The sequence below is a fragment of the Adiantum capillus-veneris genome, chromosome 7 (genome assembly GCF_014529385.1).
Source record: "Adiantum capillus-veneris isolate H3 chromosome 7, ASM1452938v2, whole genome shotgun sequence".
Classification (NCBI taxonomy): domain Eukaryota; kingdom Viridiplantae; phylum Streptophyta; class Polypodiopsida; order Polypodiales; family Pteridaceae; genus Adiantum; species Adiantum capillus-veneris.
In genome coordinates this window covers 16237161-16309249 of record NC_140937.1, presented here as the reverse complement: position 1 = coordinate 16309249, position 72089 = coordinate 16237161, and the positions used below count along the sequence as shown (strand labels likewise).

Sequence of the window (72089 nt, the reverse complement as noted above, 5' to 3'; positions counted from 1 at the left end):
GGCTTAGGCTCAGCCACAACCTGTGGTTCCACTCTATCCTGTCCTTTCTCCTCTTGAGCCCTGACATTTTGTCTTGCACGTGCAGGTCCATCTTCTTGGAAGACAACTCTTCTAATCTCCTCAACCCTGTCTGGTTTAGAATGATATTTGGATTCATTAAAGTGAACATCATTGCTGCGGACAACCTTTCTGGATTCGGGATCCCAAAGTCTGTACCCCATCTCACCAGAATTACCATAGCCTAGAAAGATGCACTTTATACTCTTTGGCTCAAGTTTGTTCCTAAATTCCTTTGGAACGTGAGTATATGCCTCACAGCCAAAGACTCTGAGATGCTTGCATGAGGGCATTTTGCCTGACCATACCATCTCTGACACTGAATCCTTCTGCAAAACCTTGCTAGGAGATCTATTTACAAGATGAACAGCTGTTGATACATCTTCAGCCCAAAACCCATTTGGCAGCTGTGCATTAGACAACATACTTCTGACCTTCTCTTGTATGGTCCTATTCATCCTCTCAGCAACACCATTTTGAGGAGGATTGTAAGGAGCAGTAAGTTCATGTTTTATACCTTTTGACTCACAAAAGTCCTGAAAGGCCTTTGAAACATACTCTCCACCATTGTCAGTGCGTAAGCATTTCAGTTTCTTGCCACTCTGATTCTCCACAAGTGTCACAAACGTTTTGAAAACATTAAACGCTTCATCCTTGTGCTTGAGAAAGTAAACCCATACTTTCCTCGAGTAATCATCTATAAATGTCATAAAGTAAGAAGCTCCCCCTAGAGATAGGTTAGGCATAGGTCCACACAAATCACTATGAATAAGTGCCAGGTAAATAACCAGAATGAGACAAGATTTCCATTCCCTTCTTGGACATATGTCCTAACCGGCTATGCCACACAGAAACGTTCGGCTGCTCGGTTACATTGATTACATTTTTAGAGACATTTGATACATAAATCATGTAAAGTCCTCCAGACTTTACTCCATGTGCTACTGTCATAGAACCCTTGGATATCTTCCACATGTTCTGTCCAAAAGTGGTGACATAGCCAGCATCATCAAGCAAACCTGTGCTGATCAAGCTCTTTGTAATTACGGGAACATGTCTCACATTCTTCAGCGTGAAAGAAGAGCCATTTTGAAACTTCAATTGAACATCTCCAACACCTAAGATCTCACATGTCTGCCCATTGCCTAGCCGAACATGATCTTTAGTGGTCACATAAGAGGTAAACCACTCCTTGTTTGGAGACACATGAAGTGATGCCCCTGAGTCTATAATCCAGTCACTCAGTGCATTTCCATCAGATGCTGTAAGAAGAGCTGAGTCCATTGTATTCTTCAAGAAGTAGATGTCTCCTGACACTACACTGTCATCCTCTGCAACAGTGTTTGTCACATTTATTTCTTGAATCTTCACTGAGAACTTGTTCTTCTCACCATGGTCTTTAGCTTTCTCTTTTCCTTTTTCTGCTTTCCATTCTCTGCAGTCTCTTTTCATGTGACCCTTCTTGCCACAATGGTAGCATTCTATGTCACTCTTGCCTTTAGCACTGCGGGACTTGCTACGAGACTGATTCCTCTTTCCACCTTTGTACTTTTCTTTGGTCCTTCCCCTGACAACTAAGGCTGTTCCTTTGCCTTTGTCCATTGTCTTTCTATTGGTTTCTTCAGTAAGCAGACTTCCTTCTACACCTGCTATGTTCAAACCATCTAGAGGTGCAGAATTACTCAAAGCTGTGCAAAAAGTGTCCCAACTTTTTGGCAATGTGATCAACAGGAACATAGCTCTAACAGGTTCATCAAACTTGACACCTTGAGCTGACAACTGACTATAGATTGTGTTAAATTCATTCAGATGATTGGACATAGGTGTCCCTTCTTTCATCTTCAAGTCAACAAGCTTCTTAAGCCAGTATACCTGTGAAGCTGCACTCTGCTTCTCATAAAGATCACTCAGATTTAACCATGCTTGATAAGACGACATCTCGTTTGCTACATTGAAGTAAACACTTTCTGCCAAAGTCAGCATAATGGTAGAAAGTGCCAATTCATCCATTTCGTTCCATTCATCTTCGTCCATATCTTCTGGTTTTATCCCCTTGAGCTTTATAGGTTTTATTTGCTTCTTTTGTACCAACACGTGCCAAATCTTCTTCTTCCACAATGGGAAATTGGTTCCATCCAGCTTCTTGATATTGTAAAGAGCAGTGTCCTGTGATCCAACCATAGCTACGCTTCACAATGGTTTACTTTCCTAGGAAAAATTTGGCAGAGTTTCCCCTATAAACTGACCTCTGAACCAATATCAACCTGTCAAATGAACCAAGAAAGCTTCACATTCTGCATAAATTTTGGCAGAGTCTCCTTTGTAAAATGGCTCTGGTGTACTCAAAAACAAACCAAAAACAGCTCAAAAAACACTGTCTCTCTGACACTGCAAGCTGCGGGTAAACCTGTCCTGCACTTGTACTGTCTCTCACTGTCCTGTCACTGTCCTGTAAGCATAGACTGCGACAATGCCTCAACGGCAGTAAAGCAAAGATGCAATCCCATCTGTCTAACTCACAGTCAATACATCCTAGTTGCCTATCTAAGGGTGCCCGAGGGATCGCTCCAAGACCTGTATCACCGAAAGGATCTCAACATTCAAGAATCCCCCAGCTCAATAAAACCTCACTCCACCCTCAACAAAGGCTGAAGTAAATCTGACAGTACATAGACTTCCCACAAAGTCATACATCCACAAATTTTTCACTGTATGCTGTAACCCCTGCGGCGGTTGTTTGCTGCGTGACTCACAGCCAGCAAACCCTCAACAGACATACATCATCTCTGACAATACATCCCATGTGGAAGTACCTGCAATGTCATGATGAAATCTGGAATATCAAGCAACAAACACAAGCTACCTGATGAACTAGTGGATGTCGCCTACAGTCTGTGTGTAGATGCACCCGTGTCGTATGTGACATGCCTCCAAGAACTGTGATCCGTCCTTCGATGTGTAGACAACCACAAATCAAAACTCTAGGAGTGTCGATATCCTCAGCACCTGCAGTCGTAGGCCGAAAACCCCAAATTTACACAGTCGGATCTGCACCCGCTGAGACCACGTAGTCGAAAATAGCCTGCGTAGACCTTTGTCAAAGCTGAACGGTGGCTGAGATGACCTCAGAATGAAATTTGGGGCCGTGTCTTCGCCTGTCGAATTTCACTCCAATCTGAGTTGGTGACTCTAGCCTCCTGCAGTGCTGCCCCGAGCCTCGATCTAAGCTCTGATACCAGTTGAAGGAGTACGAGCGGAAGTGCGACGCGAGAGAGAGTGCGAGAAGAAGAGCACGACGATATGGTGAACTCGCTCTACTGTAATGTGTAGATCATAGTGAGTTCTTATTAGGTTTTTACAAAAGAATATGTGTACATACCTGGCGGGCTGCCCACTTACGTGGGCGACCACATTGGGCTTTATACCCCAACATACAGGAAAGTGCATACCTGCAATTTCAATGGAAGAGTTCCTTAAAATCCCTCTAAGCCGGACCCTTCTTTGATCAGCCATTTTAACTTGGAAAGGTGTTGGTTCCAACTTTCCTAAGCCCATTGTGAGATAAACTCACTCAGGTAAAATATTGACTCCAGTTCCTCCATCCAGCAATAACTCTTCAAATATCCTTTCTTGCAAACTCACCTTAATAACTAGGACCATGAAATCCACATCAGAAGGATGAATGGTATTCACACCTGGTTCCCCTTTCTGCTGAGTCGGAATTCCATAGTGCTTTCCCAACAACTTGTGCAATAACCTTTCCTTAAATGTTCGTACTATGGAAAGCATTTGATCCAAAGATAAGTTCAAGGGAGAGTTAATAAGTACCTCAAACCAATCAGGTTCAGATACCTCCACCTTCTTTTGCTGTTGTAGTGGTTCATGGGAATCGGAATTCTCCTCCAAAACCTGTTGCTGCTTCTTCTTTTGAACATGTTTATGCACCTGATCTCTTACTCCTCTTTGCTGCTCCCAGTCAATAGGACCTTTGGCCGTAGACCTTGTGACAGCCAATACATCAATCCCTGGCTCCAGATGCTCTAGATGGTTGCAATCAATCTCCACATTATCATATTCCTCAAGCTGGTCTGTTGTTGTTTTGCTGATCCAGTATTTGGCCCTTGATACATTGGAATATCTATAATGATGACATTAGCATGTGCCTATGGTTGATTCTGAGGAGGTTGTGGAGGACCTTCTTGCTGGTTCTCCTGATTAAAAGTCACGACGGAATACCCCTTTCCTCTCTATGCTTTACCCACAATGCACATCTAAGACCTACCCAATGATTAGGGTCACCACAATAGACACAAGGCATTACCCCTTGGGGTCTTCTCTGAATATTATCCTAATTTCTACCAAGTCCTCTCTGTTTCCCCTGTCTTGGTGGTATTCCTTGGAATGGAGCCACTTGATTTGCCTCTTCTGAAGCATTACCCCGACCAGTACCTAAAGATGGTTTATTCCTCTTTTTAGGATTGTACCAGCATTGAGCAGTGGTATGCCCATCCTTCTCATAGATTTCACAAAACCTCTTGTCCTTAGGAGCTATAACTAAATATCCAATACTCTTCAATTGCTGGATCAGATCAATCTCATGACCTGTCTTGTCCTTCTTTTTCTTAGCAGGACTCTTTTTATTCTTTTTGTCCTCTTCATCAGAGGAACTTTCTAAATCCGATTCAGCAGAAGAAGATGTATTTGACTCAGAACCGGATTTAGAATTCTTGGCTCCTCTTTAGCTAGACTTGGTCATCCCAAGCCTCTTCTCAACTCTCCTTACAGCTTGTACAAGGTTATTAAATCCTCCTACAATGTCAATGCTAGCTACTACATTTTTAATTCCACTTCTTAAACCTTTCAAGAAATAACCCGCCAACATTTCATCAGTCATTCTATCATTTCCCTGCAGTCTTTCACCAAAGATTCTGAATTTTTGAGCAAAATCTTCTACTAGAATTGTACCCTGTTCGATACGACGCAGCTTTCTTAAAATATCAGTAGGAGTTTTCTCCTTTCTGAATCTTTGTAAAAACGATAGACTAAGTGCATTGTAAGCAGGAAAGTGAGCCATACCATATTGGCTGAACCAACTCGTGGCCTTTCCTTCCAATGTGGCTGCAAATTGCTGAAGTTTGATAGGATCAGGGTACATAACCTGATATCCACTTGCTTGCCACCTTGTTTCAAATTGGGCTACATGACAATCCACATCCTCTTTTGACTTCCCTCTGAACTTGGCTGATTTAATGTGTGGGTTAGGAGGTGATTGGGCCATCAGGATAGGAGTCGGGAGTCTTGCAGTTCTTTGCATTTTAGAAACCCTCAGTGGGTCAAAGTGGAGTCGCCTTCTACTTCTTGCAGGGCCTCCTCTCAAGAGTAACACTCCAACCAATTGCCTCACTGCCCTTCCCTCTACTTCTCTAGAACCCTCCCCACCAGAATTTACCAATGGTTGTTCAGGTGATTGATTAGTCCCATCATCTTCACGTATATCATCATAATGGAAAGGACCTATATTTCCTGCCCCGGCCTGAGCCCTTGTGTAATATACTTGATAGTGTCTCCTACCCCTCTCGGACATGCATTATTCTAGAAAATACCTTCATAAACAGAAATGGAATACTTGATAACTACATACGTCCTCAACAAAGAGAACATAACCCGCAGGATCACCAAACGTGTTGTAGTTCATCAACATAGAGAAAAACTAGTTCATCATAATGCTCTCAACCTCTCATAACTCAAATTTAACATTCAAAAACAATAACATGACAGAGAATATATGGAATGAGTGAAGAAGTAACTCTGAATAGAGAGTGAGAATGCTTCATTCATCAAGAAAGAGCTACAGAGATATCTCAGTACAATCAAATCCTTCACACCATACAAAACCGACTTATATCAACTTTTCCAAGAAGTAATGACAACCTCAGTCTTTATACAATATAACTATAAAATATCCGAATGATCAACATCCGACTGACTACAATCCGACTTACTACATATCTAATGAAGCATATCCAAGTGACTAACAAAACAGATCTGACTAACTCCTAAACTGACATAGTAATATGCCTGTCAACAATGGCTATTTTTATTTCTAAGAAAAGCTTTCTATTTCTTGAACATAAACTACATTTTCATCATATTCGTACTATTTTCTTGCAAAATCCGGCAAGATGAAATTTGCATCAATGCATGCACAAGCAAACTGCATGCTCACTATCCTAATTTGTTCTTCTAGTGATTGTATAGAATTCTTTATGTTCCTTGCACAATAAGTGATTGTACAAAATTTTTTATGTTCCTTACATAATTGAGACCATTGGAAGGGAGTTAGAGGTGGCACAAACCATTGAATGGATGAGATACAACATGACACTCAGGATCATCCACTGAGGGATTGTGGCACACATAAACACCATATATACGTTTTGCTAGGGTAGAGAGAGAGAGAGAGAGAGAGAGAGAGAGAGAGAGAGAGAGAGAGAGAGAGAGAGAGAGAGAGAGAGAGAGAGAGAGAGAGAGAGAGAGAGAGAGAGAGAGAGAGAGAGAAGAGACCCACCAAGCGAATCAGACAAGATTACATGCACATGCATGATAAATGATAAGCTTTGATCCAAGTAAAAAGGTAGGTTAACAACCCTTTTCCCTTGCAGTGCAGATGAGATTGTCTCACATGTACGAGAATTATTTTTTTCTTGTTTGACAAAATTAATTTCTCACACGTTGATATTCTCTTGGTACCTACATGTTTAAGTTGTTGGTTCAAGGACAATGCTACAAAAGGGGAGATTAGTGGCTATAGGGGGCAAACAATTGCTAGTGAAATTGTTATTGACAATTCTCTGCTCTTCAAAAAATCCATGTCCCAGATGTTAAGAAGAACACACAAGATACTCTAAATGGTTGCAACTTCATCAGCCTGTAAGTGCAACATCAAAAAATCAAGATTGATTTCACTCATTGAAACCGATTGGTTTGACCTTGCCAAATGGTGGAGGGGAATTATTTCAAAAGTTTAAGTGTTGAGATACCTCAATGTAGCACTAGTGGAATATATATTGCTCCCCTTCCGTAGAAAAGTGTATATGATTAACTTCTTAATGACTCCATACATTGAAAATTGCAACATGCAATTGGAAAGAATTTCTAAAGCCCATCAAAGGATTCCTACAAAAAAATAACACATATAGCTAAATGGTAGTGGTAGAAATGAGAATGGGTGGTGAGACAAAAGGACCTAGGTGGCATTGGGATCTTGACACAAACATTGTTTTCCAAGTAAGGAAGAGCAACAAAGTGGTATCATTACTATAATGGGGAGAGACATTTAGATACTTCAGGTGCTCTGACTTATAAATAAATCTCCAAGTTCGCACATTTCTTTGATGATGACAATTGTTTTTGGAAGGATGTGGACTCGTTGGTGGTGCAACATAGTTTGATTCTAAATAAAAGGTGCGCTATTAACCAGTACATTTTTTGAAGTCTTGTAGAATTTATAAGGCAAATAGCCTCACTATGCTCATCAAATTATGAAATGTAAGTGGCTAAAAACTATAAAAGACACTTGGGAAGTGAAATAGCAATCCCAATGAAGAAAATCACTTGGAAGGTGTGGTGGTGGCCTATCTTTACTTGCAATAATATTCATGCCAAAGGGTTGGCACAAACACCTACTTTGGGTGCAAGGCAACTTTGGAGGATCCCTTGCATATGTAAGACTACCCCTTCTTATGGGTTCTGATTGTCAAAATTTAAAAATGGGTAGTGAGGATGTGGAAGCTATTCTTCCTAAGGAATGATATGGTTCAAGGAGGGAGAAGATTTCAGCACCAAGTAGTTGTTTTATGCACTCAAATAGCCAGATATGTCTATCTAAAGCAGATTTGGAAAGCTCGAAATGTTTGTATCTCTAAGAGATCAAACTCATGTTGGCATCCATCCCATAGTGATTTCATTAGGTGGTAAATCTTGAAAATAGCATGCAAATCTTTCACCATATCTATCTGCTCAAATGGATTTTTGTGGAATTCTTAGGAAATTTCTTATCCCTTGTTTGCAACCTCACACACCGTATATCCATTTAAGATGATTTGCTTACTTATACAAAGAATTTATTCCTTTAGCAACCAAAATTTGGTGCCTTCGGATGTGACAAAACTACTCTATAACCACCTTCTGTTATATATTATTGCCAAAAGACTAAATAAATTAATCATGATGACTCTAACCTTAGTGATTATGTTTCCCCTTTAAACAAGGAGTGCCTAAGAATATGGTTGTGTTAGTAGATGAAAGTCAACATCCATGTACTCAATATATTCCTCACATTTTTATTCTTTGTAATCAAAGTTGTTATCAAATCATGGATTCTTTGGACATTTGTATTCAAAGTCCCACTGCCAACTTTAGTGTGTATTCAAAATATGTAAGTGTAGCATGTGAGTTCACCTTGAAGGAGGTTTTAATATATCAAGTAGTTACAAAGTTATATTTACAAGAGGAGTTTAAAAATAGAAAACTTAAAGAAAGTTACAGATTTATGAAGAAGAGAAGTCTTTTAATTCATGTTGAAGTGTGTGTGCACAGGGGTTTTATAAATACCTCTTGAATGCACACGCTGTAGGTATTTTTGAAAGGTGGACCCCTTGACTGAAATCTTTTATGTAGATTTTAAGCATGTTGCACTTATCATTGGGTTTCCCTCGACTTGAAAATCAATCATATGAAATAAGGGGAGTAGATTTTTTGTTTCCAAGAGTTCAATAAGTCTCCACAATTTCTAAAAAGAAAAAAGTATTTGTTACTTTAGGCTAAAACATTGAGAGGTGGGATGGGAAATTGAAAATTGGAAGCTTATATAATTGGAAGGCTGAACATGAGTAACTTAATGTTGACCGTAACAAAATGAAAAGTCTCATGACATTGGGAAGTCAAAGGACTTTGTACAACTACAAGATTTTGCAATATTCTACCCACAACTTGAAAAGGCCAAAATATTTTTACAAAAGCTCTAAATTAGAAGCTCCCAAAAATAAAGCACTCTATATTCACTACCTTTGTGGTTATCGAAACTTCTACTGTGCTAGACATACAAGTCCAAGAGAAACTAAAATCTAGGGCTACAAAAGAGTTTGAAGATCGCATAAATATATTAAAAGTCTTACAAAAAAGTTAGTATAAAAGAGTAGTGAACAATGGAAAGAGGTGCCATATTAAAGGCATCCAAATAAATTTGAAAATGGAGAGAAAATCACTACAACACGTCGCACAAAAATCAGCGTAGGTATCGATGAAATAAAGTTAGTTTTAAAACTAAAAAGCGTTGAAGTAGTCCTCGGAAGAGACGTTGGTATCGTAGCGTCGGAATGAGCATCGGTATACTTAACGTTGGAATAATCCTTTAAATACGCATCGGAATAGACTACAAAATAAGCACCGGTATCTCTATAGTAAATTTTGAGGCTTCTTTAGAAGTTTGTACCGATGCTCATATTGTACTTTGTACCAAGGACCAAACCTATAATTTTTTTTTGGACAGAGAATGCTGCATGTACTGCAGTAAAAGAAAACAGCCCTCTCTGCCCAAAGGAAGAGTGCACAAGCAACCACACTCCACCTACAAGCTGATGCTAAAGAGCGAGTGTATGACAATTAGCAAAATTGTAAGAATAACATAACCTATTTTCCATACCATAACCTGTTACCATAATTAAAACATGAGTCGAAAACTGCAAATCATAAACATAACCTGTTTGCCATACCATAACCATTACCATAACTTGCTTGTCATACCATAGCCATAACAGCCATACCATCCTTGCACAACCATAACCATAACCATAACCATCACATGATTGCTATACCATCATAGCAAAACAATAACCATCACATGACTGCCATACCATCATTGCACAACCATAACCATAATCATAACCATCACATGATTGCCATACCATCATAGCAAAACCATAATCTTAAGTTGACTGTCAAACCTTAACCATAACATTTGTGCCATACCATAAACATAAGCATTACAAAATTATACACATGCTAACAATCACTGAGTGAGAAGACCCTCATGGTAATGCCTCCCAGTTGACGTCCTCTCCCTCCTCTTGTAGTTGGGTCAAAAGGGCCACAAGTGCATGCTTGTACCCATACTTCTCCTCTTAGCGTGTCTGAAGGTGCTTCACGACAACTTCCTGTAAAATTATGTTTTATTCATTAGATAAATCTTCAAATAACATATATATTATCATTAATTTAAAGCATACGTATAATATTTACAAACTCATGTCTAAGCGTATCATAGCCTCCACTCCCAAGATGTGACGCTCCACTACACTCCAAACGTGCTCTAGCTGCATCTCTCTGCTTCTAAAATTTCTCAGGATTGTCTTGTGTCTCTCATGCAATTCCCGCCCACTCCTATGCGTCCAACCATGCTGGCTTGGGACTGTCGTCATTGTACCTGTCTCTCGCCTCTGACCAACAATGTGACATTGTGGACCTTGCCACACTCAAAATTCAGTTGTTCAAGATTTGATCGTACCCCTTTGCCGGCTTGTACTCTCTGTAAATGGCCTCGATGATGTAATTATCTCTCTCAAGATCAAGGTTATCCCAAATCTCCATCACAGAGTGACCAAAATTGAATCATACAGAGCTATCGAATCCTCTTTCGCATGGCATTTTCGACCCTATCTGCCACAATAGCCCCATCCATGCTCTTGTACACCTTGCTAGGATCATGCTCGTGTGATCTCCAAGGTGTACGTGGTGTGTCAATCGGTAAGCTATCTACTGAAGAGAGTGGTGGAGGCTCTCTCGATGGTGTAGACACATTGGTAGAACCGCTGCCATAGCAACCGCCACCTCCAGAACGATGTCTACCTCCTCTCGAGGATGAACCACCCGTTGGTGTAGAGGGCACACAAGTCCTAGGCGTAGGGGGCACACTAGACTGAGGTGTGGGGCTGCTTGATGTAGGGACCACACTAGTCTCGGGCGTAGGGTCGGCCGTAGTAGGTCTAGAGGGACCTGCTGCCCAAAGGTGTTGTGCCATCACGATCTGCTCTGGTGTGAACTGAGACAAAAACGAGCCCATCTGCTTGGGTGACATGCCGGCTGGAGTGACAGGAAAACTAAAACTAGGAGAGTATGGCTCATCGTCATTGGACATGTCTAATCATACACAAACAACACCCACAAAATATGTTAGTTTATGTAAGAAATGCTTAATCATCTTACGGCATTAGCCGCACATGCGGTCCTGCGGAGGTCTGGACACTACGGATCAGGAGTTATGTGGTATGTAGCCACCATGGCGGCAATTCTTCACAGAATATCATGGGACAGGAGTGTGTGCACCGTTCTCGATCTGCGCTGGAGCAACGGTTGTATATGGAGGGGCATACTTGTCTTTTGATGTAACACAACCAATCTCTATGATATTCATGGCATCTACTGTTGTAACTCTATGTCTGGATCACACATGAATGAAGCAAGCGGTGTTATGTGCCTGTGTACTGTGTACTGTCTTCTATCGTCACTCTATGGGTTGATGTTCATATAATGTAGTCGCGGGTAATCATTCCTGTAATGCCTATTTCTCCTGTGCGGGCAATAGCCATTACATCTGGTGACCACGATGCGTGATGGACGACCTGCGACGATGAATATTCATGCGCACTAGGTCGGAGGAATCTCCATCCCCGAGCAAGTACTTCTGAGCAAACAAAAAATCGAGCAAGATAGGTTAGGTAAGCGAACTTGCTGTATCTTTATTTGTTTATAACAAAAGATCCATAATGTTAATTTGTTCGCAAACGTAGATGGAAAATTTAAGAGAGGCACTTCAACCTAGCCACCAAAAAACTGACAAAAGAAATTGAATGAAGAACATAACCCCAATCTTCAATAAGATTCTGTAGCAAACCCGTTGCATCTTACATTGTTTAAAACAAAATAGTGTTCATTTTTTTTCAAACACATATGAAATTTACAAGAAACTATTAATAGAATGCACTCTCAAAACTTGTGCTGATCTCTCACAAACTAGGGCTTATCATAAGTAGACAAAATACCGCTAGGGCTTATCTCTCACAAACTAGGGCTTATCATAAGTAGACAAAACACCGCTGCATTTCAAACTACATACCACACAAAGCCTTTACATCTAGAGGCACTTTAACTATTGCTGCACATTTGGCCACAATCCTCCCAAAGCTTGAAACAGCTCCACCTTCGTTAGGGCTGCTTGGTGCATGAACTCATGGGCATGAGAGTCCAAACCCAAAATTTGGAGAAACACATAGTAAATATGCTTGCATGGCACATATGTCAACCTCTTGGACTCTCTCTTTTGGAAGTCCTCACATGTACATCTTGGAAAATCAGACAATGTCATAGAGTATGAAACTCCCTTTGCCCTTGACCCCTCTGTGCTAATGTAGAAAACATGTGTTTCATTGCACACAACAATAACCTCTTTAACTAATGTTGCTGCCATGCATTTTCCAATATCAATTCTGGTATGAAATTCTTTTGTCAGCTTTGAGCGCCATTTAATAACCTTTCCATCCCTGTTTTTGGGCCGAAAGGCACTTGTAACTCTATTTGCTACTCGAATGCCCCCATTCATAGTTGCACATTCTACCCCATGTTGTTGTTGAAGTAAAAATCCATTTGCTTGGAGCTGTTCTGCCTCATGTGGTAGTAGATTTGTACCCTCTGCGACCCTCCAAACCCCTGGTGTAGGTCCGGGTGGCCCCACCACCATGTCATGAATCTTCCATGTGTGCATGTTACTAGCATTGTAGAACCATACATAACCCTCAACAATCCCCCAAGGCTTTGATCCTGATGAGGGATATTTTCTTCGACCCCAAAAAGCACGGTGCAGCTACCCCATAATTAATATTAGGCGAGCCTTGATTACTGAATCATCTACATCTATCTGTTTGATATTGCAAAACTCCAAAACATGTCATTTTACATCCAGGTTCAGTTCTCCTAATTGCCCATACCGTTTTTGCAACAGTCACCTCAGGCCAATACTTTGTTTCCCCATGTGCACGTGCATACTTTGTTCTACCAATAGGTTTAGTGACTGTGACATACTCAGGCATGTGGCTATCATCCTCTGGCACAACACCAGCATCCACAAAGATTGGTCTCTTTTTCTTTACACTCTTCTCCCTTATATTTGACCTATTCATCTCTGGACTTTGCAAACCCATTTCGTCCATTGAGCAGTGGATGAATGATTTAAAAATCTTTGCGCAAGGTCTTGTATTCCGGGACCACTACATGTCTTTGCACCTTTAAGGTATGCATTGTACTTAACACTTTGTAGTACAACCATAGCCATATCTGCCCCTGCGGCTTCATATAAACTAATTTTCTCTTTGAAACCAAAGCATGCCCGCATGCTAGCATGTTTACTCTCAGGCAAGTTAGTGTTTGGCACAAAAATTCCAGACTCATCTTGCATAACAAATCTTCCTCCCCAATGTGAAACTCTGATATCCCACCAAGCCAACCATGTCTCCTAACATGAAACTTCACCATCAACAGCATGTCCTACTCTCCAAAAGCGACGAAGCTCTCCTTTGCAAATATCTGCTTGATTCTCTGATGGTGCATTCCTCCATTTTTGGCATTTAATTTTGTGTTCCTCTTGTGAGGAAGGTTTGATACACTTAGTAGGATGCCGGATCATGGATTGCTCCCAATGAAACACGCAAGACCTTTCCTTAGATGGTACAAACTTGTTGGGACCCCCAAAGTAAACTGTTTAGATTGCTATCCAATTTGCATTAGCCTCATCAGACATGAAACCTCTGAACTCAGGCTTATCAAATCCTTCATCTTGAACCACCTTATTGAGCATCTTCCAAAACTCTAGCTATGCAAACTTATTCTCCACAGTAAACTCACATGTTGCGATTGTCATAAGTTCACGCACAAACGGATCATAAACATGTGCAGACATTGTGGGCCAGCCTTGCACACGATGCACATGATCAAAGTGTATCCACATCTACTCAAGATTTCCACCTGGACGCATTCGATTAACCAGATCAACTCCACTTCCGGGCCCAATTATTGACATCTTGAACACATGTGGTTGCTGGGCATTTCCAAGTTGACCAGGGAAGAGAACATCATGTATATATGGATACCTACTCTTACTCTTCAAGTCAAGCACTGATTCTAAGCCTTTTGCACTTATATTTTTTGATCTTTTGGCGCATTCCAAGATTTGTTCAATCCTTCGTCTACTTGACAAAGGTGTGATTGTGTCGAGAAATTCAACAAACTCACAATCTTCAATATATTCGGTGTTGCTTGCATTTTCCATTACAAGCTTTCCCATGATCATATCTTGAACAGTCATGCGCTCGAGCTGTTTGGCTGTAGTGAATGGTTCGTGAGCAGCACGAGCTTGAAGCACTGATTCTACTTTTGTCTCATTTACTCTTGACCTCCCTTCTGCACAAGGATGTTGATGCTCACCTAGATGCAGCACACAACGGGTCCACTTTTGTTTCTCCCTTGGCATACAATAATAAATAACTGTAGGAAAGGTTGCCACACACTCTCGCATTTCAGAGAAATGATTGCATATCAAGGTGCCATATTCAGGTGTCAGCATGCCTTTTGGAGATGACTTTGAAAGACGGCCTCGCCAATGAACCTCATTGTAGAGTCCTGTCCTCGAGTAATATGGACAATCAATGTTGACACAACATAAGTGACCCGAGCATCAACTGAACCTAACCACCCATGGAAAGGTATCACTGCTACATGTGACATATTCAGTCCACATGTGACTATCATCTCTCTGTTCCATCCCAATCATTCCATTAGTGTGACCTAGAGAGGGCAACTCAAATGCAACATATCCATCATAAAACACAGGAAGCTCTTGAACTTGAATGATATCTTTAGCTTGTTTCAGGTCCAAGTACAAGTTGCTCTGCAAAGGCATTGAGCGTATAATATCAAGTACGCTAGATCAGCCACGTGACTCGGCATCTGATTCTAAATCGACAATTACAGGAGGAGCCTTAATTCCATTGTCAAGTTCAAGAACTGACAAGCGAACCTTGAAGAATTGATAGACATCATGATTCAGAAGGAAGACCTCTTCACCACTAATAGACTCAGTAACTTCCATTTTTACCTATCCTCCACTTAGTGTAAGTGGATGTGAAGTAAACGCATTAGCTAGCTCAAAATGTTGTTTCACAGAAGAGACAGAAAGTGCATATGAGCTGCCTTCAAAAATAAGGAAAAGATTTTGACCAACTTGTGGCCCGAATAGTGTAATGTGTCTAGACATTGGATGCAATCGTCTTAGAGAAGTTAAGGTTACTAATTAAGTTTCAAATGGAAAGTGAGTGCAGAGTCTAGACTGAAAAATAACATCAGGTACAGATGGTAGTCGTTATTTCGGGCATCATTCTCCAAAAAGCGGTGCAGACGGCTTGCATTCATAAAAGATGATCACTAAAACGTTAAGCAAATCCGATTCAAAATCTAGAAAATTCTTTAAAATCTTGTCAATCAGTAAAAATCTGTAAAATCTAGTAAAATGGTCCTCTAAGTAGCTTGACTTATGTCCAAAATCTTTTAAAATTTTTACAATTGGGTCTCTATCACGCAGTCTCGAAAAAAACCTAGGTTTAGTGTTGAAGGGGATCGAGTGAGCAGCCCCCTATACACTTATGCTATGTATAAGGTATACAAGTCAGTGGGCGCCCAGACTCTGGGCGGCTGGGCAAGGCACATACGCCTATACCCCAACAACCTCCCCCTTAAAGGCGACTGTGCCTTTAAGCAAGGGAACCTAGTCTAAAGACTACAAAAGGTGAGAGAAAACCGCTCTCAACTGATTCCCACTAGCTGGCTGTGATCGTGTGCATCCGGCTGTCCTGCTCCCGTGTAAGTCCATACACCACTAGACGTACCGCACACGTATTGCAAGTATGTACACAATACCTGCATATCTCCCTCGTGCACTATGCCATCATCAGTCAACAAACAACTGACAACCCCAACTGCAAATGCTGCCACTGCAGCTGCGATATCCGGTCTCAAGATCAACATCTCATACATGAGACCACCGAATGCCGATGCAATGCTAGTGGGCCCTGCTAGCTCTATGGAGCATGCATCAACATATACATCCCTGGCAATAGGCATCTCTGACTGACAAGGCGTGTCAGCCACATGCATCTCCTGACTGTCCACAAAAGACGCATCAACCTGTCGTGCAACCTCATAGCACAGTAGCTGCTCTAGGTGTCTGCTGGAAGACATATCCTGCACAACTATATCCCCATGCTCACTGTCGAGCATAGAAAGGAATGACTGCATAATCGCTGACATCTCAGTCTCCTCTGCAATCATCCACTGCAAACATGACCACTCAATCTGCTGTGACTCACTAGAGCTCTCATGCTCTAACTCCGTATGCATAGACTCTTGCACAACGTCCTCCTGTCGTGACTCACTAGAGCAAGAACGCTCTACCTGTCTATCCTGCATAGAAGTATCTCGCACAACTGAATCTCTGCTTTGCTCAGTCACTAGCAAAGCATGCATGTCTGACTCTGTCACCTCTCTGTGTGACTGCTCAATTCGTGCCCCAACTGTGTGCACAACGAGCTCACTACTCTGCACTCCATGCAAAGCATCCTGCAACCCACAAGCAAAAGAGACTCACCTGATCTCTCGCTGTCTACCTGGCTGCATGATCACAGAGACAACACCGTCTCTCGCATGATCCACATGCAATGGGTAACCTGTACCACTCCTAGCACCTCTCGCAATCACTAGCGAACCCAAATGCATCACAAAATCTCGCTCTCGTAGAGAAATCTGACATCCACAATCTCTAAGCTGACCAATCGAGATCAAACTCACTGTCAAATCTAGTACATAGCGCACATGTCGTAACAAGTAAGATGCACCACTCGGTAATGACAGTCTCACATCTCTTGCACCTGCTATCGCATGCACCGATCCATCGGTCAAACGTACTCTGCCAAGCATCTCGCTAGAATAGCTACAAAACCATTCATGATGCGACGTGACATGAAACATAGCATCTGCGTCTAGCAACCACTGCGAAGGGACTGCACTATCCACATGTATAGCATCTCGTGCATAGCTCGAGGTAAAAGTGATATCCCCATCACTAGTATACTCCAACACTACATGTGCCTTAACTGTCAAAGCAACTGAGTCCATGTCATCACTACATACATCTTTGAGACTGCCATGTCTCCTACGATGTCGCATACGACGAAAACAGCGCCGTCTAACGTGTCCAGAATGACCACAATACCAACATATCACCTGTCGGAGTACTCGTGAATGTACATGTCTCACACGAGTCCTTGATGACTCAGGTCTATCATACATATCATGTAATCTGCGCCAAAGTGCTCTCGAAGTAGTCTCATACATAACAAGAGCATATACAGATTCCGCAAGGTGCAAAGAGAGCGTAGATAGTGCCATCTCCTCTGGCTCCTGCCACTGATCGTCAGACATGTTTGAAGTTCTACCTACATCACCACTCAATGGTCGATGCAACCCTTGCTGTGTCAATGCATCAAGCATACACTCTCTCCATGCCACAAAGTTTGACCCATCAAACACGCGCATCTGTGAGAGGTCACAATCTGATCGATCACGTGTCTCTGCCATGAGCACAATGTAGCAAACTAGAAAGAAAAACCACCTCACCAACAACACCTGAAAACTATCTACCAATATGGCTAGAAACTCAATGTAAAACCTGTGAGACACACTCCAAAATAGAGCTCCCGCAATGTCAATACAAGCCTTGCCTGCTGTAGTATCACACTGTGCAGTATCGATGCATACATACGCACAAATCTCCCACCTGCAGAGAACACCGCACGCAAATGCTGAGTGCAACCCGCAATCTCTACCTAGATCGCATAAATGATACGCATAAAACTCTTGGGAAAATTTAGCCAGAGTTTCGACACACAATGGCTATCAACACAAAATAACCATTGTCCTGCAAGCTCAATACAATGAGCAATCAATGCGCATCAAACTACACGCAACCTACATGCATAAGCTCTGCAAAACTATGGCAAACAATGCTCGAGATCACAAGACTCTCCCACCTAAGAGCAAACCACTGTCTCAAGCAAAGAAAGATACACAACTCCTCACTCTTGCGAGAGTGGATACAAAACACACAAAACTGTGTCCAAATTGACAATACCTGTCAAAGTGAGAGTAAACACTCGATCACAAACTATGGCGAGAATCTGGGAAAAATCCGGCAGAATTTCCCCTGAAAACTGAGCAAAAAACTCAAGTACAATCTCTACCATAAACCATAACACTACTCAATGCCAATAAGTAGAAATGCCAAAATGGCTCCATATTTTTACATACAATGGCAATCCGCACTCAACGTACATCAACGGAGTGACCGCGCATAAGCAAGCGCCAAAAGATTTGCAATCCGAAAACTTATTCAATGCGAAAACAATGCTCTCAAGAGAGCTCACCGGCACTTGAAAGTACTCGTCAAAATGCATGTATAATGGGCATCAACCATGCGCCATAACCATATGCAAACCATCCGCAAAGACCATGAATACAAGCACAAAATCACTGCCAAAGTATCCTGTGAAAACCAGTGAAAGAAGCTCCACCTGTGTGCTCCAAAAAACTGCGTCTCTCAAGAGACCGCCTCGATGGTGTGTAAACGCCTCCGTACTTCGTTGCCCAAGTCTACCAAAAAACCCTCAAACCACAAGCTTAACACAAGATGCAATTGCATCTTCAGCTCAGAATTTATGCACTCAACTTCAATCATCTCCCATGCTTCCAAAAGTGCATCAAACTCGCACACAATGCGACAACAGAGAATCTGAAATTTCTGTATATAGTCAGTCTGAGCTGAATATCAGCAAAACAGTGAGGAATTTGCAAAAAGTTTCTTCTGCAAAGTTGTAGACCACGTTGAAACGGATGGGAGTGGAGGACAGAATTCTCAGATCTGCATTCTACAAGGAGAAAAACGAGTCTGAAAACAGTGCTGTTGCGCACACAGTTTTAGGGCAGCACCTTCACTTACACGCAATCTTCCACACTCCTTTCTGAGCTTCCACAAGAGCATACATCACTCTCAACTGAGCTCACAAGCTCCCATTGCATTCTCAAAAATCTTCCAAGCTTTCTTAATCTCTCCACTGTCGAGAGAGAGCGAGCTATCGCCTCGAAGCTCTCAAAGCCGTCGTGCTCTCCGTGGTCACCATGGCTCTGATACCAATTGAAGGGGATCGGGGAGCACCACAGACAGAGAGTGAGAGAGAGAGAAGGAGACACACACACACAGATATGGGTGGGGAGACTCAAAGAGTGAGCAGCCCCCTATACACTTATGCTATGTATAAGGTATACAAGTCAGTGGGCGCCCAGACTCTGGGCGGCCGGGCAAGGCACCGTCGCCTATACCCCAACAAGTGTAATCCAAACCTACAAATTTTGAAATTTACATTTAAATTTTATATTTGAAGGTGAGAAAACCTTCAAACTTTGTCAATTTACCTCTATTGGTCCACATATGAAGGTTTGTCAAGTTTTTGGTGTAATTTGATGTAAAAAACTTGGTGTAAAAACCTTCAAACTTTGTCAACTTCCCTTTGTTGGTCCACTTATGAAGGTTTGCCAAGTTTTGGAAAAAAGTTTTTTACGAGCCCTGCCTCTGTGTAACGCCCTCTCTCGGAGGTTTCTCTGCTGCGCGCGTGCGTGGAGGCTTTCGCTTCTGCGTGAGTGTGTGCTTTTGCTCTGTTGCGCGTGCGTCCGAGGAGCCATACACAATCTACCCGTAGGAGTGCGCACCAACGCGCGGTAGTTCAGGCATAGCGAACGAGCATAACACAAGGCAAGCGCAGTTCAGCGCAGACTAGTTTAGGCGCAGCTCAGGTCGGGTTCAGGTCAGTTTTCAACAGTTCAGCAAATCGGGTTCAGGTCAGCGTTCAGGTAGGTCGGGCTCAAGTCGGGTCCAGACAGGTCGATTTTAGGCTGGTCATCGTTCAGCGGTTCAACAAATCGTTTAACAGTTCAGGCAGTTCAAGCACAATTCAGCAAGTCCAACAGCTTTTGAATTCCCTAGCCGTAGGAGCGCGCGCCGGCGCGCGGTGTTTCAGATAGCAGCAAATCGTTTAGCGAAGTGAATCATTCAGCAAATCATTTCAACAAATCGTTCAGCAAAGCGACAAGCTCAGCAAATCGAGCTCTGCAAGTTCATTTAGCAGGTTCGTGGATTTTGGTTTCAAAAGATTGTGGCTTCCGACTTTAGAAAGGGCTTTGAAAGGTGTGATTGAGATCAAGGATTGACAATGGCTGGTCGAAACTCCACGTTGACTCCAAGGGGTCGTCCACCTACAAGGTACTCAATGATGCTCAATGCATCTTGAACTTAGCTTAACATTTCCCTTCTATATTAGCTTGGCTTTGAAGGGGGATATTACTCAATTTAATATGAGCTAGTTTTATATGCATTTGATGTATTGAGACCCCTGCTAATTAGGTAGTTTGTAAAACATCTTTTAATTGAGCCTGAATTAGAAAAAACCTATACATTTAAGATCTTTAAAAAAGATACATTATGTGTTGGGCTAAAGATACATTATGTTTAAGACACATTATGTTTAAGATCTTTAAAAAAGATACATTAGGTTGATTTGTGTTGGGCTAAAGATATATTATGTTTAAGGTCTAAAATTAATGCTTGGTTGATGGGTGTGTGGCTATGGATACATTATGGACCTTAATTTATGCTTCATGAATTATGTTTATGAAAGAATTTTAAACACCAAAAATTTTCAAGTGAGAAGCCTTTATGGGCTATAGTAATTTTTGAAATAATTCTCTATGTACAAAGGTAGCTCTGTCCAAAAAAATTTAAGATTTCTGTTGTGTTTTATTTCAATATGGTGCCATATATAATTTGACTCTTTTGTAAAATTATTGTCTCCATATTTCTTATTGATGTTGAAACAGCCCGAAACCACGTGGAAGATCATGAAGGGGAAGGAGTAACAATGCTTCTCTTTATGGCCAGGTAGATGCTAGTGATCAAGTATCTTCAGTCTCAGCTACCGACATGATAGAGGAAATTGAGACACAAGGTGAGGAGGTTCTTTCCATGGAAATGGGACAGAGCTCTCTACACGAAGTTGATGATACTTTAGCCCCCGAGGAGAATGGTTTACAAATTGTTCCATGGGAGATAATGGATGAGGTTATCGCAGCGTCCGAGATGGAAGATGAGAAAAATATCTTTATGCATAGAGGTGCAAACATCCTTGAAATCACACGTGTTTTTAGTTGCTTTGATTGTCCCTTCATTCCTTTATGTAGATTGATTCCATATGCAAGAGTGAGAGGTTTGAGAGATGATCTCAGTGGATTGAAGGCGGCCTTTGCAAAAGAAGGTTATATGCCAGAGAAAGGAGCATTCATTGTCTCTTTGCTAACATGCAAAAGAGAGGAGATTTTTGTGAATGGTATGTGTTAACACTTTTCATTTTTGTATTGATGTCCATGTGCTGTGAATGTTGTTTGACGTTTGACTTTGTGAATGTTCTAGATGAGATAAAGGCTACATGGGATCCTCTTTGGAATGAAATCAATGAAGAATTTGAAGTCGAGTTAAAAAAACAAAGAAAGTTTCAAGATCTTACAAATCACATGTTCTATGTTTGGGAAGGGAATCATCGCACCGTGGCTTGGAGGGAAGCGATAAAAGAGAAGTTCTCCACTTCAAAGGAGAAACACTGTCGAGCCTATGCACCATTATAGATCCCACTAAGGTGCCAGAGATTGCCTTGCTAAGTAGTTTACAACGAATGAACTTGTAAGTATTGATGTTTCTTCTATCTTTGATAGCACTTGAATGTGAGTATCAAATGGTTTTTTGGTCTTTCAATGTAGCATGAACACTCATGCTCTTGTTGTCACTCATCTTCGTGATGAGATTGTCAATACGACACATATTTGTACAGCGGACCATGAAATGTATCTAAAGGGTTTTCCAGATAGAGATCAAAAATTTATTGCCGCTGTACAGAAGAAGAATGCCAAAGGTATAGAACCTTGGTATCCACTTACACGACGGTACCTTGGCAGATTGGTCTATGACGTATGTGTCAGACTAAATGATTTTTACTCTCATTTAAATGCATGATTTCAAAGATTATTAACGTATATTTAATTTTAAATTCAAATGACAAAAGAAAAAGAAAAGCGAGTTGCTCTTATCAAACAAAGCTTGTTTGCGGAAGAGCATCAAAAAGAAGAAGAGAGAATTTGTGAGGAGATTACTCACAAATATCAGGATCGAATTGGAAAGGTATCTAGATAACATGAATTCACAGCATTCTCTTGAGAAAAACGTGCAAAAAGTTACTTAAGTACTTGTCATATGCAATATTAAATTTTTCAGTTGCTTAACATTGTTGATCCCAATCCTGGGACGGATTGGCTAGCAAGAGTTTTTCTTTGAAATGGGGTCTTGATAGTTGGGCTACGTTGGAGAAGTTGAACTTAATAGCACTTCAAGATGCCCCTGTGCAAAACAAGATTCATTGGGTTTGAAGTAGACAAGATTACAAGGAGTGCATATGGTCTACAAAAGGGAGATCACGTCTTTCGCATGTAAGTATAGCTAAGATTAAAAGTACTAAATATATCATGCCTTTATATAAAAGTCTAACTTTATTTCCTCTTTTTATTTGGGATTGTAGCTGGCTTCGTAGAGAGGGTTTTTTGGCTCGGCTTTTTCAGAGGGCATTTCAGATTGTGTCAGATCTTTTGGATGTGCCAGCCGTGGTGCCTTTGCAGCATGACTGCACTCTTGCATTCTACTTTGAAGAAATTAAATTTGAGGCGAGGCCCTATCTATTTCCAATAGAGGTGTCTCTTGGAGTGAAGACTAAGGATATCGATAAGCAAGCATTAAAGAAGGTGGATACATTGAGAATGGCAGCACAATGTTTGGCTTTCAGGTGAATCACTAATAACTGACTTAGATATATAATATTCGTTGTTATTGTTTCGTAACATTCGTGTCACCTAATTGACCTTTGGAGATTCTTCATGTTCTTGGTTGCCAAGAGTGTCTTGCCTGCCATGCCCTTTCTGGCTAGACAATGGACTCAGCTAGCGATCCAAGACACAAGCATGTATCCCTCTACTATGCACACATTGACTCCTTGGGAGATAGATAATTGTCCATGGTGGATAGATATGGAGAAGGGCCATGTTCTTGGACGTGAAAGAGATCTACAAGAGATGATATCGAAGGATGCTATGATGAAGGTTCCTCCAGTAGACATAGTAGAAGAGAGTCGTGCAGGTATGTTTGATCATGCTCATATTTGTCTATCTAAAAGTTACAGTGCTTCGATTTGAAGTTATCTATTTTAGCAATGCGCAACTCACAAAAGGAAAAGGAGAGGGTTGTGGATCAGATCATTGACGAGGAGGTGGAGCCACCTCCAGGTAAACTACAATTGCATTTATTAATGCTTTCCTTCCACGTGGTTGATGCATGGATTATTAAACCTCCTTGTAATGTCTCAGTTGCTCGTGGCACGATCGTGGCTCGAAGGAGTATCTGTTTTGTTTATATTATGGAGTCTCCATCTCATTGTCTCTCTAGTTCTATGGATACTCAAGGCATGGCTATTGTTGGGGACTACATTGCCATTGCTGCAGACTATAGGGCGGGGATCCGTAATCTGGCATGGGTCCCTGTACACAAGCATCTTGTGCGGGCACGCTCTGACTCTATCTTGTATACCCGCGGCACGAAATCAGTTTCATGGGCTGCAGATTTGATTTTCTTAGATCTTCCATTTGGTGGGTCCCTCTTAGGCTCCTGTACTTCACCTCGTTGGGACATTTGCACTGAGGATCATGTACGTGCTAGCGTTCATTTGGCATTCTCGACATTGGCGGATATTGGATGGCTTTTGATCATGGTTTCTTTGGCAGGTCTATTTTGTTTATATTCATGCAAAAAAATTGTAATATTGATATTTAGTTAAAATAACAGGAGAGGCCGTTGGCTGGGTGGAGAGATTTTCTCGTGCTTCGGAGATGGTGGTTCATCGTCGCATTGTAGTGCTCCATCATGGAGCATATGGTTATGTGGAGAGTTTTGGTGGTCGTGTGGAGGTGATACATTTGTTTTTACATCAATATTTCAGCACTTTGTCTTGTTGTTTGCTCTAATCGTGTGTCTTGTTTTGCAGTGTAATTGCTCTATGCTATTTATGATTCATAGAGTGGGTATACGTCCACCTTGCTTTGTATCAGAAAGCGCTACCTTGTTCTCCTGTCTTGGTATGCACTCTTCGGATTCTTTTATGGTGCATCACCTTCCGGAGCTCTCTCAGGCTAGATCATTATCAGGCGAGCCATTGCGAGGAGGACTGCAATGGAGACATTCTTTCATTGCATGTTTTGTGGAGCTGCTTTGCCGACGAGGAGGTATTTGTTTGGAGCTTGGATGTGGCACAGCCCCTGTACTAGCAGTTTGCTTGGCTTCAGGATGAGCATGTGTTGCAGTCGACATTGATGAGCCACTGATTTCAGGATATGTGTTACCGTTGCTTTGCCCTAGAAAGCGGGGTAGAGAGGAGGCATCCATCTCTTTAGATATTGATGATGAGAGTGACATGCCATCGCGTGTCAATCCCTTTGACGACTAGTGAGGGCCCCTCTTACTTTTGACATTGAAATTGCTCTCATCTTTTTTGTCACTATTTTTGTATGAGCATTGGTATTTATTGATCATCGATACTGCCTATATTACTTGTTTGGTGTTTAACTTCACAATCTTTTTTTTTTTTAATGGAAGTGCATTGCTGGTCTAAGCAGAGAAGATGGCTAGAACCATGGCAATAGCAGCAGATACGCGGTACAATTATTGCATCCTTGAGAGGTATCAGAGACATAACGTATTCATCAATGATGAGTGCGAGTCATCATAAGAACAATGGATTTATAACATTGGTGGAGGTTAAAATTCAAATTCATGTCTTGTTGTGGATAAGTAGTATGTACTGTTTTGATGGATTTGGTTAAGGTTTAAAATCCGCATGTGAGGTGCCATGAAGGCTTATGATTATTTTTGAAATATTGCTTCATGTACAAGGGAAACTATGTCCAATTTTGTTTAAAAGTACTTTATTTGTTTTGCTTTGTTTTTTGTGAGAGGAGGCATAATGGTTATGGCCATTTTTATTATTTTTTCAAGCGGTGATAATACCACAAATACTGATGTTCTAATATTTTGGATTGTGGATAAGTAGTATGTACTATTTTGATGGATTTGGTTAAGATTTAAAATCCTCATGTGAGGTGCCGTGAAGGTTTATGGTTATTTTTGAAATAGTGCTTCATATACAAGGGAAACTATGTCCAATTTTTTTAAAAAGTACTTTGTTTGTTTTGCTTTGTTTTTTGTGAGAGGAGGCATAATGGTTATGGCCATTTTTATTATTTTTTCAAGCGGTAATACCACAGATATTGATATTCTAATATTTTGGATTGTGGATAAGTAGTATGTACTATTTTGATGGATTTGGTTAAGATTTAAAATTCTCATGTGAGGTGCCATGAAGGTTTATGGTTATTTTTGAAATAGTGCTTCATATACAAGGGAAACTATGTCCAGTTTTTGTAAAAAGTACTTTGTTTGTTTTGCTTTGTTTTTCGTGAGAGGAGGCATAATGGTTATGGCCATTTTTATTATTTTTTCGAGCAGTGATAATACCACAACTACAGATGTTCTAATATTTTGGATTGTGGATAAGTAGTATGTATTGTTTTGATGGATTTGATTAAGGTTTAAAATCCTCATGTGAGGTGCCGTGAAGGTTTATGACTATTTTTGAAATAGTGCTTCATGTACAAGGGAAACTATAGATCTTTTCTCGAGTTTTGCTTTGCTCGCAAAATCTTGCTCGGGCTATGGTAGGACTCCCTAGGTTGCAGGGTCCGCCTGACCCTGTAGTTCCAATTGTAGGAAGACGACGGAGGAGAGGCGGTTCGAATGAATTTGTTTTTTCTTCACCGCCGATTGTGAGGAATTTGTATCTCCATTACCAAGCCCGGTGCGTAGTAGGCGGTTGCGGCGAGCAAGGCGTACTCCACGCAGTCGGTCATGTACTCCTGTCGTACGTTCACCCTCACCCATGTAAAGAAAGAGGATGCAAGAGAGCTACACAAGACAAGCACAAAGCACACAGAGATGGAAAGCTTCTTCTTCTTCTCACAGAAAAGAGACTACAAAATGACTAAGTGCTAAAACTGAAAAGTAGCACATATGTACATGCGGTCACTAAGTGTGAACTCGCTAGAAGCGTACTAGGCTAGCACTATAAGTGTAGTCCAGCTGTAGAATCACTGGCAGAAATCCTCCGTGTCGGTCACCTAACGCGCCAGTGAGTAAATGTCGTAAGCGGCCAAGAGCCGTAGTGGATGCCAGCTCAAGATGTAGAGCTTGACATCTCAACACTCCCCCTCGAGCTATGAATGTCGTAGAGTCCAAGCATAGTCCAAAAACGTCGAAGCTTCTCAGCTTTGAGGGCCTTGTTAAAGATATCCGCTATCTGCTCCTCTGTGCTGACGTAGACCAAGTCGATGTCGCCCGCCAACACTCTCTCTCGAACGTAGTGGTAATGGACCTCTATATGCTTGGTCCTGGCATGGAACATTGGGTTCCTAGCTAACTTCATGCTTCTGAGGTTGTCACAATGGATGACAATCTGATGGTCCACCTGCACTCCCAAGTTCTCAAGTAATATCCGTAGCCAAGCTACCTTGCACACCGCAACTGCTGCACCTCTGTACTCGGCCTCTGTGCTCGATAAAGCAACTTTAGGCTGCTTTTTGCTGCTCCAAGTAACAGCAGCACTCCCAAAAGAGAACATGAAGCCACTCGTAGATCTCCTATCAACAATGCTACCTGCCCAATCTGCATCTGTATACCCATACAATGCTAATGGCACATCTGCTACATAGAACAATGCGTAGTCAAGATTCCCTTGCACATACCGAAGTGTGCGTCATACTCCATCCAAATGTGGCTTCCTCGGAAGCTGTATGAACTGACTCTCCAAGCCTATTGTGTAGCTCAAGTCTAGCCTCGTGATAGTCAAGTAGATTAGACTACCCACAATCTTGTTGTACATCTTGACATCCTCAACAACATCACCCCACCCTTCTCTGCACTCAGCTTTGCATTCACATCCAAGGGAATAGAAATTGGCTTACAATCAGCCATACAATACTTTGACAGCATGTCCAAAGCGAACTGTCTCTGTGACAGCCATACACCCTTTGGAGTCCTGGTCACCTCAATGCCAAGAAAGTAGCGCAACTCGCCCAAATCTTTCATTTCAAACTCCTGTTTGAGAAGACCCTTCACATGGTCAATCATACTGTCTCTGTGACAGCCATACACCCTTTGGAGTCCTGATCACCTCAATGCCAAGAAAGTAGCGCAACTCGCCCAAATCTTTCATTTCAAACTCCTGTTTGAGAAGACCCTTCACATGGTCAATCTCCATAGCATTGTCACCCATAATAATAAGGTCATCTACATATATGGTAATGACCACAATCCCCACATCACTCTCACGTACATAGAGTGAATGATCAACATGCGCTCTCCTAAACCCAATATTGACAAGATACTTGGCAATCCTGTCATACCATGCTCTAGAGCCCTGCTTCAAACCATACAAATCTTTGAGAAGTCTGCATACATAATCTGGGTAACCTAGATCGACATAACTAGGTGGCTGGTCCATATACACTTCCTCTTGCAACTCACCATTCAAGAAGGCATTCTTTACATCCATTTGATGCATAATCCATCCTCTAGATGCAGCCACTGCTATGACAACTCTCACAGTCGTCATCTTTGCCACTGGAGCAAAGGTCTCCTCATAGTCTATGCCATACATCTGTGCATAACCCTTTGAGACCAGCCTTGCCTTGTGACGCTCAATGTTACCATCAGCCTTATGCTTGGTTTTATACACCCATTTACAGCCAATAGCTTTCTTGCCACTTGGCAATGGCACAAACTCCCATGTGTCGTTTGCTTCCAATGCAGCCATCTCTTCATTCATTGCATCATCCCAATGCACATTTCCAACTCCATCCTCAAAAGATGTGGGCTCCACATCCTATATCAGCTTAGCCATGTAGGCTTGGTGATGCGCTAGATGCCCATCATAAGTCAATTTCTGAATTGGATTTATGACTCTGTTAGATCTGCGCGGTCCTGGGTCACTCCTTTGCCCTCTAGCATCTTCTTGTACTTTCCTTACACCAGGTGTCTTGACAGCGAGAATTCCAAATTCCTCATCAAGACTTTTTTCAGAACCATCTGAATCCATGTCTACATGTGAAAAACCTGATGATGCATCAGCCATAAAGGGAGGTTCATCAACCTTTTCCTTTCCCTTTAGTGATACATTCCCTGTACCTGCTGGTGGAGTAACCTGCGTATGTAGTCTACCATTCCATGGCTTCTCAACAGAGCCACGAGAAGACGACTCTTGTGGTCCACTCAAAACCTGTGACTGTGGCCTCACATTTTGTACAACCACATCATCTTTTACATCAGCCCCAATAGTGCTATGTGCATTATTGTACCAGCTACTCATCTCATCAAAGACTACATCTCTGCTCACTCATAATTCTCGTGTAGTAGGATTGTAGCACTTGTATCCCTTTTGTTCAAGGGAATATCCCAAAAGAATACATTTCTCTGCTTTAGGATCCAATTTCCTACGCAACTCATCTAGTACATGCACATAAGCTATGCATCCAAACACTTTCAAGTGTGCCAAATCAGGCTTTGTACCTGTAAACTTTTCCTTAGGCGTTACATCATGCACCACAGTTGTAGGTGTCCTGTTCATAATGTACACAACTGTATTTACAGCTTCAGCCCAGAAATGATGAGGCATGTTCTTCTCATTCATCAATGCACGTGAAACCTCTGCAATGTGCCTGTTTTTCTTTTCTGCGACCCCATTTTGTTGTGGAGTATATCTGCATGTAAACTGCCTGCGTATACCATGCATTCGCAGAAAATTTGAAACATCATTGGAGAAGTACTCTCCCCCTCCATCTGACCTCAATGTCTTGATTTGCATATATGTCTCCTTCTCAATCATGACTGTTCAAGGGAATATCCCACAAGAATACATTTCTCTGCTTTAGGATCCAATTTCCTACGCAACTCATCTGGTACATGCACGTAAGCTATGCAGCCAAACACTTTCAAGTGTGCCAAATCAGGCTTTGTACCTGTAAACTTTTCCTCAGGCGTTACATCATGCACTGCATCTGTAGGTGTCCTGTTCATAATGTACACAACTGTATTTACAGCTTCAGCCCAGAAATGATGAGGCATGTTCTTCTCATTCATCAATGCACGTGCAACCTCTGCAATGTGCCTGTTTTTCCTTTTTGCGATCCCATTCTGCTGTGGAGTATATCTGCATGTAAACTGCCTGCGTATACCATGCATTGGCAGAAAATCTGAAAAATCATTGGAGAAGTACTCTCCCCCTCCATCTGACCTCAATGTCTTGATTTGCATATCTGTCTCCTTCTCAATCATGACTTTGAAGTCCTGAAAGTGACCAAACACTTCAGTTTTGTTACGCATGAAGTAGACCCATACTTTCCTTGTATGGTCATCAATGAAAGAGACATAATACCTGCAACCATGTATACTTGCAGTATCGGTTGGACCCCAAACATCTGTGTGCACCACCTCAAGTGGATTTTTACATACATTGCGCTCATGTGGAAATGAGCGCTTTGACTGTTTTCCAAACTCGCATGCTACACACACTTTATGCATACCATCCACCTTGAATTTGGGCAAACCTTTTACAATCTGTTTTGATTGCATGTTGCGCAATCTCTACTCATTGACATGGCCAATGCGTTTGTGCCAAATGTCAACATCAGCCACAACACCTGTGCCCTGTGCAAATAATGCAGCTTTTACCTCAGGCATGTCTACATTCAGCGTAAACATTCTGCCCACACATTTTCCCTCTGTGATCAGCTTACAGCCATTCTGGAAATCTTCTACATAACAACCATTTGGATTGAAGCGAACCTACAAACCCTACTCAACCATTTGTCCAACAGAAACAAGATTCTTTGTAATGTTTGGGAAATGAAGTACATCTACTAAGTACTTTGATTTCCCACTCTTCGTATTTAGAGGTATGTCCCCTACATGAGCAATGGGGTGAGCTGTGTCATCTCCTGTCTACACATAGCCTGACTCATCTGGTTTGCGCATATCTCTAAACCACTCTCCACGAGACGTCATGTGATTAGAGGCACATGAATCTACATACCAAACATCATCTTGGGTGGAATTCTCTGTAGTCATTGTATTCATTATATGCTGCATAACAAACATGCGCTCGTTTTTGCTGTCATCTGCATCTCTGCTAGTAGATGCATAGTTGCCCTGTTCTCTCTTTCCACTTGCTTTTCCCTTTGGACAGTCACGTGACATGTGACCTCTTTCACCACAAGTCCAACATTCTCTGCTATTTGCAGTATGTTGCTGCCTGCTTGATCTTGCACCAGGACCTCTTTGACTCCCCCTGCCTTGAGACTGGTTTCCCCTGCCACCTGTATTGTTTTGATTTGATTGACCTTCTTGAAATTGGCCCCTGCAACCTCTTGGGCCTCGACCACGACCTCTACCTCTACCTCTGTTGGAGTTAGAATAGAAGGCCTGTTCAGAATTATTTCTGCCATGAGAAGAAGATGTGTCAAGGTTCTTCTCCTCAAGAATAAGAATAGAAATCAAATCTTGGAACACGGGGATGTCGTCTCTTGTATTCATGGAAGACCTGAAATTTCCATACTCATCTCCTAGACCATCCAAGCATGCACGGACAATGTCATCGTCTTCCACTGAGACTTTAATAGATCCAAGAGCCTCAATGATACTCTTGATCTTCAAGGCATAATCATTGATTGAGAGGTTGTTCCTCTTAACCTGATTTAGCTCCAACTTTAGTTGAAGCTTCCTGGCCTTGGTGTTCACCTCGAACACTCTGCCTAAGTTTTTCCATGCAATGGCGGGGGTTTCAGCATCCTGTAGATAGCCCATCATGCCATCTGTGATGCTCGTAGAAAGCCAATACATCACTTTGCTCTGGCCTTGTTGCCAGTCCCTCAAGGCTTTTCTTTGTTCTGCTGTAGCATTTGCCTCAGGAATCTCTGGTTCCTTTTCATTGTCTCCTTCTACATAGTCCCAATAACCTTTTCCTTTTAGGAAATTAGTTATTCTGAACTTCCATGCAGGATAGTTATTTTTCTCAAGCTTCTCAGTAACAATCTGGCTGAAACCGTCAGACATCTTGGAGCACTAAGACAAAATAGTTGCAATCTGCAAAAACCTGCAAATCTGCTGAACCTGCTATCGTGGTACCTGTAACGCTTTCTACACTCAACGAGTGTCCACAATCAAGCGTACATACAACCATTATACTTGTACAGTAAATCTCTGTGTAATGCACTTTGGAGACATGTTCAGAAACTTGTACGAAAAACCCCTAAAATTGGCATCTGGTCGTGGATTGCGAATGAAGGGATTGTGATGCTCTTGCTCTCTTAGCCTCTCTTGCCTGTACCAGGCTCTGATACCATGTAAAGAAAGAGGATGCAAGAGAGCTACACAAGACAAGCACAAAGCACACAAAGATGGAAAGCTTCTTCTTCTTCTCACAGAAAAGAGAGTACAAAATGACTAAGTGCTAAAAATAAAAAGTAGCACATATGTACATGGGGTCACTAAGTGTGAACTCGCTAGAAGCGTACTAGGCTGGCACTATAAGTGTAGTCCAGCTGTAGAATCACTGGCAGAGATCCTCCGTGTAGGACACCTAACGCGCCAGTGAGTAAATGTCGTAAGCGGCCAAGACCCGTAGTGGATGCCAGCTCAAGATGTAGAGCTCGACATCTCAACAACCCACACAGGTTTCTCCACCAACGTCTCCGGTAAGCAGTCCGGGGGTGTCGCTGCCACTGACTCCACCTCCTAGTGCTCGTCATCTTTTTCCGGGAGGAGGTACAGTTGGGCAAGGGGTGATGGCTCATCCTCAGATTAAGTATAGTAAGTTTCGAGGTCTTTCGAGCGAAGACCCTGATGCACATATGCGCCAATTCAATAAAGCTTATGGATTGAATCATCCTGGGGTGGTGATTCCTCTCCATAAATAGTCAATGTTTGAATCTACACTTTCGGGGAAAGCTGCGAAATGGTTGTCCGAATACCCTGATGATCATTTTCAGACATACGTTGATGGATCCACAACGTTTCTACGAAGGTTTCGAACGGAAAAGACAGTCCCTCAACATTTGGAAAAGCTTCAAACCTGCGAAAGAAGTCATTGCCAGTGGAGGATTACGCTGCAAAAATTTTGGATGCTTTTGCAGAGGGTACCTCAGGCACAAAGGCTAGTAGCCAAAGTACTGAATGATTATTTTTTGCGAGGGCTCAATAAGGATCTCAGAACGGCTATGGCAACAATGGATAAGGTAACTACTCTACTAGATAATGTAATTGCTAGGGCTGTAGTAGTAGGAGAAGCGTTAGAGGATACAGAATCTCCAAAGAAATCAAAGAAAAAAGACAGGAAGAAATCTCATCGGAAGTCGCAAGATAGTGGCAGTGATAGTTCGGAGTCGGAATCCACAGTATGAGATTCCTCAAACTCAGGCAACAGCGATTCGGGGAAAGAATCGGAAGAGACACCTCGAAAAAAATCCTAGCGTCACGAGAAAGGTGTTTCATCTGGGTCGTCGGAATCGGCTGTGGTGGATAAAAGTTTGAAGAAACTATGGTGTACCTAGTGTCGGAATCCGGGCCATGCTGCTCAGGAGTGCGTAATGAATCAGAAGTGGTGTGCGATTTGCACGACCAATACCCATAATACAGTGGAATGTTATTTCAGTGGCCGGGGTCGTCGGAGTCGAGGAGACTCTTCTACCTGGCAACAACCACAGATAGGGCAGGGACAAGAGACTGCTGTGGCCATGGCTCATGCTCATACATCAGAGACTCCTTTGCAAGGTCAAGCAGGAGGACGGGGTCAAGGGGGAGGACGAGGTCGCGGAAGAGGTGGCCGAGATCCTAATCGCCCTAAGACATGCCTTTTCTGTTTGGGGGATGGACACTGGCGATTTGAGTGTACTGAAGCTATGAAATACGATCCGAAGAAGCAGGAACGTGCTGCAGGGAAACAACCTAGTGTGGCTATGGTTTAGATTGAAGGATTGGAGGAGTCTGATCCAGTGGTTTTATAAATCACGCGATCGGGTAAAAATGTGGTTGCAACACCCGATGTAAAGATTCCGGATTGGACGGCTCAGGAAGAAGTGCGGCAAAAGATTAGTGAAGTTATCAGGACCATCGACTGTGGGCCTGGAAATAAAGGAAGGAAACGTTGGAAATAAGGATAAGGATGATATTAGAGAAGAGGAGGATTGGAATTCAGTTTGGAAAGAGGTCCTCATGTCACCAATACAAGTACCTCTGGGTTCATTGCTGAAATTGGTCCCGAATTTTCATAATGCATTGCTGCGACAAGCATCCACAGAGATGAGGGAAGTCGCCATCGGGAAAGTTGAAAGCGAGGAGGATGATTCAACCCCTTTGTTGGCAAATAGGATCACAGATATCCGTATTCCGGAGCTTTCAATTAGATACCATGGAACATACATTGACAAGGTACTATTGGATGGAGGAGCGGAAGTAAACATTATTACTCAGGCAGTGTGTGAGCATTTTGGCCTCACTGATTGGGAGCCTGCACCCTTTGTAGTCCGCATGGCAGATCAAAGAAGAGTGCAACCAGTGGGTTTACTTCGGGGCATTGTCTTGGATGTGGCGGGCTTATCCTTTGCTGTTTCCTTAGTAGTCTTGAATATTGAAGATCATAATCAGGATTATCACATTATCCCTGGTTACGACAAGCGAGGGTAAAGCATAATTGGGAAGCAAATATGCTTACAGTAAAGAAGGGTAAAAGGAAAGTGCGGGTGATGTTGGGAACATGCAGACAACCAGTTCACGCAGCATGGCCGGTGATAGCAGAAACAGTAAATATGGTGGAAGGATTAGAAGAGGAGCAATTTTTGAAAGCCAATCCGGATTTGGTCTCTTTATATCTTGCGGCGGATATTTCTCTGGTTCCGAAAGGGAACTCTATGGGGGTTTCGGGAACTTTAGCAGGAATAGGGGAGCAAAAACAAGTGCTTCCAAGTCCTGAATCATTGGAGGACGTTATTCAACAAGAACGTGCGTTTGAGGCACAGATGGAAAAAATTACAAGGGTTAAAGAAGATGAATTAGAGAAGGTCTTTCTTGGGGAGCAAGAAGATGAATTAGAGAAGGTCTTTCTTGGGGAGCAAGCGGAGTCGCATCCCATATACATTAATAAGCAGCTAGAGGCAAGTTTTAGAGATGATTTGATCAAGTTACTGACAGAATTTAGGATGTTTTCGCATGGAAATATGCGGATATGCAGGGATTGGATCTTAAGTTTTATTAGCATACAATAAATCTGAAACCGGATGCGGTGCCAGTGAAGCAGCACTCATACAGGATGAATCCGAATGTGGCAAAGCAAGTTAAGATGGAAATTGATCATCTTTTGGAAGTGGGTTTTATTACCCCTATTGATAATCCGGAGTGGATTTCTTCAATTGTGGTTGTACCAAAGAAAAACAAGCAAATCCGAATTTGTGTGGATTACCGGATATTGAATGCGGCTACTATTCGAGATCCTTTTCCTCTTCCATTCTTGGATTCCATTTTGGATGATGTAGCAGGACATGAGATGTATAATTTTTTGGATGGGTTTAGTGGATATAACCAAATCCGAATGGTATTGAGGGATCAACCAAAAACAACTTCTATTACCTCATGGGGTGTGTTTGCCTACACAGTGATGTGGTTCAGATTACGGAATGCGCCTTCAACTTTTCAAAGGGATATGTTCCAAATTTTTGGTCCTTATTTGACGGATTTTATGATAATTTTTTTGGATGACCTCAGTGTTTTTGGAGCGGAATTGGAGCATTTGAGGCAATTACTGTTTGTTAACCCTCACGGCACACGGACACCCTATGATCTATAAACGTTGTATTATTTAGAGTCAGGCACCGGGCTTGTCGGTCCAATAGGGAAAGGTAGAGTGATCGCCGATGAGAGGCGCACTCTAACACGAACATGCTAGGGTTAGTTGGCTAAGCATGGGCGCCCAAGTGTGAATGGGGTGAGCTCCTATAAAAGCCAACTAAACCGAATTTTTACTCATTCTCTCATTTGTGCAATAGAAGAGTGCTCTTGCTCCATCTCCATCTCCATCTTCTTCTTCTTCACCTCCTCGTGTGTGTGTGTGAGAGAGAGAGAGAGAGGGAGAGTGTGTGTGCGATCGAGCATTACGAAGGCACGATGGCGGCGAGGCGGTTGAGCGCGGCACGACTGCAGCTTCTTCTTCATCGCGGCGAGGAATCCACCACGAAGGCGAGCGTAGAGCGGTGAGTGACACACCCTTTGCTTTCTTGAGCTTGCTAGTTTAGGCTTGTTGTGTGCTTGGAGCCGTTTGTGGCTCGCACACGGTGTATTGGCAAGTCCCTTGCTTCGACAGTGCGGCAAGGAGCGCACATTTTTGGCGCCGCTGCCGGGGATATGCCCTACACTAAGCTCGGTTAGCACTTTACGCTTTCTTGTGGTGCAATTTCTATCATAGGAAAGGCAGGGAATGAGTGTGTGTAGTTGTGTGGAGATTTCTGTTTTTTGCGTTTTCTACGTTTTCTGGTTTGCACTGCATAGTTAGCATTTCTTGCGTTTTTGCATTTTCTGTCAAGTTTCAATTTCTGTAATTTTTTGCGTTTTCTGTGTTAAATTTTCTGTCAAGTTCCAATTTCTGCAATTTTCTGCATTTTCTGCGCTTTTTCAATTTTCTGCAATTCTTGCGTTTTTTCAATTTCTGCGTTTTCTGCAGTTCTGCAATTATAAAAAAAAAAAACTGCATTTCTGCATTATTAAAAAAAAATAAAAAAATAAAAATCGGAAAATAAAAACGCGAGTGAGCGGACGGTTAAATTTTTCGAAAATAAAAAACGTGACTCTCAAAACGGACGGGTTGGTTTGTATAAAAGATAGATCGGGATCATTTCCCAAGCCCAAGCCCAAGCCCAGGCCCAGGCCTCAGTCCTCAATCTTATGATATATACTAGACTCACTCTTATATATATACCCTACTCCCTCAAGAGAGAATGAGAGCATGTGGGACAAGTCCTCCACTCTCCTCCTTTCTCTTCCCACTTGCACCCTTAGACTTTCTAGTTTGGGCCTAGTTCCCTACTGGAAATTGACAGTTTTAAGGATTCCGAGGGCATAGAGTGACCAAACGGAGGGCTATAAAGCACGGCACGACCCTTTGACCGATACGCTCATTTCGAGCTATCACATGGCCCATTCCACGACACGCTCTAAAAAATCTAGCAAAAAAACAAACAAAAAACACGCTAAAAACTAGTCACAAGGCCTCCTAGAGCAGCTTTTTGACACCTTAGGGTATCAAAAGCACATGCACTTACGCTCTGGGCGGGTGCTAGAACACGAGCATATTGAGGGTGCCTCTGTTCATACGGACACCCATTACCCATCCACGATAAGCTCTAGACCCTCAGCGGGGACACAAGGTAGTACCACCCAAGACCCTAAAATAGCCGCTAGTGATTCCTCCTCCGACTCAGAAATCATGGAAGCATACCCTACCCAAAACACTGAGAGAGAAGGCCATGCACCTCCCGAAGCTCCACAGCCTAGTACTAGTATGTTTAGCCATTTCATGGAAACATTAGGTAGAGCTACTCGCTCGGAACCTGATGCAAATGAAGCACACGAAGGGGGTGGGGAAGTGGACTCTCCTTTCACATCGCACGTGGACCCCACACCCCCAAAGAGTGTCCATGTGGATATCCTGCCAACTTCTTACCAAGAAGGCCCTGTTGAGCTGCCTCCTTCAGAAGTTCCCTCTAGAGTACCGTTGGTGACCAGTGAAACCACGGGGAGCAACATTGCTTCTACCTCACAAGAAACCATTAACACGTCGACTCTAGAAGGATTGTTCATTAATGATCATTGGACATACGACCTCCACACTGAGGTGTTGACGGATCTACACTCTGGCTACGGCTACCATGTAGGATGGATAGAGATTGTACAATCCACCTCTAGTGCCACGAGCATCGAAGATCAACAGAAAATGATCTGTAATGTTATCCATGGCATTATTCAATCAGAAAGGCAAAACCGAGGGGTAAATATACTCTCAACTGGCCCCATGAGATTTCTGGATACGAGCAAGGCTCAACAGCCTACTCTATCACAAATGGAGACTCCTCTAATGAGCCCCATGGACCCATCTTACGTCATTTCACCTGGGGTCTCTATGCAATCTGAGCCTCCAAGCGACAACTTTAGCTTCCCTAACTTGGCTCAACCCTCTATTAAGGAAAACACAGTGCTCACTCCAGGGATAAGCCTGACAGAGAATGTACCGATGACATCTACGGTTAGCGCAGTGCCACTACCTAGTGTCGTAGTACCTAATATGGGGCCTCGACCATATGTGCCTCTAGCCCCTTATGCACACATGGCCCCCACACCTCCAATTGTACCACTTGCTTATGCTCCTCAAGTGCCGCTCCTTAGCCCTTATCCGAGTGGACCTATGCCCGGTTATGTTCCATATCCTGCATCATCCACACATATGCCAAGACCGGCACCCGTCGCTCTCCCACATATGATTCCAAGAGTACCTCCACCGGCCTTGCCTCCTCACATAGGTGACTTGGCAGCGTTTGCTCAAACCATAGGTCGATCTATCGCGGAAAATATGCGTCATGCATCTGATAGAGAGCCTAGAAGTAAGGCAATACAAATTGCCAAACTCACGCAAAAATTCAATGGGGACGAAGATGCTAGGAAACACATTGAAGTGTTTGAACAAGTATGTGATTCCTTAGGGGAACGCAACGAACTACATAAGTGCAATGCCTTAAGCTTGACATTAAGTGGGAAGGCTGGAGATTGGTATAGGACCCTAAGGGTGGACGAGAAAACAATCTACCCTACCCTTCGAAGGTTGTTTCTAAAGGAGTACATACGAGAAGGTGTGCTTTGGGGTGTAGCATCTCAGCTACAGAAGACCGAACGTAAGGAAGGAGAGTCAGTAAGGGACTTCATTAGTCGTCTAAAGCACCTAAACTCTCGTTGCCCTGTAAATGAGCGCTTCAACAATAACCAACTGCTTGATCGATTCATTCGAGGGTTGAGGAATGAAGGAATCTATAATGGACTAGTGATTAGAGGTATCACAACCTGGGAAGATGTCACTGCCAATGCAATCCAACTAGAGGACAACTTGATGATAGCAGGCATGAGGGTGTCTACTGACACGAGATCCACTAGCTCACAAGCCATTGAGTATGAACCCATGACTGCAAAGCCCATTGCCAATGAGCCAAAGGTATTTGAGACATTCTTGACAGACCTCACCAAGGCAATCCAAGAGTCTCTTAAGGATAATCGACCCCCTCAAAATAGTCACATGTATCCAAGAAGGGAGCAACAATGGTGTTCCATTTGCTTAGGTCCACATAGCACTAGTGAGTGCCCTACGTTTAGAGTAAAATTTGATGGAACTTGCAACGCATGTGGTAGGTATGGTCACCAAGCTAAGGATTGTTTAATGATCAAACGTATGATGGCAAATAGACCACCTGTAGCCTAGACGGATGCGCCTCGAGCTCCTGTATTGATGCCTGCTCCACCTGTTGAGCAACTACCGCAACACATGGTCCCTAGATCTCAAAATGTTGTACAAGCTACACCGCTACCACCTCCTGTGCTAGGACCGCAGCCCCCGCATCCAAGAGTCGCCCCTATGAACCAAGTGGGTTGCGAGCCATCAAATGCTTATCCAAATGGCTGTGAGGAGGAAATAGACACTAGTATTGCCTACGGACTTGATACATTGGAAGAGTGTCCTATATACTACATGGAAGATTGTTGGGGGCAAGTCAAGCCGGTTTATCAAGCTGCTGCTCTCGCATCCAGAGGTCAAAATATCAACACCCAGGCTAGGAGGCCACCTCTTCAATGCTACGAGTGTGGTGGACCACATCGAGCAGTGGAGTGCCCTATCAGGCTGCAAAAGAATGCTGCACAGATGGAAATGAATCAAGGGGGCACGTCTGCAATGCCAATACTCACATGTAATCCTTGTGGCATAGATCACTTGATTGCCCAATGCCCCTATAACCCAAATGCGCCTAAAATCACACCCCTGAATTTGGTCGAAATTGCTAGTGTGACATCGCCAATACCACCCGTCGCACCCGCTTATGCGATTACACGGTCCATGCTTCAAGGGCCAGGCCATATCCTCGAAGAGAGAGATACCGCGTCAGTTATCCAAGCAAAGAAAAAGAAGACACGAAGGAAGAAGTCACAGAATACGGAAAATTCAAAGCCAAGTTCCAAAACAAACATAGGAACAGGAGATGACCCCATGTATATGAATGACCTCGAGGATGATTCAGATTCGGTCGAGACAATGGAGACTAGAACCAATACCACAAAGAGAAAGACCGACAAAGAAAACCGTAACATGGAACCAAATGAAAACCGAATAAGAGAAAATCATAAAGAGCCTCTGAAAACACCACAAGTGTTTCCAAATCCAATCCAAGACCCCCAAGATAAACCGCAGGGGCAAAAAGGGAAGAATCGTAAAAAGAAGATTGGGACGTACCCAAACCCAGTAGACGAGATTTAGCAGGTGAAACATCTAAGAGGTTTAGTGGAGGAGACTCAAAGGAAACTAGAACCAGAACCCATGCACGTCAAAATTCATGACACAGTGTTTCCCACGCAAGTTCATCCACCCCACATGAACCATAGACTGTTAGCCATATCTAGTATCATCCAAGAAGGGAGTGAGGACGGGACATCATAAAGTGAGCATACACCCTTCTTGTTGGAAAGGATGTTTAACGAAGGAATACCTGATCCCATTGAGGAATATGAGATTCCATCCTCACCAGTTCCTAGTCAAGGACCTACACCCTGCAAAATGCCAATGAATGTTGCCAAACTAGTGGACTTCATGTCTTCTGAGGTCCGAACCACGATCATAGCAAAGTTGTATGGAGATCCTGAGTTATTCCTTGCACTTCGAGCATTCCTTAACGGAGAGCTTCCAACGGGATTACCGCAGTTTGCGCAACCAAATAGGCCTGACTGGATTATGATTGATGAGGAAAATCATGTGCAATCACTTGACTTAGATGGACACGAGTCTGTGATCGAGGTACCCATTAACGAATTAGGGCAGTATTTTGAAGGCGACGAGTCTAATGCGACCCTACCCATCACTACCAAGGGATTAACTATAAAGGGAATTCTTGATGGTGGTGCGGGAGTTAGCATCGTTACAAAAGATTGTTGGGAATCCATGGGAAAACCCCGCCTCAGTGTTACTAACATTGTGGTAAAGATGGCAAATGGTACCATAGCCAAACCTATGGGGATGCTCAAGGATCTTAAGATCAAAGTTCTAGGACACAAGGTACGACATACGTTCATTGTAATGGATTTCTCTAAACACCTTATGTCATATGAAATGATTTTAGGACGACCATTCATGAGGGAAGCACAAATGGTTCATGATTGGTCTAAAAATCATGTCTATTTGCAATTCCAAGACTCTGTCCTTAAAGTGGATTTGGTGACTGGTAAGGTACACCCCTTAGGGAGTAAAACCATTATTGATCATCGCTCTGACACCACAGTTCACTCGGCCCCACTACAATATTGTTACACTTGTAAGAAGGATACAGACATTGGCCAAGATTCTCCTTATATGGATATCCTACCTGGGATGACTTAGTCGGACAATGTGGATTGGGTCCACCTAGCATCAACCATAGACACTTGGGGAAATAGGGGGACGACCTGGGTAACACCTGAGGGGGATGAAATGCCTATACCCTTAAATATGCTACAAGCAATGCATATCGCTTTTGACAAGACTCATACTAATGTAACGAAGAAAACATACAAGTGGGTCCCTAAAGCCTCTTTAGTGACCATAGCTAGTGCTAAAAAACAGAAGCCTTGTAAGAAACGTACCACTCGCTCCAAGAAAAGTAAGAAAATGTTGTGATGGATCCCTAAACGACTATTGGAAGCCCAAGGCTACTATCAAGGAAATGATCAAATCTGGGTGCCAAAACGTAGATTGTGCTCTTACCTATCACCTGGCCCATGTAAACCCAATCCCGTAGCTCCAAAACGAATCAATGATCATGGAAAGAAAAAAATCACAGAATGCTACACACCGCATCCATAGAGGTAAAAGCTTCTACACAGCCTCCATCTATAGTAGTGGACCTCAATGAAGCTACAAAAGAACCCACACCTCCTAGTGTTCAAGAATCACCTGATGAACCACTTCAAGTCCGATCCTGGGAGAGTACCTTACCACCCTTGCAACTTGACGAGGCACCTAGGGTAATAGAAAACTACTGGCAAAAATCCTCACCTATTACCAACTGGAACAATTGGTTTCAAAGGGTGACAAGCTCATTTCAAACGGTATGATCTACCCAAGGAAGGGCGGAGTGTTTGTGGACAGTCATCATTCATGTGTTCCCCTCTCAACCTTTTTCCCTGACCTCTCAATCACTAATCTTAGGGAATGTACATATAAAGCTTTATACTCACAAAAAAAATAAAAATAAATAAAGAGCAAGAGCAATTAGCAAACGAGTATGCACATTAAAAGTCAAAACATTGACTCAGACCAACACATGTCACATCTGGTACAGTGAAACAGAAACCTATTCCATAAAACACCTTTGATCCTCATCACTTGAGTGATGGAGGGTAGGTAAGATTAGTACGATAGGAGTGTTTCTGTTTTAGAGTTGAGTGATTAGCAAAGTTCTCTTTTCCCACTAATGTGCCTCCTGGAGGTATTCCTTTTGTTTCATAGTGTGTATAGGAGCGTGTTGCTATTGATAGGATTTGGACCTTCATGGAACCTTCAAATCAAGCACGACCATCGACACAAACAGGTGTTTCTTGTCCATTAGCATTGCCCTTATCTTTTTGCATCCATGTTTGTCTGCTTTGATTGTGATTGGTAGCATAATATTCAGCGCATTTGCTTAGTATCAAACATTTAATTCAATGTAATGTTTTGTCATAATCACTTGTTTAGGTGTAAAAATCAAGCAGTCCGACTAAGCTAGTTTGACCAAGATAGGTATTAGAAATCTTCTCTTAATACCATGGGGAATGCCTTCCTAATAAGAAATGGTTACTTAGGTTCTTAATCCGATTTAGGCAGCATTGTATGAAATGTACTAGGGTTTTCTAGTGGGCTTAACCCTAGTGACCTTTAGCTTAAGTATTATAAAGGGAGTTTACTAATGTGATGAGCCTGGGGAGGGTAACAGTGTTATATGACCCCCCAAAGTTACAAAATTTAAATGTTGAAAATGAACAAGCAAAAAATCAAAGTGCCACAATGTAAAATTTTAAGCTGGAAGAGAAATCCCTGCTTAAATTGGTACTTCAGTCACATGTATCGCCTATGGTACTAGAGCCCTAGAGGTTCCCAGTGTGGGCGCTTTTCCTTGAAAAGCAAAAAACCCAAGGCATAAAAAATAAGCACACACATCATAATTGAATCAATGTGAAAAGACTTTGGGGGGTCAAAGAAAAAGTAATCAGTCAGGCGATGATTTCATGAGAAATTCCTTTTTTGGTAGCTTAACTACAAAGTCTTCTAGGTATAGCCTCTAGTCAGCCCTCGAACATGAATACTTGGCTCTCGCGATTAAACAACTTAATTGAACACTGAAAATTAAGAAGCTTACCCATGGTATTAATATTCGATCTCTAGTGCTTTTCGACCGTCAAATTAGCGACCCCAGACTTGTTTAATTTTTTACCTTTACATTTGTTTATGCATTTGATTACATTGCAATTTAATGTTCATTGCTAACAAATTGTTTGAAATTTTTTTACCAATCAATTTGTCTAACTAAAACTGCATATGCTTTTTAAGAGAATGCAATTACTGTGCCAATGTTGTTTGATTTTGCAGTGATTGAAGAAGGCTAAGGACATTCATCTCAAATGCTTTTTCACTTCGACGAACCAGCTTCAACTCAATAGCTTCCGAGGACGGAATCTACATCAGGAAGGGGGGCATGTTAACCCTCACGGCACACAGACACCCTATGATCTATAAACGTTGTATTATTTAGAGTCAGGCACCGGGCTTGTCGGTCCAATAGGGAAAGGTAGAGTGATCGCCGATGAGAGGCGCACTCTAACACGAACATGCTAGGGTTAGTTGGCTAAGCATGGGCGCCCAAGTGTGAATGGGGTGAGCTCCTATAAAAGCCAACTAAACCTAATTTTTACTCATTCTCTCATTTGTGCAATAGAAGAGTGCTCTTGCTCCATCTCCATCTCCATCTCCATCTTCTTCTTCTTCACCTCCTCCTGTGTGTGTGTGTGTGAGAGAGAGAGAGATAGAGAGGGAGAGTGTGTGTGCGATCGAGCATTACGAAGGCACGATGGCGGCGAGGCAGTTGAGCGCGGCACGACTGCAGCTTCTTCTTCATCGCGGCGAGGAATCCACCATGAAGGCGAGCGTAGAGCGGTGAGTGACACACCCTTTGCTTTCTTGAGCTTGCTAGTTTAGGCTTGTTGTGTGCTTGGAGCCGTTTGTGGCTCGCACACGGTGTATTGGCAAGTCCCTTGCTTCGACAGTGCGGCAAGGAGCGCACATTGTTATGCTTTATGAAGTGCAGAGAGGTAAAATTCAGTTTGAATCCTTTAAAGTGTGCATTTGCTGCTCGCAGTGGCAGGCTATTGGGGTATATAATTTCTGAAGATGGTATTTCCGTGGATCCAGATAAAATTGCCGCAATTATAGAAGCGCCTCCACTGCAGAACCAGAAACAATGCCAGATTTTCCTAGGTCAAGCACGTTGGCATGGGAGGCATTTGTGGTTTGTCACACATTTGGTAATCCCGATTACTCAAGCAGCGCATGCTATAGATTTTGAATGGAGACAGGAATGTGACTTGGCTTTTTGGAGATTAAAACTTCAGCTATCCAAAGCTCCGATTATGCTTGCTCCGAATTGGGGTTAGGATTTTCATGTGTTTGTGGATGCTTCGGATCGAGCTATTGGCAGTGTACTGATGCAGGAACAAAGTCAAGGATGGTTCCGACCTGTCTATTATGCTAGTAGACGATTATCATTCGCAGAAAGAAATTATTCAGTAACCGAAAGGGAATGTTTAGGGATGATTTATTCAGTGAAGAAATTCCGGCACTATCTATTGGGCCGACGTTTTTTCTTCCATGTGGACCATTCGGCTCTTTTATACCTGGTAAGGCAAAAAAATTTGATGGGAAGATTGGCCAGATGGGTGCTTTTGCTACAGGAATTTGACTTTGAGTTCATACATCAACCAGGGGCTCAGCATGTGGTGGCTGACTACCTATCCAGGTTAGATTCTGGTGAGCCGCCGATGGGGGTAGCTGATGAATTTCCGGATGCATCTCTATTTCTAACAGGAGTAGTTGCAGAGGATATAGCAGTTCCGCAACAGGCAAGGGTCATCCCTAGCATCCCATGGACATGGTATGAGGAGATGTTTCATTTTCTCGACAACGGCGAAATGCCTTCCTTCTTGTCCAGCCCCATCAGAGGAAATGTATGGCTATCAGAAGCAGGAATTTTGAGATTATTATGGGGAAGCTCTATTATCGTACGGTGGCGGATGTATTACTCAGATGTGTGCTACCACAGGAGCAGGAAGCAGTATTGGAAGAAGTCCATACCGGTATTGCGGGAGGTCACTTTGCAGCATTAATCACAGCTCAAAAGGTTCTCCAATCAGGATTATGGTGGCCCACATTGTTTCAGGATGCGAGAAATTATGTGCAATAGTGTGATGTGTGTCAGCGATTAGGGCAACCTACCAAAAGGTCCAGAATGCCTTTTCAGCAGGTTTTACCCTTGGAGCCTTTTCAAAAGTGGGGTTTGGATTTTGTTGGACCTTTTAAACCAGTTGCAGCTCACACAGGTAATAAGTATATTTTGACAACCACGGATTACGCCACCAAATGGGTGGAGGCATGGCCTTTGAGAGATAATACTGCAGTTTCTCTGGCTGGATGCTTATATAAGGATATCTTTTCTAGATATGGCTGCCCTATTGAGCTGGTTAGTGACAGGGGTAGTCATTTTTTGAATAAGGTGATGGAGATAATGCTGCGGTTTTATTTTGTGTTGCACAAGAAATCTTCTCCATATTATCCTCAGGCAAATGGGCAAGCAGAATCAACTAATAAGCAATTGATTCGGATTTTAACAAAGTTGGTGAATATGCATCGAACAGATTGGGATGTGAAACTTCCTTCTGCATTATGGGCCTATCGGACAACTTATAAAGTGGCAATAGGATTGACTCCTTTTAAGTTGGAATTTGGCATGGAGCATGTGATCGGCTTCTTCCGGAGGATTCTGTGATTTATCGTTTGGATGTTTTGCAGGAACTGGACGAAGAGCGGTAAAATAGCTTTGCGGTGCTGCAGGATCTGCAGTCTAAGCGGAAAAAATGGCTGGATCGCCCAAAAGCACGGCAATTTGTTCGGGGACAGCTGGTCCTTGTCTTTAATTCTCGTCTCGGGAATATGCCGGGGAAGCTTAAATTACGGTGATCAAGACCATTCTGGATTTTTCAAGCATGCGGGCCCATCTCCTTTTATTTGGCGGATTTGTGGGGGGAGGTTATTTTTGTGCCGGTCAATGGTTTCAGACTGCGCCATTATGTTTCACCTACCCCGATTCAGTGCCCCTTTGATGTGGTACAAGAGCCGGAAGCCTCCCTAATCATGATTGGGGATTCTTTTGCATGAAATCTTGGAAAGCGGGAAAGGAGCTATGATGGTTGCGACACCGTGGATCTCCCTATTTTGGGAACTCATTGTGAGAGGGTTACTACATGCAGACGATTTTTATTGTGCTTCTCCTGTTTTGTGTATCGCGCATCCTTAGTTCTATATTCTCTGCTCCTTCATCTCATCGTTGCCATGATGTCTTCTCTTCTGCAATGTATCCCCTTCACTCCCATACAGTAGCTCGCTCTTCGAGGAGTGGACGCCCGGTTGCAAGACTTGCGGCTATGCATGTTCGCCAACTTGGACTAGCAAGGGATACCTATTCACCCGCAAGCAGCAGGTTTGATTGAGCAACTAGCTGCTGGAGATATTGTGGTGCTGAACAATCAACAGATTCAGATGACAGCCGAAAGGATCTCCAGGTGTTGCTATTTTCCCAACGATGGCGTGGTGCGCGCGTCTCATGTGATCCCTGCTCTGCAGATGTCAAGCAGGAGTTTGGCTTGAAAGTAAAAGGTAAATATAAACTTTCAAGGTTGTTAGATGTAGCAACCAGGGATGCGTATCGATGGTTTCTCGAGGCGATTTGGCTATAGGCCAAAACCTATACCATCTCGACCAGAGCCAGAAATGTTTTGCATTTGGCCAACTTTGGGCCAGTGACTTGGGCAGGTGTTGTCAGAGAAAGACTTCTGGCAAAATTCCAAAGAGTGATGGCACAGTTGGGGCGAAATACCCCAACCAATACAAAATTTGGCTAATTTCTTACACTGATCTTTACACTAAGGGAAGTTTTTCATCTCGCCCTGCGTCCTCTATGCCACTTTGAAGATGATAGATTGGTGGTCCAAGGGACTGTTTCTCCTCTATCGCAACCGCAAATTTTGGCAGTTTCTGCTGGGGAGAAAACACAGCAGCAGAATGTTGGCACTGGGGATTTTCCGGGTCCTTTGATGATAGTGGTATCCTCTAGAGTCCCAGAGATGGCCATTGCAGGTGCAGGATCAGCAAACCGCAAGCGCAGCAGGGAGAAACAACAATTTTCTACACCACCTCCGGCGACTGCATCTCTTCTACCACACGATTCTGTGGTGGCACGCTGGCGCCGCCATGCAGGAGAGAGTGGCAAGTGCTACTCCGCTGAGGATAGGCTCTCCAGCTACGGATGTTCCTTCGCAACCGGAAACTTCTGGAACTACCAATGCGGTTGCCTCAACGGGAGGTACTCTTCCCGCAGCGCTACCTCGGGAGGCTACGACAGCAACCCAGGCTGACCAAATACAGGCGTGCGACACTTTTTTTAGCAGACTTGCAGAGTCTGTTCGTGCGGCCTGGCCAACCTCTGCTATAGAGGGAAGAGTAAATGAGCTGGAAGCACAGGTAGCGGCCTTGCAGACTCGCATTGCCGAGTTGTCCAATCAGAATGAAGAGCTGACTGCAACAACCTGCTAGCAGGATGCAGAAATACAAATGCTACGAGGGGCTAATGCCCCGTTTGTGGCTTCTATTCAACAGGAACTACTTCAGTTGAGAATGCAGCAGAGCCTTGCCTCATACTTAGCCTCGCACCCTGGTGATGTAATGATCAATATGAATGATTTGGATGCGTTGGCAGTGGAGATGCAAGAGGATCTCCGTGTTTTTTTGGAAAATCAACTATAAAACTGGAGCACACGCTTATCAGCTGAGGTGAGAGAACTGCCACCTACTTAGCAGGTTGTGGTGCAACAACCTCAATCATCCAACACTGACAGAGGTAAGAGTGTTGTTCCCAAGGGTTTTGATGTTGCTGATTGGCCGCAAGCTACAGAGGATTGTGCTGAAGCCAAGGCTCATGTATCTCGTTTGCAAAAAATGATTCGTCGATTTCGTAAGGAGCGACACAAGGTCTGTTTTTGGGTGGAGACCTTGGCTCATTATCTCTCTCTCAGTCTACCACCTTGCCCTCCATTTTGGTCATCTATTAATAGATACCTTTCTCTCTATTATCCTTTACATACACCTCTTGCTCCTTTGCCACAGGCGCCGCAATCTATTTCTTTGCCAACGTGGTTTATTCCTCGGGCTCCTTGGCCGGAACATATTGAGATAGACCCACATCTGTTGGATGAGGTCTATCGGGCACAACTGCAAATTTTAGAGGCTTTGGCTACATTGATATTTCCTCTTCACCAGAACAGTTCGAAGAGCAACAACTGGAACCTTCCAACCGGAGGGGCTGAGTGTGGGTTCGCACAATCCACCATGCGTGCCAGGTGTTACGGCATTAGCCGCACATGCGGTCCTGCGGAAATCTGGACACTACGGATCAGGAGTTATGCGGTATGCGATGGCTGTGGCGGTAGTTCTTCACAGGATATCATGGGACAGGAGTGTGTGCACCATTCCCGATCTGCGTTGGAGCAGCGGTTGTATATGGAGGGGCATACCTGTCTTTTGATGTAACTCAACCAATCTCTATGATATTCATGGCATCTACTGTTGTAACTTTGTGTCTGGATCACACATCAATGAAGCAAGCGGTGTTCTGTGCCTGTGTATTGTGTACTGTCTTCTGTCGTCATTCTATGTGTTGATGTTCATATAATGTAGTCGCGGGTAATTATTCCCGTAATGCCTATTGCTCCTGTGCGGGCAATAGCCATTACAAATCAATACAAATAACAAATCAACAAAACTGCTACACAAATGACAACATCTAAAGTGTATTGTAGACTAATAAAAAGAGCTTTACAAAAGGGTTCCTAGCAAAAGTCATTAGTTAATCTCTCATACTCTATGAGATCTGAAGATGCTGGCTAGTCTCTGTATTCTCATCCCTGGCACTACTCCTACTTTCCTGGACGAAGCTTGCCCTAACACCACTATCAAAAGTGACCCTTTGTTTGTGGATCCATTGCACTATGAAGTGCTTCACATGCGACCACAAAGCTCCATATTTGTGATACTGCAGCCACAAAATTGAAACAGACTAAAAGTTATTAAAGCAAACTAATCTTTATGTGGATTTCAAAAAGGAATTTGTGAAATATACATGCCAATCGCAACCCCTTGACATCTCCTCTTACTCTTCCGTAATCAACACTCCATTTCTCTTTTCCTCTGAGAGTGTCACATCTAACCATCACCTAGCTGGAAAGTCAACCAATTTTTGAACATGATCTGGAAAAGGAAGGTTTCTAGTTGCACGGTTACGCTTGAATTGAAGGCGATCTATCAAACTTTGTTGCTTTTCCCCTTCGTATCTCTCTAGCCACCTTTGCATGATGTCTAAGTTGAGAAGGCAAAATCTCATAACCTTTTCTCGCATTATGATGTCCATCTTCATAACGATGCCTTGTCCCTGCGGCTCATCCCCTGTCACCTTAATGTTGACCTCAGTAGTCCACATTTGAGGCATCTTTGGATCAATTGAGACCAAAAATTCACTGATGAGGACAAGGACTCTTGTACAAGCCATCCTTCGGCCATGCTACCCTCGGGGCGAGCCCTTTGACAAACAAACCCCTTCAAAGTCTTCATAAATATCTCCAAGAAGAACATCCACCTGCTATGGACCACCCCAGCAACTACAACTTCATCGACCACATGCACAAGTACATGCATTTGGATGGTAAGATTGTTTGTTGGAATGTACTTCTCCACCATGCACACTGATTCAATAGCATTTAAGGGTGCTGCATCAATGATATATTCTCTTATCTCTTTTGAACTGATCCAGCATACCAACTCACTAATTTTGTAGATTGTTCTTCTAATGTCATCTATCAAGCATCCCTTTATGGAAATTGGTAAGATGAACTGTAAAAATTTGTGCCAATCATGGGACTTAAGACCACTGAGATTGTCATCTCTCGTAAAAGCCGTTTTCAAACATCGCATGCACCATGTGGGAGTCTTGAATGAAGATATAGTCTTCTTCGCTTGTTGCTCTTCTGCACGACTCAGAACCCTTGGACCTTTTGGTATAGACCACTTTCCATTGGGTTAAGTCCAGGCCACTAAGTCGAGGCCACATCTCTGGCATTCGACCCACAACCTGCAGGTCATCTCGGTGGGCCTTTCTCTCCCTTTTTCCAGTGATGGTTTTCCAGATGATCTCCCCCACATTCTTGAAGATGTGCTTCGGGTCGAGAAAATGATTAATTATCAAGTTACTCCAGTATAGGAGATCATGGAAAATAGAAAGTCTTTTCATTCCAAGTGTCATCCAATCTCCCCTCTCCATCCACATGTTTTTCCAATCACTCACTTTCAGTGGATGCATGTCATGTTTGCATATGTTTGGTCCACATAGCTCATTCCCTTCAGGCAAAAGTCTACCATGCTCCTTGTAAACTATCTTGCTTAAATTCTCAAAGTGGCGGAAGCCAAGTCGAGGACCACATTTCAGACATGCATGATTGCCCGAGTAACTCAAGCCTGAAACATCACAAAATTAAACTATAAAAGCGTTCACATAGCCATGAATCACATGTGTGTGAAGGTTTTAAAGACACTTACCTGAGCACACACCAAAGCTTGGCCAATTGTGCATGGTCCACATGAGAATGCCCTGTACATGTACATTCTGTCGTCCAAATGGTTGGGACATATCAACCACATTGATTCCTATCCACAAGCTGGAGCTCTTCTATAAGTGGTGCCAGATAGACGTCCATGTTCTTTGCTTTGTACTTTCCTGGGACAATTAATGACAACAACAGATGGCCCATCTTGATAGCGAGCCATGGTGGAAGATTATTATTAATCAAACAAATAGGCCACGTGCTCCATGACGAACTCCGTAATCCAAGTGGGTTTACTCCGTCCATTTCCAGACCAAAGCAGATACATCAAGGCTTGTTCTTAAATGTAGAACAACTTTCCTCTATGTGCTTCCATTCACGAGAGTCAGCAGGTACTCGCATCACATCATCTGTCCATATAGTATTTGAGTGCCATATCATCAAAGCGGCTATGGACTTGCACCTGAACATGCTCTTTATTCTTGGAATGATAGGAAAGTGTCGAAGGACCTTTGCAGGGATAAATTTTCCTTGTGTCTCCTCCCTGTACCTATTTGATCCACAATTGGGACACTGTTCCAGGTTTTCATACTCATTGGGAAAAATTATACAACCATTAGGACATGCATGTATTTTATGATAATCCAAGCCCAAATTAGTAAGAAGCTTTTTAGCGACTCGACGGGTAGGGGGCATGAGATTTCCTTCTGGCAAGATTTGCTCATTCAGCAACCTGTTATTACATGAACAAGTCAGCCCTTTGATCATTTTATATTAACTGTAATTTGCACTTTACCATGCTTAGGATAAAATATGTTTACTTGAAAAGCTCTGTGAGACTGAGGTGTCAGACCAACCATAGACAAACTACAAATTAAGCATTGCCAACACGGTACGAAGCACTGAGATTTTTACACTAGTGTAGAGTGGAATGCGTGCAAGACTTTGCATCTTCTCGCCCTCTTCATTGTTGCTATCATGCCATTGATATGAACGGGATGGCTGAGGTTGGTTCACAGTACTGCATTCAATATTTTTTCCTTCTACATTGGAATCCATGTCAAAGAACGCATCCAACATCTGCTCCATCTCTACTTCTTGAAATGCCACTTCAGGTATTAGTTGGGAGGACTCATTCGATGGCTGCTAGTTTGAAAATCGTCTTCTCTGGGATGAAGTTGGAGCAATATCGACTTGCGGAATTTGACCTTCGATCTCTAGACCATGAGATCGATAACGCAGGTCTTGTACTTGCTCTATCGAAAAGAGACCGTGATTTCGTATGTGTTGGTCGTAGATTTTTTGTTTTTGAAAGATTTGATGCTTGCAATGCGCACAAGGACACGCCATTCTATCGTCCATACTTTATCTATCAATGATGCAACAAATAATTAAAACACTCTAGCTGTATAACTACACACTACTAAGTACATGACAAGCTTTAACAACCTCACATTCTCTAGCCAGGCCCGATCCTCGCACACCTCGGTCTAGAGATACACGGAGACAAAGGTAATAATCTTGTCTTTATTGGTCAATGACTATATATTAAAGTTCTTGAAGTCTATGTGCATTTTTAAAGTCCGATTGCTTTTTTTCTACTATTAATTTGATGCTAGCTCTAACCTAACCTATAATCTAACCTAACCTATAGCATAAAACTAACCTAACTTATAACCTAAACCTAACCTGTAACCTAATCTAACCTATAACCTAATATAACCGAAGTCCATTTGCGTTTTTAGAAGTATATGAGTCATCTTTGAAGTCGGATTGCGTTTTTCTACTATTAATTTGACGCTAGCTCTAACCTAACCTATAATCGTTATGCCTAACCTATAATCTAACCTAACCTAAAACCTATACCTAACCTAACTTATAACCTAAACCTAAACTAACCGACGTCCGTTTGCGTTTTTAGAAGTACAAGAGTCATCTTTGAAGTTCGTTTGTATTTTTTCTACTATTAATTTGTCGCTAGCTCTAACCTAACCTATAATCTCACCTAACCTATAACCTAAACTTAACCTAACCTAACCTAACACAGAAACAACACAATGGTGAGACGTTTAGCAAAACAACAAGCCATACAGCTTTCCCACAATGCATATGTGATGTGGGCATGCTCTATGGCTTGATTTGACAAACAACTCACCATTGTGTTGTTTTTAGGGTTGCGAAGCGATTTTATGGTCTGAAAACCGCTTGTCGCAGACATCTAAACAACACAATGGCCAGCCATTGGCAATATGGAAATCCATATAGATTTCCCACAATGCATATGCCTTGTGGGCAAGCTTTATGGATTGCTGTATTGCCAAACGGATCGCCATTGTGTTGTTTTTAGGGACACGAGGCAATTTTAGAGCTTAAAAATCGCTCGCAAACATATAGACAACACAATGGCCATATGTTGGCAATAAGGCAAGCCATAGAGCTTTCCCACAATGCATATGCATTGTGGGAAAGCTCTATGGATTTCCCTTTTGCCAAATGGGTCTCCATTGTGTTGTTTTTAGGGTTGCTTAGATATTTTAGGGCTTGAAAACCGCTTGCGGACATAAAAACAACACAATGACAAGTTGTTGGCAATACAAAAAGCCATAGAGCTTGCCACCAATGCATATGCCTTGTGGGTAAGCTTTATGGCTTTCCATATTGCCAAACGGATCGCCATTGTGTTGTTTCTAGGGACACGAGGCAATTTTAGCGCTTGAAAATCGCTCACAAACATATAGACAACACCATGGCGAGCTGTTTGGCAATATGGCAATCCATAAAGCTTTTCCACGATGCATATGCATTGTAAGCAAGATCTATGGCTTGCCGTATTTCCAAAAGGCTTGCCATTGTGTTGCTTTTAGGACCGCTTGGCTATTTTAGGATTTGAAAACCGCTTGCAGACATATAGAAAACACAATGGCGAGCGGTTTGGCAATACGTCAAGCCATAGAGCTTGCCCCAACACATATGCATTGTGGGAAATCTCTACGGCTTGCCATATTGCCAATGACTCACCATGGTGTTATTTTCAGGGCCACTTAGCTATTTTAGGACTTGAAAATCGCTTGCGGACATATAAACAACACAATGGCAAGCCGTTGGCAATACGGAAAGCCATAAAGCTTGCCCACAATGCATGTGTTGTGGGTAAGATTTATGGCTTGCCATATTGATGAACGGATTTCCATTGTGTTGTTTTTAATATGCGTTGTGCGTAAGCTCTATGGCTCACCGTATTGTCGAACATAGCTTAACCTAACCTAACCTAACCTAACCTAACCTAACGTAGCTAGACCTAACGTAGATTAACTTAACATATAAGATAACCTAACCTAACTTGACGTAGTTTAACCTAACCTAACCTAATATAGATTAACTTAACATAGCTTAACTTAATCTAACCTAACGTATAAGATAACCTAACCTAACGTATAAGATAACCTAACCTAACGTAACCTAACCTAACCTAACAACATAGCTTAACTTAATCTAACCTAACGTATAAGATAACCTAACCTAACCTAATTTAACTTAACTTATAACCTAAACTTAACGTAGAACATAAACCCCATCAATTGCATAATTTCAAAGATGATATAATTCAAAACAAAATTTCTTCAAAACAAGGTTTTTTGTAAACCAAAACAATTTTTCTTATAATTTAAAATAAAATTTCACATCACAAACCATATTTGTTTTAAAGCATTCAAAGTTTAAAGCATGAAATTTTCTTTTATTAATATACAAAGTAATTTAAATAAATTTAATATGCATTTAAAGGTTCAAGCACTCACATTCGTCCTATTTTAGCAATGAAAGTTGTTGTAAAAGTCCCGGAACCTGCAAAAACGCACACACAAACACAAAGTTAAACCCTAAACCCTAAATCTACAAGGAAACATGAAAACAATCTCACCTTAGTGTTATGTGCTGACCCACAAGCAAGATTAACACTTCTGACGGCTTGTTTCGCACCAGAGCTATGAGAGATGGGGAAGAAGAGAGCTTGAGAAAACGCGCAAGAACAACAAAAACGCACAGAAAAAGCCCGCTGTTTTGTTTTTTGTAGGTGATGTTGGTACAGAAAGTTGGCTTAGGCGTCGGAACAAGCGTCGAAAAGTCCATGTGTGCTGGCGTCGGAAAAGGTGCCGGAACATACATCAAAAATTTGAAAATCAATTTAAAAAAAAAACTTTAGCTCCCTCCATACATACACACACATATACTGACACCCGCTAGTGACGCCGGTAATGTGGCGTCAGAATTAAAGTGACCTTTTGTTGTGAATTAGCTACTGTTTTATCCATAAAGCTCAAAAATATTTCTAAAAGTGAAAATTATCCAAATTCAAGAGTTTTTGTTTTCCAACAATTTGAATCATGTGCAAGATGAAAAGTGAAGCACCCTGTTTGGCATGTTTTTGGCTCTTATGTTTAGCCTCAAGGAGAAACTTGTGTTGTATATGTTATTATTATAATGATTATTGTAAGAACTCATTGTTATACACACAAATTCTCTTTTGTAATTGTTTTGAAAGCGGGCATTAACAAATCTGCATTACAAGGATGGGATACTTAATGATGCAAACAATGTATGTTTTGGCATCTAGGTATGCCTGGAGGTCTACACATTCATGATTGGCGTGAGGTAACAGATACGAAGAGGTGTAGAATATTAGTAAATAGCAATGAAAAAATGGAGATAAATATGTGGATCAATCACTTTTTGTATAACTAAGCATGTTGTAGCATAAGAATTGCAAAGACATGCATAGCTTCACCAAGATTCAATCATGCATGCACACGTGAAACACACACACACACACACACACACACACACACCAATTGAGGCCTAGAACTTTTTGACTCGTACTCTAAAAGGACTTTGTATTAACTATTATTTTTAATCAAAGAGAATTTGATTACTTACAATGCTAATCACACTTTTTACTAATTGAATTAGAGAGATGGCGTCTCTAGGATTCGACAACATCTTGGGAATATACTTGATCTACAATTAATTTGTAGGCATCAATCTCAAGGCCTTAAAGACCTCGCAAGTGATAAGATCTACAAAGATTAAGTAAGAACATAGGTTAGAAATGAGGAATACATAAGCATTAGAAAGTAATAACCCATTTCATTAGTTAAGTTTCATTGTTAACTAGCATAAGCAATATAGTTAACCATGGAGACTTATGCCAAAGAGAGAGAGAAGATGATGAACCTTTAGAAGATTATGTGGAAGCTTTTCTTTAGATTGAGGATTGCATGGAGCTTCAAGATCCAGGAAGATAGAAGTACATTTACTCTCTCCCATGAAGTACCCCCTCCCCCCCAAAAAAAATATCACTCTTGCAGTTCTCAAAACAAAAAACTCTAAATTGCATGGTCCTTTTCTATGAAAAGGCCTTTTTACTTCGTTAGCGTAGAGGGAAAAATCACAATGCTGCCCTCTTGTTAACCTACATGTTCGGCATTTTCTAACGGCTCCCTCGTTATTTTTCTTGAAAAATCATTGAGTGGTGCGCATTTTGGGTTTCTACCTTATATGTGGCATATTTCATAGAATCTTTCGAGATTCGTTCATCGCCCCTTCGAGCTCGAGCAAGGACATTGAGCTAAAATACCTCTATACGTTTATGAAAAAGAACTCCCACAACCTGCTTTCTATTGCTCATCGTCCTCACACTGCTTTCACTTGCTTTCGTCCTCACGTCAACATCTAAAAGCTAGAAACGAAATCTGCACGATTCCCTTGCTTCGCGCAGGAGTTCTTACAAACTCTCACTTTTGAATATGGCCCCTTACTCGTCGCACCTCGCGTGATTTTCCTCCTACTTTCTTTTAGGCTTTCTAAAAGAAACCCTTAGTGTTATGTTGGGTTAGGGGGACTTTCATTGTTTGCAGTTCATGATAAAGACTTACCTTTTATTTCATATTTTGACATGTCTTTACTTTTCTTGCATTCTATTGTTTTAGAATGCTAAAGTGAAGCTTCACCTTGCATAATTTTAGTAAATTTTACACACACACACATATATATGTGTTTTTTTTGCATTCTATTGTTTTCAAATGCTAAAGTGAAGCTTCATCTTGCATAATTCTAATAAATTTTATACACACATACATATATATTAATTAGTTCTTTTTATTTCACCTTTCATTTCACAAATTCATTGGCTTTACATTTTTTGCATTTTATAGCTTGATTCCGTTCAGTGTTAACATTCAAAAAAGTCTCTTTTATTAAGCAAATGTTGATCGAGTTTCCTCTTCACAAAGATGAAAACCGGAAATACTAGCAAATTTTTTGAGATTTGTTGAATTTTTGGATGACTTTCTCACATAATGTATCGATTTTTCGTCTGTTTACCATGGTTTTCAACTAGCTAGTCTTGATTTTCAATTGGCTCAAGACTAAGCTTAGGCAATCCTTTTCAAAATACTGATAACAATTTAATTCAACCTAACAATTTTATCACTTTCTTATTGTTTTTAAAAGCCGTCGTGACCCTTTCACTTGTTTTAAAACTATAGACACATGTTTGGCAGGTTCTCCAGTTTATTATGTAGAATCTTTCAAGATTCCACATTGTCGTCTGAGCTTGGAAGCAAGGCTGTAAAACCTTTGACAGTGAACCTTGCTCAAACGCATGAGCTCGGCACTACAATTGGAACTCCCATGCTAACGAACCCGGTCGTTAGTTTTGCTCACTACAATTTGACATTTTTGTAAAAAACAGTCTCTAGGACCAGGACCTTGCGCAGCTGCATTCCCTCACCTATGCGCCTTGCTCGCCATTTGGCACTCCCTACGTCTCTACCTCTTCATGGTGCCCCCCCCCCTCCTCCTCCCTCTTCGTTTTGGTTTTCTTTCCAGCATCGTTTGTTGATTCGCCTCTCCTTTTCTTTTTTTGAAATTGTTGGGACATACCAGCCTAATATGCTTCCCATCTAAAGATCGTACTTTAAGTGGGTTCGGCATTTTCTAACGGCTCCCTCGTTCATTTTAACAAGCCTCGCTTTTTCAATCGCAAGGACGCTCGTTGCAGCAGCTCGTCGGCTCGTCTCCACAGGTTGTCTCTTGCGCTCAATCACTTTCGCATCTCCCATAGGCTCCAGGCAGCCTGAAGCGAGCCTTAATATTATTGATCAAACTATAAAACTATGCATGGCAGGAGCAAAGAGGAAGATACCAAAGAGAATGTAGCTGGGGGGCCCATGAAAGTACTGCCCCCATGGATGATTCGAGATGGAATGAACTTAACCGCAGAGCAACGCGATGATGTTAAGCCAGAGGCGAAGTCTGAAGACCAGAAACTCGTAGATGGCTTGACAACCACTACAGCAAGTATAGATTCAAAAGTGCTTGAGGACGACAAGGAAGCAAAGCAAAGGAAGTTACATGTGGCCAGACAACATTTTTTCACACAACTCCGGGAATTCAAATCTTATTTTGGGGTTTTTCTGGCAAGAAGAGTATGCAAAGGCATATTATGCTGCTTTGATGCAAAGGAAACAAGATGCCATGACTCGCTCTTTGGGCAACAGTGACGCCATGGCAGGAGCACTGCCAGGTTCAACTGCTTGAGCGGGAACTTTGAAGTTTTTGAATGCTACCGCTGAGATCAGACTTGTTCTCCTCTCCAACATGGCCCTCGTCCTCATGTGCGCTGCTTGGTAGACTTTGAATCTCCTCTTTCTTGGTTGCCTCAAGGAAGCTAAAGTTGAGCGACTCAATGAACAATTTTGGCGCGAGCTTATGGAGATCCTCTTTGCCATGATCATCTTCAGAGACGAATTCAATGTGCCCTTTGTGGCTATGGTGAATGTTTTACTCTTCATCAAGGCATTTCATTGGCTTGCTGAGAAGTGGGTGGAGTTTATTGAGACAACTCCAGCAAACTCACGCCTTTTCCACATTCAGATGGTGATCTCCTTTCCTATGTTGCTCCTCTTCTTGGATTGCAACTTCCTATACACACATGTTGCCTCTCTTTCCTATACAATAGCACAAAAAGTGCTTGAGGACTTCTTGTGCGCGGAATGTTGCCACTTGGAATGCATTAATTGTGGGATATGCGTAACAAGAGCAAGGCAAGAAAGCTCTAGGCTATTTTCAGCGACTACAAAGCAAGTGAATCTCTCCCAATTCAATCACCTATAATTTCGTGTTGAAGGCTATGCTTAGACCTTGAAGGCCTGTGGCTCTACGCCAGTGCTGGAGGAGCGTCCTGTCCGGGGTGTGGACTCTTGGAATGCACTCGTCGCGGGATATGCACAACAGGAGCAGGGCCAAAAAGCTCTAGGTTGTTTTCAGCTGCCTATCCAGACTATCGACTCTTGGAATGCACTAATTGCATGATTTGCCACAAGAGAAAGCTCTAGTCTATTTCCAACAAATGCAACCACCTATGTATGCCACCTATGTATTGTAGGCTACGCTTACATCTTGAAGGCACATGGCTCCACACAATTGCTTAAGAAGCTTCTTGTTCGGAGTGTGGACTGTTGGAATGCACTGATTGAAAGATTTCCCCCTATAGCATGGCCAGAAAGCTCTAGTCTGTTTTTAGCAAATGCGAAGTGAGGGCCTCTTTCTAGATGCAATCACATAAGCGTGCATCTTGAAGACATGTGACTATAAGCAAGATGCAGATATGTCGTGCTTGGCACTACCTTGGTCAATACGTATGCCAAATGTCGAGCTCTTGAGAAAGCACAAAAAGTGCTTTGTGCGGAATGTCTCCTCTTAGACTGCACTACTTGCGGGATGCAAAGCACGTGTATCTGACCAAATTCAGCCATATATAATTTTGTATTGCAGGCTATGGTTACATCTTGAGGGCATGTGGCTCTACGCAATTGCACGAGAAGATTCTTGTCCGGAGTGTGGACTCTTGGAATGCACTGATTGCAAGATTTGCTCCTCTGGCATGACCAAAAAGCTTTAGTCTGTTTTTAGCAAATGCAAAGGGATGGCCTCTCTCTAGATGCAATCACATAAGCATGCATCTTGAAGGCATTTGGCTGTACGCAAGATGCGAATATGTTGTGATTGGCACTACCTTGCTGGATATGTAAGCCAAATGTCAAGCGCTTGAGAAAGCACAAAAAGTGCTTTGTCCGGAACGTCACCTCTTGGAATGCATCAATTGCGGGATGCAAAGCACGTCTACTCTCCAAATTCAGCCACATATACTTTTGTCTTGCAAGCTATGCTTACATCTTGAAGGCATGTGTCTCTATGCAATATTTGCTTGAGGAGCTTCTTGTCCGGAGTGTGGACTCTTGGAATGCACTGATTGCAAGGTTTCCCTATGGCAAGCCCAGAAAGCTCTAGTCTGTTTTCAAAAAATGCAAAGCGAGTGCCTCTCTCCAGATGCATTCACATAAGCGTGCATCTTGAAGGCATGTGGATGTACGCAAGATGCCGATATGTCGTTCTTGGGACTACCTTGATCGCGATATGTATGCCAACTGTGGAGCGCTTGACAAAGCACAAAAAGTGCTCTGTCGGGGATGTTGCCTCTTGGAATTCACTAATTGCGTGATATGTGCAATAAGAGAAGTGCCAGAAAGATTTACAATGTTTCCAGCAAATGCCAAGAATGCTGACATGGGTTTAAAAACTACACCACACTTGGCATACATGTCAACCAAAGCATTACCAAGCACGACATCTTTTTGTAACAGCCCTTGCCTAACAATCTCAGCATGAATCTGCTTGCCCATGATAGCTGGAGACCTATGTGGAGATAATAAAAAATATACATCTCTCTCTCTCTCCCCTCTCTCTCTCTCTCTCTCTCTCTCTCTCTCTCTCTCCCCACCCCCCCCGCCCTGTTTTTGTCTTCTGTTTTCTCTTACCTTTGGACTCGGCAGCTAATGATGCACTCTAGTTTTTTAGTTATTTCAAAAATATTCACACACTCCTTTGCATGCAATTCTCTATTTTTAGAACTAATTCTTTTACTTTCTCTCTTGCATGGGAGGCTTGTGGACCCTATCTCTTATCTCCACGTAGCTTTAGGTTTACATGTGCGGATAATACCACCTTGCCTCCTATTACCACCTTTTGGTAATAAGCCACACTGCCCCACTTTGAATGTTTGAATTCATATCAAATTTTGTTGACACTTCTATAAAATGTATTCACCTTCTATGAGTCTTATAATACATTTTATTATCCATTTACATTATTAGCCCCTTTACTATTTTCTATTTTCTCTTACTAGAATGGCCACTTCTAAAGAGAGAAAATCATCTTACTAGACCAAAAATTAACTTTGGTGAAATTACCTTACCCTTGAAATCATAGCCATCATTGACTATGCATACATAGTCAATGTATACATAGAAGAGAGGTATTCTTGGTCCATTGTCTTTTTCTCTCAGGATCTACTTTTAGCACATTAACATCCTTCCAAAGTAGATGATCAATCTACTTGACACTTAAAAGAAAAGTTTCCATAAGTATGTATACCCATTTAGCACTAGCACATTTCCACAGTAGCTTGCAAGGCTACTCGATACTTGGATGAAAGCTATTTGCAAGTGTGCCACATGTGGTATGTATACACTTAGAAACTTTAAACATTGAATAAGAATGTGAGAAAATAAATTTCAACAGAGAGAATCATGTTATTCTTCAGAACATTTTCCATGGAACACATCGATGTACATAGATTAGGGCTTTGTGTATAACTCATTGTAGGTATCTACAAGGGTCATGCTATCCTTTAGTTGTGGCTCTTGTATCCATTTAGCATCTTCAAACAAATAATTTTTATAATTAACTACATACGTATACAAAACCTGAAAAGTTTTTCTTATGGTAAAGTATATGCTCAGGTTGTAATGTGTCCTTGGCTCCTTCAAATTCAACTTGGATCTTTTACTACTCAAGCTACATCATGTAGACCCATTCATTTGTTTATGAGATTCTCTCTAAATCTCCAAATTCAAAGACAAACACCTATTGGCTGTTGCCATCACCAATTTTGTTTAGTCCCCACACCGTCCTCGCCATAGCTGGCCCCCACTACCTAGCCCTAAGCTCTACTTCACTTCTCTATCTTTGTCTAGATTCACCTTCCCTTCACTAGCACCTCCTTGCACAGCTCCAAGGAAATGCAAACAAAAAGGAACCTCTTCTTTGTCTCACCTTCTCTCTCTCTCTCTCTCTCTCTCTCTCTCTCTCTCTCTCTCTCTCTCTCTCTCTCTCTCTCTCTCTCTCTCCAACATCACGAGCACTACCATTAAGAGTTTCTTTCAAGGGAGCACACAAAACTATAAGGGTATGCAAACGAAAATAAAATATTGCTCTTTGTTTCCTCCTCTCTCTCTCTCTCTCTCTCTCTCTCTCTCTCTCTCTCTCTCTCTCTCTCTCTCTCTCTCTCTCTCTCCCCCCTTCAACATCCACCTGTTTCGAGGCTGAACCCCACTTTGTTTGACTCTTTCCCTTTTCCTAGATCCATCAAAGCTTTTGTTGCTCCCTTATGGTCAATCAAGCAGTTGCGACAGACAATGCAAGAAAAGGGACAGGTACCTCTCTTTGTGCTTGCATACCTGCATCAACGAGAGAGACACAAAGAGAGATATACCCATTATGAGAGATCTACAGTAACTAGAAGAGCCACAATTTCTCTCTCTCTCTCTCTCTCTCTCTCTCTCTCTCTCTCTCGTGCAGCCATTTTTTGACCTAGTAGATAACAATTCACTCTTTCGATCATAACTTCTTTATCCAAATTCCAATTTGGGTGATATATAGCCTCAATCAAAGAGTACTACCCTCTACGCATTGATGTAAAGAGATAAATTTTTAGAGTTATGGAAGACACTTTTATAGAAGCATTTTTGAAGTGAACAGATTCAAGAAAATTGGCTCTCATCTGTTATTCTACATACAATGTCTTCTGACACGGTTGTTCTTCTTCAAAAAGGTCCACAAAATTGTGGAAAATGATCCAGAATATCCTAAGTGGAGAGATAGCAACACAACCACCCAACCAACGACATCAAAAACCATGATCATGGTATACTTGGTATCGTTGCAACACTAAGGGTACTTGTGGTTGAGAATGAGAATCTCAAGAGGACACTTGAGATGCAAACAACACGTTTGATGCAATTTGAAGAGGAAGTCAAGAAATGTAAATGCTCTCTTGTAGACTTGAATTCTTTGAAGGAGAGCACGAGAAAAGTAGAGCATGACCATGTACTGAAAGAGGAGAAATTTGACACCATTAGTCGGGATATATGCGCATGAATAATGTATGCATAAACATGTTTTGGGCTGATGTATGTGGTAGCAATGTGGTTCCCAATTCCTCACTCATGTAAGATATGGTTCAAACAAAGAATTTTGAGAATGTCGATGTGGAGGAGTTGAAGGAACAAGAACGATGTTTCAAGAACATTGTTATTCATGGAATTCCCTTCTCTTGCCATTTTTATCAAATATTTCTTCAAAACCCACTTTGGCATGTCCAAAGCTATGGTCTATGGAGCACATAGAGTGAGTAAGCAAGGGGATCCTCGCTTGGGGAACGGCCAATTGTATGCACCATGACGGATGAGACCAAACAAAAGATTATCCTTGATAATAGTTGGATATATTTGAGGGATACAAAATGTTTTCTATGTGAAGATCACACTATTAAGCAACAAAATATGCGTTGCAAGGCATATGAGGAAAAGAAGAAGCAAAAAAAGGAGATGTCTCACGAAGAAAATGTGTCCAAGGAGGATGCAAGTCCCTTGAACAAATAGGGATGCGTGACATATGAGACCGAGTTACAATTGAAAATATGATTTTGGAATTGTAATGGATAGCCATGGAATGTGGGGGTTAGCATTGACGAACTAACAAGCAAAACCAATGTTGTACTTCGTGTGAAACTTGAGAGCATGATACACAAAGGATTAACAACTTGGAGGATTACAATGTACATTCATTGATGTGGTCAAATAATCTCAAGAAACAAAGAGGGCAAGAAGGGGTAGCATGTATGGTTAAGAAAGGATTGGAAGATTTTGTATCCATTGTGAATGTAGCCGGTTGCTATATTCCTCATCATGATTCCCCCTTTTATGCTTGCATGGATAGAGATCAAATATTTTTTGATGTAGAAGAGGACATTTCTTATTTCAAAGGTGAAGGTGATGTTATTGTATTTGGGGATATGAATGCTCGCACAAAAACATTGCAACATGATGCTCAAAAATTTGATATGCCATATATTTCAAGGGACTTGGAGGAAGTTCACTTGTATGATCGTTCTTCAATGGATGAGAAAGAGCCGGATCACTATGGAAGGTTACTTTTACACATGTGTAATAGCATGGGTATGCTCATTGCCAAGGGTGTATGTTTGTGGAGTGGAACCAATGGATTTACATGTAGGAAACATAATGGGGATAGTGTGATTGACTATATGCTACTCTTTGAATCCATCATGTATCACATAAAGAGTTTTATGTTTGGGTAGTGGACCTAGAATCCAACCATCATACCTTATATATTGACCTTTCATGTGGAGAAGCAACTAAGCATGATAATCTTAGCCAAAGGGAAGATAAATTATTACTATGTATGGATTTCAAACGAGCACCAATGTACATTGAAATGGTTGAGCAAAAGCTATGGATGTGGCAAAGCTTCAATATGACACACCATTGGAAACTAAATAGGAATCTTTCAAGAAAGTTATTTATACTTGTGCCAAAGAACTCTTTACCATAAAGCATCGCCATGGTATCAACAAAGATAGATCACGTAAAAGTGGTCTGAATAAGAAAGTCAAGATGCTCAAAAGTCCTTGATAAATCTTGATACAACTATAGACAAAGACAACTATCATAGTCATTTGCGTACATACAATGCATTGATTCAAAAGAAGAGAATATGATAGGAAGTAAAGCTACAATTTTTTCAAGTCCAAGAAAAGGCATATGCATGTGGAAGATTTTGGAGAAACTTGAGGGGCAAGCGAGTTGAGATATTTGGTAACTTGAGTCTTGTGGATATGTACACACATTGTAGGCAGTTATATGAGCAATCAAATGCTAAAAAAATACCATTTTATGGTTCACTCCCATGTATACCCTCTTTTTTTACTATTGAGGATGTATGCGGTGGCCACTCGCAAAGCGGGAGATCTTCAAGGTACCAAGCCGGAGATGATCAAATGGATGGGAGATTTTACCCATGAATGGATGTGTGATATGTTCAACCTTGCACTTGAACATGGTATGCCTTATGATTGGAGTACTAATTGGGTTGATCCTTTGCATAAAGGAGAGGATGTAAAAAATATAAACAACTACCCGACTATAATGATTGGGTCTCTTATGGAAAAGTTGTTTGGGTGCATAATGGAGATGAAATTGAGTGATTGGGCTGAAGAGAATGACAAGTGTGCAAAAAGACAAGCAGGTTTTTGTCGATGCCATAGAACCATTGACCATCTTGTCACTTTTCGTGTTCTCATGGAGGAAAGTCAGCTGAAAGGCAAGCAATTGTATTATTGTTTTGTGTAATTTAAGAAAGCCTTTGATATGATTCCACATAACAATTTGTGGAGAAGGATAGAAGAACTCCACGTGCCAAGTGAGTTTATGCTTGCGGTTTCTCAAATCTATGAGAAGGCGATTTGTCAATTGCGCATGGGAAGAGAAATTAAAAAAAAAAATGTAAGCACTATTGGTGTTAAACAAGGATGTCAATTGTCACCAACTCTTTTTGGTCTATGCATAATCAATTGGAACAAATGGTACTTGATTTTATGAAAGAAAAAGGCAGTGAAGAGGTCACTATTTTCAATGCGGTAATCATGCTTTTGTTGTGTGCAGATGATGTAGTGCTTATGGCACACACTTTAAAAGATGCACAAAAGTTATGGTTGTCCTTAAGAACTTTTGCTTGCATAGTGGGCTGATTGTGAATGAATCCAAAACAAAGGTTGTGCTTGTGAAAACCAACAATAATGAGAAACCATGCATTGTGTACAACAATGAGACACTTGAAGTTGTTGAGAGCTTTAAGTACCTTGGCCTTGAGGTTCCGTCCAATCACAAGTGGCATAATGTGCGATGCGTCATTTGGAAGTGCACTACAAGAGGCTCTTCACATTAGCGACGCTCACACAGCGACGCTCAAAAAAAAAATTCCCGGCGTCGCTATGAGCGTCGCTATAAGCGTCGCTATGAGCGTCGCAAATTTCTTTGTAAATTTGCGACGCTCATAGCGACGCTTATAGCGACGCTCATAGCGACGCCAGCTGGGGTAAAAAAAATAACCGAGCGCGCCCAAAAACTCAGATCTCAGATCTGAGTTTTTCGGCGCCCTCAAGCAAAGAGCAGGTAACGCTCTCCCTCACTCTCTCTCTCTCTCTCTCTCTCTCTCTTTTTCTTTTACACACACACACACACACACACACACACACGCACGAGGAGAGGAAGGAGAGACAGGTATGCTCCTTCCCTCTCCTCATTCTCATGTTCCCTTCCTTTCTTTCTCTCTCCCTCGCTCTCTCTCTCACACACACACACATACACACACACATATAGTGTTTTTGAGAGAGAGAGAGAGAGAGAGAGAGAGAGAGAGAGAGAGAGAGAGAGAGAGAGAGAGTGCAAAAACGCACACACATACATAAACAAAGAATGCACACACACATTGAGAGAGAAAAAGAGAGAGAGAGCATGCATAAACAAAAAACGCACGCATTGAGAGAGGAAAAGAGAGAGAGAACATGCATAAACAAAAAACGCACACATTGAGAGAGGAAAAGAGAAAGAAAACATGCATACGATCCAAAAAAACGCACACACATTGAAAGAGAAAGAAAGAGAAACTAAGGGAGCGTCGTAGGAAACTAATTAAAATTAAAAGACCTAAAGATCTAGCCGACGAGGAGTTGAACTGAAGACCTATTATTCAAGAGAGAAATGGCATAATCAATCTATCATACTTGGCATGGGTGATAGAAAGGTTATACCATTTATCTCTTTTTATTGGCACACACATCCACACACGCGCACACACACAGGAAGAAGAGAGTTATAACGTCGTAGGAAACTATTTTAAAAGACGTTAAAGATTAGGTTATATGTAGACTTACATTAAATTAGATTTAGGTTTATTTTTAACTAGATTTACATTTATTTAAGCTAGATTTAGATTTATGTTATATTAGATTAGATGCGGGTCTCCATAGACTGCGATGCCTGCATGAAGCGGGTGAAGAAAGCCCTCAATGGAATATAGGGTATTGCTGCCTTCTCTCATAGTGGGCTCCGTCGATCCAAAAGTACTGGTGAAATGTCTTCAGAAGATAGGGAAGAAGGTGGATCTTCAGGGCGGCAAGAGTCACTACATCCCCGACACAATGACCATCTAGACAACCTCTAGTCATTAGACTTACGTTAAATTAGATTTAGCTTTATTTTTAGTTAGATTTACGTTTATTTAGATTTACGCTTATTTACGTTAGATCGAGTCCACGCAAGAATTACTTACGGTTTAGGGTTTAGAGTTAGACGAACAGTGAAAAGATCTACTGTGAAAAGATGTTAAGATGAAGTGAAGTGCTACAGCTAGAGAAGAGGCAAAGGGATTTTGTCCACTACATGCAGTATCATGTAGACGTGGGTGTCTAGATTTCTTGTACCCACAAATATAGGTATTGACCAATAAAGACGAGATTATAACCCGGTGGTTCTGATCTCCGTGCACCTCTAGACCGAGGTGTGCGGGGATTGGACATGACTAGAGAATGTGAGGTAAGAGAGAGAGAGAGAGAGAGAGAGAGAGAGAGAGAGAGAGAGAGAGAGAGAGAGAGAGAGAGAGAGATAAGACGAAGAATGCCAATAGAATATTAAATTTGTTGTCTAGGTTATAAGTTTTTTATCCTCATTATGAGTAGCGACGAGGATGTGGGACCGTCCAACCGAAACACCTATCTCTCAACGAGGGTCTTATGTCCTTGTAATCAATGCAAGCATGCTGTGCGACGGACAAGACGTGTTTCTTTGCAGCACGTTCGTGAATTTGGCGAGTTCGATCCATCTATTATAGATCGAGTTGTTGCCAATTATAACTCGTCGGACTCTGACGCTGGCCAACAAGCAGCAATCTTGCAACCCAATAGACGTATTCGCAGGCGCTTTGGTCAAGCAGCATATGTGAGGCCACAAGATGTAGCCTCTGACAGCTCGGGGGATGATCATGCAGAGCACATTCCCAACGAGGCAATGTTTGAGCCCGAGATTGATGAAATGATCGAGACGATCATGGATTCAGAAAGGCTTATCTATGATGATATGAAAAGTGAAGCCGATACATCATTGTATAATGGAGCACGTATGTCTAGATTGAAAGTACTCCTGGTTCTTCTCAACATGCAGGCAAAGTTTGGATGGAGTGACACTAGCGTCACAGCGCTTTTCAGGTGATCTATTACAATTAGTTTACTTTAATAGAACTCATGGTGTATAATGATCTGATAGATTTTTACACGACTGTATCATATTTTTATGTTGTGTAGATTGCTGAAAGAGCACATTCTACCAGCTGACAATGTGATGCCAGATTCCCGAGATGAAGCAAGAAAGATTTTGCGAAACTTGGGGATGGATTACAATTCTATCCACGCTTGTCCTAATGACTGCATTCTTTTCAGAGGGGAATACACAGACATGGAGAAGTGTCCGAAATGTGATTCCGAAAGATATCGAGTAGATCTCCACGGGACAAAAATTCCACAAAAGGTTTTGCGACATTTTCCTTTGCTTCCTCGCATCAAGCATTTCTTCGAATGTAAGTCCATGGCCGCCCTAGCATCATGGCATGAGGAGAATAAATCTTCGGATGGTGTGCTACGAATTCCTGCAGATTGCGCAGCCTGGAAACATATAGATGGAACATGGTCGGATTTTGCCAGGGAAGCTCGAAATTTGCGCTTAGGCCTGGCTATGGATGGCGTAAATCCATTTGGTCAAAGATCAACATCTTACAGTGTATGGCCCGTTGTCATCGTCAACTACAACATTCCCCCGTGGTTGACTACGAAGAAGGGGCACCTATGGCTAAGCTTGATTGTGCCAGGGCGATATAAAGTGGGGAATATGGATGTGTATCTTCGTCCACTATTGGAAGAGCTACAACAATTGTGGATTGGCATAGAGGTGGTGGATATGAGCCGACACACAGGACGACGGAATGCTTTGATCAGAGGTATTCTAATGTGGACCATGCATGACTATCCCGGGCTAACAGAATGCTCAGGTGATCTATTGACACTCCTCTCTCAGACACTGTAAATCTGGTTTTTCCCCATAGTTGATCTATTATCATGTGTATACATGCAGGGCTTCAAACAAGCGGATACAGAGCATGTGTCACATGTGGACCTAGACTGAATGCACGTAGGGCACCCTCACTGAAGAAGCAAATCTACGAAGGTCATCAAGCGTATCTTCCGGAGAATCATGTGTTACGCGACGGCTTTTTGGGAAGAGAGCCACCAAGGATGTCTGCACAAGCATGGTTAGAGCAGAAGGAGATGTGCGATGACGGATTGCCTCCAGGGATGAAGAGACTATCTCTATGGTACGAGTTACCATACTGGCCTCGACTCGTGATCAATCACTTGCTCGATCCAATGCACATATTCAAGAATGTGGGTAATCTACTATGGGACCATTTGACCGGCAAGAAAGATACTTTGGGAGCCAGAGTTGACCTTAGAAATGTGGATCGTATGGAGCAATATTGGCCGCAAACAGCGTCTGATGGATCGATAAAACTTCCTAAAGCACCATGGATTTTCACAGGAGCCCAAGAACGCAAAGTAAAAGAGGCCATTCGATCTTTGCGGACCCCCACTGGCGTAATGCACTCGCTCCGAACGTGTTTTACTAAAGAAGGAAAGCTTACCGGTTTGAAGTCACACGATTGGCATAAAATGTGTCAGGTACGTTCATAGTGGACTTTAATATCATTGCATAAAATGTGGACTTTAATATCATTGCTGCACATACTTTACAGTTTATTTTACCGGTTGCCATTGAGGGATGTTTGTCTCTCGACATCCGTAACACAATCTACAAACTTGCAAAGCTGGTGCAATGGATCTCACAAAAGGAGATCGACGTAGACTCCATACCATTCGCCAAACTAAATGCTGCGGAGCTTGTGTGCATGTTTGAGAAACATTTTCCTACTACAATGCTAACCATTCAGGTGCATCTTCTTATTCACATAGTTGATGAGGTGGAAATAGCTGGCACAGTTCATTCCAGATGGATGTTCTTCTTAGAGCGTTTCATGAAAACGCTTAAGGGATATGTGCGTCAAAAGGCACGTCCGGAGGGTAGCATGGCAGAAGGTTGGTTGGTATCAGAGTCCCTAGTGTACATTGGAGAGTGGCTAGACGGATTTGATAAATCCCGGGACACGCTATGGCGAACCATAGATGATGAGCGCATATCTGGGATTGTCATGTGCAATCTCGGTGTTGAGAAGAAGATGACGGAAGATCTAGAGGCTAAAATCAACCGATTTTGCATGCTTCACAATCCAGTGATGCAAAAGTGGATTTCACAATATGAGGATGCAAAGCAAGAGCGACAAAGGGCACGAATCGAGTGGAGACGGGGAAGACGACCACCGATGCACTATCCAGCGGTTCTGGAGAGCCTACCAACCTTCATGAGCTTAAGATGGTTGCACAACCAATTGAAAAGCGCACAACAATGCGGTGACGAAGTGACTGAAGAAGAGTGGGAGTACTCTCGGGGTTGCGCGACCAAGGTAAGTTTGCAATGTACGACTAGCAAGTGACTTTATTTATAAACGTTTGAACGGCCACTCATAATCTTTGTTCGTTGTAGTATAAGTCATACACAGCAGCATGGTGTAAAGGTCGACATTTTAGGGTGGAACGAATCGACAAAAAGCGTTTTACTCAAGATTGTGGAATCATGGCAAAATTTGAACAGTCTAGTCGACGACGTTCCTCTGATGCAGATCCCGTGGTGGCGGAACTCACTTACTTCGGCACGCTGCAAGAGATTTTGAGGATCGATTACAGAGGATTTTTTGTCGACTTATTCGACGTGAAATGGTTCAAGATAATCATGGAGGGTCGCAACGCTACTGTGCGTAGAGGAGAGTCTGGTTTTCTTGAGGTGGATTCTACTAAGAAATGGACTGACCTAAGAGACACTTTCGTACTACCCGAGCATTGTGAACAAGTAAGTATATAAATAGTTAACATCCCCCTTTTACAAGTTATGTGCTTGAAGGCTCTCATGTAAGTTATGTGGCTCTGGCAGGTAGTATTTCATCCTACAAAGTCTACATCAAACTGGTGGTACGTCATAGAGGTAGCCCCTCGTAGTGCAAGGACGTATGAAGGCTACCATGTGCCAATCACAACGACATCAATGGAGGAGATTAGAGAAGATGCTCAATCAGAAGCCACTGCGGTGGTGCCAGACGAGCATCAAGATGCTACTACTCTATATGGGGTGCATGCAGAGGAGCTACAAAATGAAACAGAGGATATGTGTTTAAACGGAGAGCTCTATATAGATATAGGAAGTTATGCTGAGTTATGCGAGGATGAGAGAGAGATCTCTTAAAGCCACAAATATTGTATTTGAACAATTTTGCTCCGTGCTGTAAAAGCTCTGTTTTCGACTTGCCTCTTCTATCACTCGATTCATTGCGTCATTGTATTTATATACGTCATTACGTCATTGTATTTAATGGTCTTTGCGTCATTGTCTACTCTATTCATTCAATATTAAGTTTAAATATTCGTGTGTTTAATGCAGGTATGGATGATGAGGAGTTTCTTTCTTCTTTGTCACCGCAGCAGAGACAGTGGTACGTGGAGCGTCATCGCTCTGGCGCATCATCGCGCGTTCCTACACCATCCGCATCTCCCTCTCTTTCGGAGCATTCGGCGCGCTCCGAAGCTTCGGCGTCGACGAGACGAGCGTCACACTCTTCTAGACACCGGCGCTCTAGTGGTGGCGGTGGCGGTTGTTGTGGGGATTCCGCCACCGATGCCTCCACACCGCCTCGTGTTCGACGAGGCTCTTTACCCTCCCCTTCTTTGCCCGCCCCCACACCAGCCACAGCATCGCCGTCTACGCCAGGTTTTGCACGGCTGACTGTTCCTAGAAGCTACACACCTCTACCTACTCCGCCATGAGCCACCCCACTCGACACTCCTCGCTTCGGGGCCCAGACGCCGGTGGAGACACCTGACGTCCGTACCCCCATCGACACGCCGCTAGAGACCCCTGCCGGGACACCCAGGTTCACGCGT

General features: G+C 42.3%; 1 pseudogene; it reads left to right on the top strand.

Annotated features, from left to right (window-relative positions):
* The first annotated feature begins 15404 nt into the window (after positions 1–15404).
* LOC147453484 (uncharacterized) lies at positions 15405–47891 on the top strand (annotated as a pseudogene).
* Positions 47892–72089: the final 24198 nt, after the last annotated feature.